Genomic DNA, 72,089 nt, shown 5'->3' with positions numbered 1-72,089 from the left:
TGATGTGCACCCTGGGAGGCAGCCGGTGATGGCTCAAGTATTTGTGTTCCTGCCACCCGCACGGGAGACTGGGAATGAGCTTTGGGCTCCTGGCTCAGCCCTGACTTTTACAGGATTTAGGCAGCGAGCCAAGAGACGGAAGATTTCTCTCTCTCTCTGACCTCTGGTCATGATGCTGACCTCTGGTGAACTCCTTTGTCGTGGGTCACCCCATCAGAACAACAAGAGAGTTAATGGGACAGGAGAGGGCTGACCCACTTTTACCAGGAACCCGTTCGTACGGTAACTAGTGCATACTTAGGGGAACAGCACTAATTCAGGGATCTGCGTTTTAAGTGTCTCAGTGGTCAGCTCTGCTGGATTCGGGATTCTGTTTCTGGTGCGTGAATTTTGGGGTCCCATTCAAGCCACAGCGCTTCCCTTGCAGGATCTGCTCCCAGCCGGTGGGTGGGCGGGCGTGGGAAGGCGGTGCGGCCTGCAGGACTGCAGCTTCAGGGTGTGTTCTGGGAGACCTCCTCCTCCTCAGGGAGTCAGCCCCATCTTCTCCTTCCCTGTCTCCTCCACTGAGCAGTGTCCAGCCCGCCTGTGAGCTCCTAATCCCCCTGCAGTTGGTTCAGGCATCCGGGCGTGACGGGGTGCGTAGGAGGCTGACACAGGTGGCTGCGCATCCGGGCTGTGGACGCAGATTTCATTGTGCACCCCCTCTCAGCCCCTCCCCAGTCCAGCTCCAGGGGCAGCGGCCGGTGGAGGCCACTCTTCTCCTTCCTCCGGTCCTTCTTGAATAAGATGCGGTTGGCAGCTGACAGATGGAACTGGGAGAAACACAGAGAAGAGGAGGGCGGCTCCTGACTTCACAGCCCGACACAAGCCTCCCGTTTCATTTGGGGCGGCACTCGCGGGCTCTGCAGAAGCAAGCGCATGGTGTGCTGGGGCTCCGCGAACAGGCACAGGCAGCTGCCGATGACATCAAACACACCCACAGCCCCGTGCAGGAGGTGGACGCGGGCGTGTCGCTGGCACGTGCGCTTCCCTCCGGGGAAAGGAGCCAATGCCTTTTCCAGGAACAATCGGAGGTGATCTGGATCAAAGCCTGGTGGTTCTGTCTGCTTCTTCCCAGAATAAGACAAGCAAGCGTGCAGGCTTGTCCTCGATGCCTCTGAACGAATGCCCCGTGTGTTCCCTATGTCGTCTCATCTCATTAGCCCAGGAAACCTGCAGGAGGCTCCTACAGGAAGACGCTGAGGCCCCAGGGGGCTGAGTGATTTTGCTGGCAGAAGTGACAAGAGCTGTAGCTTAGATTCAAACTCGGGTGTATCTGGACTCAAATCTCGGCTTGCCTGCCTGTTTCCAGGTGGGCATCCTCTTAGGGGGCGCATTGCGTACTTCGGGATTGATGGAGGAGCCAGGGCTAAGAATGTTTCATTGTGCAATCTTCTCAGCAAAACAAGAGCAAGACATCAACAACCATCGAGGGAGCGACCTTTGAAACACGACAGGTGTCCCAGGCACACCCTGCCAGCAGCAAAGCCGGGTCAGTGGTCAGTGAGTAGTGGGGGTGGGGCTCAGGTGGGAGGGCCCCTCTGGGCAGGGTGACGTCATGGCTGGTGGCAAGCAGGTCAAGTTCAGGAGATTGCTGTCTGTCTGGGGAACTGGAGCAGCCACATTGGGCTCATGCATGAGACTGGTGAGCAGGGACAGGGTGCGCTCGCTACGAAGGTGGCAGTGAAGGGGAGCCAAGCCAGAGCTCTCCCTCCCGGTAGGCAGACACCCAACGACTGACTCTGGGGCTCTGTGGTGGGGCTGCCTATGGAATGAGGCAGAAGCTGACCTCTTAGGAGAGGCCCTGGGGTCAAGTTCAACCAAGGGTGAAATTTTAGGCTGGTAGTGTACAAGTAGGGACACTGAGCTCTCTATGAGAGGACGTCTCTTCTTCCGGGGGGTGGGGGGGGAGGTAGGCGGAGCCTCTCTGATTGGTTCATCAGCCCTAGCTGTTAAGGGGCCAGGTATGACGTCAGCCAGCACATAGCGTGTGCTGCTTCTCTTCTCCTAGTTGAGAGTTTGAATTCTCCCCTGTCTCCCGCAGAGCAGGGAGCAGCTGACTTCCTTATAGAAGACGGGCGTTGCGTGGACTTGGGAGCCATCAGTGCTTCCTGGAACACGCACCCCTGAGAACAAGGGAGAAGGAAGGAGTGAGGAGGAGCGGCTGCCCTGCCCTCCCCGGGGCCTGCAGAGCACTGCTCAGCCCTCCCTGCTCCCAGGAAGAAAGGCGCTTCCTGCCTCTGCACACAAGGCTCCGAATTTCCCCAGCACATTGCAGAAGGGCCCAGTGTGTTCCCCGGCAGAAACGCACAAGAACTAGGATGGGGTGAGGTCAAGTGAGAAGGGGAGAGGCGAAGATGCAGAACCAAGACAGTGGCCGACCCTGCTGCAGCTGAGCGCCTGCTGCAAGCCCACGTGGAGCTGGCCCAACACTGAGGCCTCCTGGGAGGAGTCCACACAGAAGCCGTTTCCGAAACAAGCCAGATGGTCTCTGTGTCCTCTGCGGATAATTCTTCCATACCCAGTGTGCCCAGAGCCCTGCCACAGTGAGAAAGGGGATTGATGTAGGGGAGCCGAGGTCTGGAGGAAGGTCTCCAAGGAAGAAGCAGTGTTTCTGGCTTTTCTATGTAGAAAGAAAGAAGGAGAAATATTGCTGGATTTCCTGTGTAGAAAGGTTTTGTGCCCTGCTCTCTCTCCCATCTACTCTAGCATCTTCCTTTCTTTGACCATCCTTCTCCTTCCTCTCTGTCTTTCTCAGTCACTTCCACCCCCATGTACAAGAATGCTCAACTCCAGCCCACATTCAAGACCAGACACTACAACAACCTCTGTATCTGATTCAACTCCCTTCCTTTGAGGCTTCTCTTCTGTGCTTCATTCAGAAGCACTGATCAATTGTCTTGTAAGAACGTCACGTTCATTTGCTATTGAATATGTTGGATTCTGCTCATATGTCCTTATGACCTTGACTACACCAGTGCTATGGATACAGTTTGCTAAGGATCTCAGGGGACCTCCCTAGCTGTCACCTCCTAAGGACTCACCACTTCTCATCCTCCTGAACCTAGATGTTGTTACGATCGCTTTCTGCTCCAAACCCCTTTTCTCCTTCTAGTCTACTTCTCTGTCCATTCCTTGGGTTCCTGATGGTCTTCAAGGTCCCTTCCTCTTTCCTCTTGTGGTATCACTATATGAATTTTGCTTGAGTAATTTCCTAAAACCTTATGGCTTCACCCACCATCTACCTACACATTGCTGACCCAAATTCTCTTCCCCGTGAGCTCCATGTGGAACTTTACAGCGATGTGTGGCTTCAAGAGAACCAGACTGATGATCTTGCTGAACCAGGATTAGAGACAGCCAATGTCAGAGTTTCAGAAGACAGATTAATATGGGAATTAAGTGAGTTGTTATGAATGTAGGACAAATAATAGCCTTTTGGTCCAGTTTGGAAAGGAAATGGAATTAAATTAGAAATTCATGAACATATAGTCTTGTTTTTCAGCTTCCTAGCCTGTTGTGGGAGCTTAATAAATGTCAACATCTATTGTCAAATGTCAAAACCTTTTGTTGATGACATAGTTGAACACATGTCTTTTATTACCTCCTACTAGATATGTAGATGAGAGGACATACCTCATTGCTCAAAGATTTTAAAAAAGTTGATGAGAAAATATTTATTGAATTACAAGGAGAAGAGTGGGCAAGATAATTAATTAACAGAAAGGAACTGAGAGCTTGCCACTTAACAGCTGCTCATCTGTTTTTTTTATTCTTGAAAACTACTCATACTACAGTAGCTGAGTTCCCACCCCTCCCCCCTTTTTTATTGACAGATAGAGTTAGACAGTGAGAGAGAGAGAGACAGAGAGAAAGGCCTTCCTTCCGTTGGCTCACTCCCCAAATGGCCACTACTGCCAGAGCTACACCAATCTGAAGCCAGGAGCCAGGAGCTTCCTCCTGGTCTCCCATGCAGGTGCAGGGCCCAAGCATTTGGGCCATCCTTCACTGCCTTCCCGGGCCACAGCAGAGAGCTGGACTGGAAGAGGAGCAGCTGAGATTAGAACCCGGTGCCCATATGGGATGCCGGCGCCGCAGGCAGAAGATTAGCCAAGTGAGTCATGGCGCTGGTCCCGAGTTCACCTTTTGCCCACCCTGACATGCACCAATAATTTTTAATTCAAATGAAAACACTATTAAGATGAGTGATTTTTGTCTGGTTAAACATAGAAGTTAGTTTAAAATCATTTTAATAAAGAATATTAATTTATCTCCAACAAGGTCAAGAAAATACCCTTTAGCTTAAAAACTCAATTGATGAGATCTAAAGATTCCATGGAGAATGACAGCAGTGGAATGAGGCTAAAAAGGCAAAATCATTGTTGAAATACACCCAGGTTTTTCATGTATTTTTAAAAAATTAATCATGGTTTTATATATATATATAAAACAAATAATAATATATATATATAATAATCATGGTTATATATATATAACAAAAATTTTACTATACTAGTGGTATATAATATTAGCCATTTTCAAGTATTCAGATGGTTGACTCATTTTACTATGCTTGTCCATTTTCTGTTACTATAACAAAAAGCATGAGGCAGAGCACTTTATAAAGAAAAGGGACTTATTTAGCTTTCAGCTCTCTAGATTCAAGCTCAGCTCTGATGAACATCTCAAGGCAGATTGCATCATACTGGTGGGGCACGTGCAAGAGAGAGAGATCATATGGTCAGACAGGAAGCCAGGGAAGCTGAGGAGTGGCCAGGCTTATTGTCTCTATTTTTAAAAAAGATGTATTTATTTCTTCAAAAGGCAGAGTTACAGAGAGGGAGAGGAAAAGGCAGAGAGAAAGATCTTCCATCTGCTGGTTTATCCCCCAAATGGCCACAACAGCTGGAGCTGATCTGAAGCCAGAAGCCAGGAGCTTTTTCCTGGTCTCCCACGTGGGTACAGGACCCCAAGGACTTGAGCTGTCTTCTGCTGCTTTCTCAGGTGCATTAGCAAGGAGCCGGATTGGAAGTGGAGCAGCCGGGATTTGAACCATTGTGTGTATGGGATGCTGGCATCACAGGCAGTGGTTTACCTATCGAGCCACAATGCCAGCCCCAGACTTGTTATTTTATGACAACTCTCTCATGAGGCCTGACTCAGGGATCCTATGATAACTACTTTAACCCTTTATAGGGCACACACCCAGCGACATAAGGACTTCCTATATCTTAAGGTTCCCCACCACCTAGCAACATAGAGGCAAACCTTCTGGCATCTGCATCTTGGGGAGACAAACTACTTCCAAAACACAGCAACACTTTCAAGTGAGTTTCATGCTTTTCTGTGCCCGTTCAATCAACTCCTCCTCTACCCCAGGTCTTAGTGATCAAAATTATTCTTTCTGTCTGTATGAATGTAGTGGAATCATATAGGACTTGCTTTTAAATTGTTAAAGCTTAGTTATTTGATAGGAAGAGAGGCAGAGAGAGAGAAAGAGAAAAATGCATATATAGAGAGAGTTCCTACCTACCAATTCACCCCTCAAACCCCACAATGGCTGGGACTGGGAAGAGTCAAAGACAGGAGCTGAGAACTCAATTACTTGAGCCATCAACTGTCTGCTGGGGTTTGCATGAGCAGGAAGCTGGAGTTAGGAGTCGGAGCCGGAACTTAAATCCACACACTCCAATGGGGGGACATGGGCACCTTTCGAAAATATATTTATTTGAAAAGCAGAGCAACAGAGAGGGAAAGGGAAAGGGAGAGGGAGAGGGAGAGGGAGAGGGAGAGAGAGAGAGTGAAAGAGAGAGAGACAGAGAAATCTTCAATCCACTGGTTCCAGGCTGAAACCAGGGGCCAAGAACTCCATGCTCGTACATGGGTGGAAGGGGCCCAAGTACTTTGGCTGTCTCTGCCTCTGCTGTCTCCCCAGGTGCATTACCAGGGAGCTGGATCAGAAATGTAGCAGCTGGGACTCAAACTGTCACTGCAACAAGCCAGCATCACAGGCAGTAGCTTGGTCCCCTGCAGCAGCATCCTGGTCCTTATACACACATCTTAGCTGCTGGGCCAAATGCCCACTGCAGTACTTGTCTTTGTGCACCTCGTTTATTTCACTTAGCATAATGTTTTCAAGGTTCATCCATGTTGCAGCCTGTGTCAGAATTTTCTCACTTTTGGGGACTGAATAATATTCTATCATATTTATATAGCATGCACCCAGGTTTTTAAAGGATTACCTTCAAGTTGGAAATTGGCTTGAGACCTTTTTGTGTGGTCCAGGTGCTAATGCCATTGTGAAAAGGAGTTTTACAGGAGAGAGAGAGACACGCAGGTTTGAAAGCAGATTCCCGTGGGGTGAGCATCACGGTGCAGTAAGTTAAGCTGCAGCTTGGAACCCCCACATCCCATATTCGATTGCAGATTTGAGTCCTGGCACCTGCACTTCCAACCCAGCTTCCTGCTGGTGCATCCTGGGAGGCAGCAGAGGGTGGCCCAGTAATTGAATTCCTGATGCCCATGTAGGAAACCTGGATGGAGTTCCAGGTTTTTGGTTTTAGCCTGGCTCAGTCCTGGATGTTGCAGACTTTTGGGAACTAGACCAGCAGTTAGAGGATCTCTCTCTCTCTCTCTCTCTCTCCCTCTCTCTCACTCTCTGTCTCTCTCTCATAGGCAAAACTAAATAGCCATTTTAAGATAGATTCTACCCCAAATCCATGCCTCTCTGTATGGCTTTTGTGCTCACTGAGTTTATCTTTCATTCTCCCTGGGGCTCAGTAGAGCCTTCTGGAAATTAGAGCAGGTGTTAACTATGTGGAGGGGAACAAAGGAAGATGTTGGTAGAGACTGCGCTCTTGGAAGGGAAGTAGGCCCCAGAGCACGTCCAAGAGGTGTCAGTGGGAAACAAATCCAAGGACTCCAGCAGGAAGGTGGAAAAAGTGAAGTCAGCACAGGAAGTCACTCGGTGCCAGCAGGGTGATCCTGTGAGTTTGGGCTGCCATCTTCCTTGCACGTCGGCAGTGTTGGGGGGCCTGTGCTGGGACTTCCTGCTGATGGGAAGGGGAGACTCAAAGCACACTTTACCTCGGGAGCACTTCCCCTCGGGAGATCAGATCGCAGCATTGATATATTGCAGTTTGGAAAAGAATGCATTGTGTCCCAATTTCTGTTTCATGTGCCTCTTTGTTCTTACCATGCTACTTTTCTACAAAGGAACATTTCTAGGAGCATGGGACACAGCAGGAAGCTTCGCAATTGGAGCGATGGAGATTGTGTAAGCCTATTTGTAAGCCACTACTCTGCCTAAAAGTTGAATTTATTTTGGAAGAGTCTGTACTGCTGTTTTCCTGCCCCTGCTATAATCTCTCTCTCTCTCTCTCTCTCTCTCTCACACACACACACACAGGAGGAAAATGCCTCTCGACTCTTTTGCCCTTGTCCATTGACAGCGTGGCCCCTGCCCGCTGGCTCTCTGGCAGCCTTTCAGGCTGGCCCCGTGCAGCCCCTGTGGGTAGCTGCATTACCATTCCTCACCCGAGCCTCAAAGAGAGGCTGGTAACAAAGCGCAGGCAGCCCTCGAGCCGCGGAAGCCGACTCTCGGGTAGGCAGAGCTGTGAGGGCTGCAGCAGGAATAGAAATGGCTATTTCTTTCTTCTAAAGAAGGATTTGAAAGGTTATCAAGTTATTCCCTTTCAAACAGGGAGCAGAAATACCAGAGACTACAGTTGTTGAAGGAAAGTTGACCGAAAGTTTACAGCGGTCAAGAGGTTTGAGTGGAAAGCTATTCTCAGCCTACTGAAAGGGCACAACCTGAACTTGGCCAGGAAAACGAGGTTCTCGCTTCAACTTCCAACCCCTCCAAGGTCTAGTGAACTCGAACAAATCATTTACCTACTCTGGGTTCAGAGGAAAGAAGCTGCACTTGATTCCAGAGAACCCTGGGTTTATGGAGGCGCTGGCATCGTTAGCGGTGTAACCTTGGGCGCGGTGTTCAGCCACCTCTCTCCCAGCCTCTTTATCTCAGGACAGACCTCATAAAACCCGTCCGCCCAGACAGGCCTTTGCGAGGAATGCTCTTAGCGCATTCAAGGGAGGTGGCTCTCACTCCCAGGCACCACCGATGGCGCTAACAATGGTAATTAAATTAGGGTTCCCTCTTTCCCACCACGTGCACTTCTTGCATGGCGCCGTGGCCACATCAGAAGGAAGGCGCAGAACATCACCCAAGCCCACCTTACAGGGCTCTGCGCTTTCGTTTATCTCACTCTTTCATCCATGTGCAGGCTTTGCCATTTTGTAACCGAACAAAATCCCATCTGTTCTGGCTTCCCTGAGTGTTTATTGACGTGACACACATTCTATTTTCTTGTACTGTATGTCCTTCCCCGGCATTTCAAGATAGAAGAGCCGTTACATCTAATGAGCGTCCTTTCCGGCTCGGGTGCCACTTAGGCTGTTCAAGGGTGTGCTTGAATGGTAACCTTGCAGTGCCTTATAATGGCATGCTACCCTTAAAAATGAGATGTCAGCTTCCCCAGGTAAGGAATAGGCACCGAGTTCCAACCTGCGAGCCGCCACTCGTCCTTTGGGGCACCTCACTTCAGTTGATGATGTTATAAAACACTGTGCGACGGAAAGGCAGGGTAAATGCTGCTTGTGGAACTTGGCCATGTCGTCGGGATCTATGCTATGAATGAGACAAATACCTCACTGGGTGATGCATTCTCAGGGCATTTAAGCACTGCTCTAGGGTACTGTATCGCATCACCAGGAAACACAATGCTTGCAATCCTATTTGTTAAAAGGCTTCAATATCACCTAAGTGAATTAAGATTGCCAGCAAAAGCATTTTAGGAATTGATGCATTAAAAATAATCATCTCCTAGGTACTTATAAAATTCACTCGATGCGTCCTGCTCTCTTATCGGCTAGAGAGGCAGTCCCTCCAGCCTTCCTCCTTACCTTCCCTCGGTCTCCACCAAAGGTCTTGTTGCTCTGTGAACACCCCAGATTCTGTGCCTATTCTCGAAGGATCCCAGTTCTGAAGTCTCCTTTCTAAACTCCTGCCAGATTCTCTCAATCTGGGATCTTGTCGCCCCATCCCCAAAGATCCTACATTCCTTGTAACTCTATAATGGCTCTGCCCACCCCGCACTGTACTTGGTTGTCTGCATAGCCTTCTCTTCTCTTGGGGTATGAGCTCAGGAGTAGGGTGGGAGCACATTTGATTCATCTCTTCTTATTGAGGCCTACCTAAGAGTGTCCAGGAGATCTCTTATCCAAGAGGAACGTTGGTGGAGAATGAATGAAAGCATGGGGAAGTGCTGAACGATGTGAAAGTTGTGTGGCACAGGTGGAGCCAGTGTGTGGCTCTGCTAAAAGATATTTAGAGCTAGAAAGGATTTTAGGTGCTCATTGTTGGATCGTTCCCTGTTGTGGGAGAGTAGAATGAGGCCTTGCAAGGGGAGGTTGCCTGCCCAAGAGCACACGGAGCAGCGTGCCATCTTGCCTGCAGGATGGGGTAGCTCTCTGCCTGTAGTGCGACCTCCAAAGCTTTGTCCTGAGGGAGGTGAAAGATATGAAACACAAGCTACTGAATGACAGACATCCCAAGAAGTCCGGAGGAAAGCAGACTAGAGGTTGCCTTGCTTTATGTATCCAAGTCTCTCCGTAGCCTTGCCAGATTCAGTCTTAAGAACATACGTGCTGCCAAGGAGGGTGTCGTCGTGGGCCCCGTGGAACACTGCTCTGACCCTGCAGTATCTCTCCACCCTTGTCTCCCTTCTTCAGGGTCAGCAGCCCCATTGTCCACTCAGGGCCATGCAAGTCAGGGGACCCGAAGGAATAATCCGCAGTGACTCAAGTCACGGACGGAGGGCCCACGCCTCCTGCTGAGAGCCGGAGCAGGCGTCCAGCTTTACGTGTGGGTCTCAGGTCTGCTCCATGACATAGTCTTCTCGCGGAGCTCCCTCACTTCGGAAAATATCCGTGTAGGGTTGCCAGATTTAGTACATAACGTTGTAAGATGTAAAGTTGTGTTGCATGCCGTGATTAACCCTCTCAGGGCTCAGATCCTTGGAATGACAACAGGTTTGTGCTCACTAAACATGTCTACTGAGGTCTCTTGAAGGGCTACTTGTTCCCTAAAGACTGTAGTTTTTTTTCTCATAGAATCTTCCTTTTTATTCAGCCTCCAGTAGAGCTGGCCTTACTAAAAGATTTGCTTCTACCTGGAAATAGGGCTGTGAGAAACTTTACGTTACGTGCAAGCATCGTTAGGACATCTAGGATGGTCATTAGGCTTGCAGAGTGTGAGTAGTCCATCACTTATTCACTGCTTATGTAGAAAATTAACTGTACTTGTTTCATTGCCTGCAAATTTACTACGTACTTCATGGGGTTCTTGTGAGAATTAAAGCGAGGTAAGATTTAGAGTGCTGAACACAGTGGTGAGACAGCATCATTGTCCTCTGAATGGTAACTCGTCCCATCCCTTGGGGCAGTGACCCTGGTGCACCGTTCCAGCATCCTCCAGGTTGCTCTGGCTTTGTAGACCTCTGTGGGTCTTTGTTTGGGCAATGGTAATAATGTTAGGAGGAAGGATGAACAGACTTAGAGCCAGGAGGCCTGGATTTCTGCCCAGCCTCCCACTGCTTACGAGATAATGAAGATTGGGGAAACAAATTAAATCCTGGAAACAGAGCCTCTGAAATGAAGTGAGTGATTATGATGATGATGACGGCAACAAACACTTGTACAGTTTGCACCGGTTCACACGCTTCTTGGGGGAGATTTATACTTGATAACGAGACATGAAGCTGTTGACTTCATTCAGTCAGCAAGCCTTTCTGGAACACCAGCCTTGTGCAGAATCCCTTGCAGGGCACACAGTGTGCAGATGTAAATGAGACCTGGTACTTGACCTTAAGGAATATCACTCTAGTAGGCAGATGGCTGACAAACTCACATGGAAAAACCATGCACTAGGAGCTAACCAGATGTGATACATGGAGACATGGGGCACAGATGAAAATCAAGTAAATGGGACTTGGTGGAGAGAGTTCAGGCAGAGGGTTCAGTGGGGCTGGCCCCCTACATGTGAGCAAAATATTGTGGGAGGAAGCCAAGCAAATGAGAAATGAAAAGAACAAAACATAAAAGAAACACAAAACAAAACAACAAAAATTAAAAAAGAAAGAAGCTCTATTCAAGGTTTTACCAGGCCCTTCAGAGTCTTTCATTTTACTCCTCAATCTGATCAGGCTTAGCAATCTTTTGTTAAGTCAACTCTAACTGTTCTGCATCAGGACTTGTGACCCAAGTAGTTTTTAAATCATTGGGCCACTATAGCAGATCAAATACAAAAATGGGTGGATTTTAATGACTTCTTCATAAAGTTTTCAGAAGAATTTGTGAAATATAATACATTTTGAAAACCTATTTTCATACAACTCAGAGTTAAAAAGTAAGTCTTTAATAATTCAATATATTTTGACTCCATACCAATAGCTAATCAATGCAGAATGGAGAAGTGTTAATATAAAGCACACTGATCAGACTTAAAATACAGGGAATATCCAATGGCATTAAAACATTGATGAAAGAAATCATCAAGGACACAAATAAAAAAAGAAAGATAGGCTTTGCTCTGGGATTGGAAGAATTAATATTATTGAAATGTCTATACTTCCAAAAATAAAAACCAACAGAAGGTACATTTGTGTAGATCTATATATCCCTTGTCTGTAGTTAGTAGGGAATGTGTTAACTCAGATGTCTTAGCAACATTCCATCCAAGAATCTTATAGTTGGAAGAAGCTGTCTTACCATGAAACCTTTTCTGGATGAGAAAAATGGGGCAATTTTTTAAAAAAACACATTTATTATATTTATTTCACAGCCAGAGTTATAGAGAGAAAGGGAGAGACAGAGAGATCTTCCATGTGCTGGTTCACTCCCCAAATGGCTGCAATGGCCAGTGCTGTTTTAGGCCAGAGCCAGGTGCCAAAAGCTTCTTCCCAGTCCCCCACGTGTGTGCAGGGGCCCAAGGATTTGGGCCATTTTTCCACTGCTTTCCCAGATGCATTAGCAGGGAGCTGGATCAGAAGTGGAGCACTCAGGACTTGAACTGGCACCCAAAAGGGGTGGCAGCTTTACCCTTGGGCCACAACACCAATCTTTGGGCAATTTAAGGGCCCATGTTCAGGGAAATAAGGGCCCATGACAAGAGCAGCTCTCAACCAGCACATTTAAAGAATTAGGTAATTGTCTTTCTTTAAGAATATCTCTTTCCCCTTAATATGCTTTCTAGAATATTTTAGATATTCTTGAATTTTTCATCAATGGCAAACTACTCTGAAGCTTAGTAGCTTATGGAAACTATATATATATATATATATATATATATATATATATATATATTTTTTTTTTTTGACAGGCAGAGTGGATAGTGAGAGAGAGACAGAGAGAAAGGTCTTCCTTTTGCCGTTGGTTCACCCTCCAATGGCCGCCGCGGTAGGCGCGCTGTGGCCGGCGCACCGCGCTGATCCGATGGCAGGAGCCAGGTGCTTCTCCTGGTCTCCCATGGGGTGCAGGGCCCAAGCACTTGGGCCATCCTCCACTGCACTCCCTGGCCACAGCAGAGAGCTGGCCTGGAAGAGGGGCAACCGGGACAGGATCGGTGCCCCGACCGGGACTAGAACCCGGTGTGCCGGCGCCGCAAGGCGGAGGATTAGCCTAGTGAGCCGCGGCGCCGGCCGAAACAATATTTTACTGGTCTTATAATTCTGTGAATTGATTGAGTGGTTCTTTTAGTCTGAAGCAACTCAGAAGTTCTTTCCCGAGCCACCTATGCGTCCGTTGTTAGCTGGTTTCCTGGCTGGTATCTGGGAGACAGGATGGTCTCATTCAAATGTCCTGTAATTGACAAGATGTCGTTGATGATGCTTTAGTTTCTTTTTAAAAATTTTCTGTTTATTGATTGATTTTTATTTGCTTGAAAGGCAGTGTGAGAGTGAGAATGATAGACCTTCCATCCATTGATTCACTCCCCACATGTCTGCAACAGCCAAGACTGGGTGAGGTCAAAACCAGGAGCCCAGACCCCCATACAAATCTCCCACATGGGTGGTAGGGACCCAAGCACTTACACCACTATCTTCTGCCTTCCAGGGTGCATTAACAGCAAGCTGGATATTGATGGGCGTAGTCAGGATTCAAGTTGACACTCTGATATGTGTTGAGGCTGTTTCAAACAGTGGCTTAGCCACTGTACTGCAACACCCACCCCAATGTCTTGGTTTTCTTCAACATTATTTACCATCCTCCAACAAGCTAGCCAGGGCATATTTGCATGGTAGCCCCTATGGAGATGAGCAGATTTGGGCAATATTTTAATATTGGAGTGTCTATTAGATCTTCAAATAGAGACATAGAATATGTAGTCAGATATAGGAATCCAGAGTTCATGAGGAAGGTATAGATTAGACTAAAGACACGTGCAGTCATCACTTGGTATTCACAAGTTCTGTATCTGTACATCCAATCAAACCCAGGTGGATGTTTGGGATACCAAGGACTGGTTATTTTGGGGGTTATCTATGAACAGACAAGACTGGATGAACTGAGCATGGGACCGTGAGTAGAAATAAGGGGTATCATAATTGAATCCTGTGGGCTCACCACTTAGATGCTGGGGAGGTGTTGAGGAAAAAAAAATCTAATGAGAGTGAAAATGAGAAACCAATGATCTAGAAGAAACGCCAAGAAAGAGTGATCTCCCAGAAATCCAGTGAGGTGGAAAAGAGTGTTGAAACAAAGCAGGGAGTACCCAGCTGTGTCAAATACCACCAGCAGATCAAGTATGAGAACTGGAGGAATGACCATGGCACTCAGCACCACAAAGTCACTGGTGACCTTGACAAGAAGCACTTTTGATGGCAAATAGGGATAGAGGCCTTCTCAGAGTGTGAGAGGTCTCAAAATCCATGAAAAATGCATGTTATTAAAAAAAAAAACTGCATGACTCTCCATTTTTTTTTGACAAAGTGAACTTATATTTTAGTTTACATTCTTTCCATGAACTTCTTGAATTTTGGGGAGAATAGAAGGAAAGGAGCAGGAAAAACCAGAGAAAGCTTTCGCACAACATTTTACTTTGAAAATGTTCAAATATGCAGAAAAGTTGAAAGTAGATAGCCACGGGGCTGGCGCCGTGGCACAATAGGTTAATCCTCTGCCTGCGGCGCCGGCATCCCATATGGGTGCCAGTTCTTGTCCCAGCTAATCCTCTTCCTATCCAGCTCACTGCTACAGCCTGGGAAGGTAGTAGAAGATGGCCCAATTGGGCCTCTGCACCCGTGTGGGAGCAGCTCCTGGAAGAAGCTCCTGGATCCTGGCTTCGGATCGGCGCAGCTCTGGCTGTTGCAGCCAACTGGGGAGTGAACCAGCGGAAGGAAGACTTTTCTCTCTGTCTCTCCTTCTCACTGTCTGTAAACTCTACCTCTCAAATAAATAAAATCTTTAAAAAATAAAAAATAAAATAGATAGCCATATATACTCACTATTTAAACTCTTTAATATTTTAATGTTTACTTACTCACATGCCTATCTGCCTATCATATCCTATATTCGTGCAGCAACCCATGGTATATTTTAGCAGGATAGAAAAATGGGAATACTTGAGGGAGATAAGGGATAAACACACACACACACACACACTCTCCCTCTCTTTCACTCATTCTTTCTTCCCCTGTGATTGTAAATTTGGCAGCATACTTGTATGTTGATGGGAATGACCAAATAGCAAAGGCATGATTGATGGTACCATAGGAGTTAATATTTGGAATGATGTCTTTGGTGCAGTAAAGAAATTGACCTTGAGTAGATTGATCTGCAACAGTGAGAGAGGGAACAGAACATACAGGCAGTCAGATGCAAGAGAGTGACCTTTACAAGACCTTTGACACTGAGAAGGAGACTGGACCGAACAGTTTAAGACCCAGCATCTGTATCTACCTTGACCTTACCTTCTATTTCTAGCCCTCCCATGGATGCTCTTACATGAAACTTTGGGAGAGTCACATAACCAACTTCTCAGGTCTTCTGGTACCTCAGCTACAAAATAAGCATAATTATGAAGACCCGCTTCATCCGTCCTCCTAAAAACCCCTTAACGTTTAGCTCTGGCCATGGCTTGGGAGTGTTCTCCAAACGTGCGTGCTGGAATCTTAACTCCTCAGTGCAGTGGTGGGAAAGGTGGTGCACAGGAGGAGGAGTAACACCGCTCTCGCAGGAGGGATCCCAGGTTGCAGAGGCTCGACCTCCTTTTCCTCTTGCACACAAGCCTGCTCACCTTCCTGCCTTCTGCCATGGTGTGATGTAGCATGAAATCCTCACCAGATGCAGCTGCCCCCGGTGAGCTTTTTCCTTTATAAATGATCCAGTATCGGATATCTTGTTATAGTAACAGAAACGACTTATGACAGCTTTTGGACAAATATTATACTGAAGGGTGAGAAGCTCAGAGGGGGGTCCCAGAAGACTCGGGTCTATTTCCACTGTGGGCTAGTCCGCTCTCCACCTACTCAGGGAGAGTGGTACTGAACAACAGCTGGCTTTCACTTCCCTCTGTTTTCCCTTGTCTTGGTGACAAAGTGTAAGGTCTGCATTTCTTTGTTGATGTGTTTGCTTCGCTTTATTCTAGGAAATGCGGAATCTCTCTAACCAAGTACCTTTGTTCTTTGTGCAGGCTTATACCTCCTTCCACTGCCTGGAGTTATTTATGTCTGTGCAGAAGATTGGTGGGGGACCTGTCACAAGTAGCCACACACAGCAAAGAATTTCACTGCAAAAATGCACTAGATATATTTAGCGCCGCTTAATTAGAATTAACTCTCTTGGGTTCATATCTCTTCCTGTAAGATGAGACTTTAAAGGAAGACCCAAAGGCTCTGTGTTGGCTTTTTGTGTGCTGGAGAAGCCCTTAGGCTTGACACCAGGGTGATTCGGATTGAAACCTGGACTCTCTCTTTGGGCAAGATAGGGCACCACTAAGTCCCAGTCCGCACTTCTGCAGTCTCAATGCAACGATGTTTTTCTTTCACAGCTGCTGGCATGGTTGAGAAACATCATGCATGGGAAAAACCTGAGCACAGTATCTGGAAACTGATAAGATCAACAGGATATTAGCATAATGGATTAGTGAGCATTGGCAACAATGAAAATGATTAAACAACCAGAAATGAGCGTGAGTTCTGGTTATATACCAGACTTGGTTTTCTGTGGTCTTCATGGATGAAAGACAAAGAAGTTGGAAAGATACTGCTCTCTTCTCTGCAACTTAGTTCTTCTCAATAATTAATACAGGTAATTAACACCCAATCAAACTTAGGTCTCCAATGTCTGATTCAATAAAACCTACATTTTATTCTAGTTCACTTTAAAATAACTGAATGATTACCTAGTAGCATTATCTGATAAATTATAAGATATACAATTGCTTTTTAATCTCAGATAAACAAAGCTTAATTTTGTTGTAAGTATGTCCCATGAGATATTCGGGACATATTTATACAAAAACAAACAAACAAACAAACAAACAAAAAAAAACAAAAAAACCTGTAGTGAGTTTTTGGCGCAGTGGTTAAGAATTCTTCTGGGGGTGTGGCGCTGTAGCCTACTAGGTTAAACCACCACTTGCAGCAACAGCACCCCATGTAGCCACCAGTTTGAGTCCTGGCTGCTCCACTTCTGCTCCAGCTCTCTGCTATGGCCTGGGAAAGCAGTGGAAGATGGCCCAGGTGCTTGGGCCCCTGCACCCATGTGTGAGACCTGGAAGAAGCTCCTGGCTCCTGGCTTTGGATCAGCCCAACTCTGGCCATTGCAGCCATTTGGGGAGTGAACTAGCAGATGGAAGATCTCTCTCTCTCTCTGTCTGTCTCTCCTTCTCTCTGTCTGTAACCCTGACTTTCAAACAAATAATCTTAAGAAAAAAGCCTTCTGGGATGCCTACATCCCAAAGTGGAATGATTGAGTTTGAATCCTGGTCTGATTCTGACTGTAGCTTCCTGCTCAGATGTAACCTTGGAAACAACAGGTGTTGGTTCAAGTAGCTGGGTCTCTGCCACTCATGGGGAAGTCTCAGACTGAATTTCAGGCTTCTGGCTTTAGCCTGGCCAAGCCCCAGCTCTGTTGGGCATTTGAGGAGTGATCCAGCAGATGGGAGATCTGTGTGTGTGTGCGTGAGTGTGTGTGTGTGTATGCACGTGCACGAATTTCAGGCAATAACAATCTTTAAAAATCTTTTATAGGAAATTCAAATATAACTTGGAGTCCTTGTTTCTATTTGCTATATCTAGCAGCTGTAGACCCCAGCAAAGTGATAGCTCATGTGAGTGTGTGCGTGTTTGTGGTCTGGAGGCAGCACAATCTTGATCGTCTTGTTTGAGATGAGTGGTAATGACAGACGGTCACCATGACCTCGTGAGGGGTGGGATTTCTCAAGCTCTGATCTCTAATTCAGGGTTAGACATGTTCTACCCATCCATTCTCCTGCTTGTATATCATCTCCTTCATAGTTCTTAGCCCTCAGCTAAGTGACACATATTCAGGATTATTATTTTTTCCCATTAGATGGCCAAAAAGTGTATCTACTTCACTCCTAACAAACTTTGCTGTCTAGTAGGTGGTCTGGAATGTGGAAGGAGGTAAATGAAATGTGATCTCCATCTATAAAGCCTGTCGCTGTAGCTTGTGTCACCATCATATTGTCCTCAGGCATTCATCACTCAACAACATTTCTTTGACCACCTACTTTGGGCCAGACCCTCTGCCAGTTAAGGAAAGAGACAGAAATGAATGAAACAGATATAATTCCTGATCATGAAATGGGAGACACAGCAACCAAGAATGTAAGGGCTAAGGATGAACATAGGGGTGTTTGGGTTCTTTGCTTTCTACTTCACTTTGCATATCTATGAATGAAATGACTATAGCTACCTCAGGGTTATATTAAAGGGAAAATTTCTATCACCATCTATGTCTATGCCTACCTCTGTATTCTATCACATATTTGCTGGGGTCTACAGCTGCAAAAACAAGGACTCCAAGTTACATTTGAATTTCTGATAAAAGATTAAAAAATTGTTATTGTTGGCTGGCACTGTGGCTCACTTGGCTAATCCTCTGCCTGCGGCGCCAGCACCCCAGGTTCTAGTCCTGGTTGGGGCTCCGGGTACTAGTCCCGGTTGCTCCTCTTCCAGTCCAGCTCTCTGCTGTGGCCCGGGAGGGCAGCGGAGGATGGCCCAAGTGCATGGGTCCTTGCACCCGCATGGGAGACCAGGAGGAAGCACCTGGCTCCTGGCTTCAGATGGGTGCAGCGCCAACCGTAGCAGCCATTTGGGGAGTGAACCAATGGAAGGAAGACTTTTCCCTCTGTTTCTCTCTCACTGTCTATAACTCTACCTGTCAAATAAAAATTTAAAAAATTGTCATTGTCTGAAATACATGCGTGTGTATGCACACACACACACACTCACACACACACACAGATCTCCCATCTGCTGGATCACTCCTCCAAATGCCCAACAGAGCTGGGACTTGGCCAGGCTGAAGCCAGAAGTCTGAAATTCAGTCTGAGTCTTCCCCACTAGTGGCAGATACAGATACATCTACGTCTATGCCATCTTCAGTGTGTGTGTGTGTGTGTGTGTGTGTGTGTGTGTGAAAGCAACTAGTATGCATTAAATTTAGTAAATTAATATTAGTTCCTTTTCTTTCCTGGTAGAACAACATGGCTGTTTAGACTTCGTTTTTACTTCTATTTTCTTCTACTTCCTATTTTGGGGGGAGGAATTAATGCCTTGATTAGAAGGGTAGTGAAGGTCAGAAATAGAGCATATAAAATTTATTTATTTGGAATAAATTTTGTAGAATAAACATCGTTGACAATTGAGTGACTTGATCGCAGACTCGGGCAAATATTTCAACTTCTTTCAGAGGGCTGCTGAAATAGGGTGCCAATTATCTGACAAAAAATCTCTCTGCCATTCTCTTGTGGTCCCCAGAGTTTCAGGTAGCTTTGCGGGTAGGAGGTGATGAAATCTTGCAGATGACTGTTGTCTTTCGTGGGACACTTGATGTGTGAGTCTGAAGTCAATTAAAACTCTGAAACTGAAGGTCAAGATGCAGGGAATTTGTACCAATATGAGACTCCCTGCTCCTGGGAAGGGTGATTTTGTCACTCTGAAGGATGGCTAGGGAGTTAATAATAACATCTTCTAACACAATGCTTTTGTTAGTTGGAGCTCATTGCATTTTTAAGGAGTTCAAAGTCATTTACTAGCTATATGCCTTCAATATGAGACCAGGTATTAAATACAAATCTAGAGCAACATAATGGTTTGCTTGAGAGTATAAATCTCCCAAGGTCATGGAATAGCAAAAGTGAAGGCATGCTGGTGCCTTCCTTGGTGCATAGGCATTGGATGTCTTTGGAAAGTACTGGTTCAACTGCCAACTGTGGACATACTCAAGTTGCAAGGGGAGTATTTTTTTTTTTTTTTTTTGACAGGCAGAGTGGACAGTGAGAGAGAGAGAGAGACAGAGAGAAAGGTCTTCCTTTTGCCGTTGGTTCACCCTCTAATGGCCGCCGCGGTAGCGCGCTGCGGCCGGCGCACCGCGCTGTTCCGATGGCAGGAGCCAGGTGCTTCTCCTGGTCTCCCATGGGGTGCAGGGCCCAAGGGCTTGGGCCATCCTCCACTGCACTCCCTGGCCACAGCAGAGAGCTGGCCTGGAAGAGGGGCAACCGGGACAGGATCGGTGCCTCGACCGGGACTAGAACCCGGTGTGCCAGCGCCGCAGGCGGAAGATTAGCCTGTTGAGCCGCGGCGCCGGCCGAGTATTTTTTTTTTTAATTTTGTTAGGGCATGTTCAAGTCTATGGCTCAACCATCAACCATCTTGGATTCTTATAAGGTGTCACATTCTCTTTACAAATGAATGAGAAGGCACAGTTGTAGATTTGCCACTTAGTTGTTTCTGAGGCTTAAGTACATGTGAACACTGACACCTTGACTCCAAAGACTTGACTGGGGAGGAGTTCTCGGAAGATAATGACATACAAACACAGTCAGAAATACACCCATATCTCTAGTTTCTATCTGAGGACTTAAAATCATAAATTTTCTGGGCGCTCCACAAACTTCTTCAGTGAGAACTAGATTTATAAATTTAGGTAGCTTTGTTTCAGATCTACGCAACCCAGGTAAAAGCTCAGTTTAGTGTTACTTTTCCATTTAATGAGAATGCCCTTTAGATCTCAGTTTGGTATCTCTTGGTTTTAAAATAACTACATATCCCAGATGTTAAAAGCTGGGTTGTTGAAACAAGAAACTCCAGCACATGAGTTGGATTGTAGAATGGATCACCCAGTAGCAATTCACATACATAATAAAAGTCAATAGCTAGGATTTAAGAATACAATAACTTCTTAGTTAGCAAGATATTCTTAGATGTCAAGTAGAATATATAAATAAATAATTAAACCAACACAAACAGAAGACGCCATATGATGGAATTTTAGATCAGTAAAGTAAATTCTCAGTGTTTCTGGGGTGGGGGCAAGGAGAAGGGTGATCTCATTACTGATAAAGGGTGTGAATCAGGTTCACAGCAGATTCTGAGGCAGCAAAAATGGAGACAGAAGATAATGAAAATATTTTCAAATGTCAGGGAAACAATTAACTTTGAATCCAGATTTCTATATCCAATAAAGTGTAATTCAAATTTGTGGGTAAAATCAACAGATTTTCTGATATGCAAAGAACTGAAAAATTTGCCTGGTACAGATCCTTTTGAAAAGAATTATGAACAAGGAGAAAAATAAACCCGTGGGGAAGAAGTCGGATGAAAGAAACAACGATGAGCAAATAAACCAGAAATAAACCTTATTCATAATTTTAAATAAGTGTTGATTTTTAAAAATTAATTTTCTAACTAAAATATCTTGGCTGATTCCAATATGCAGTGTGCTGGGACTGAGGAAAGCAGGCAGATGGGATGTAAATCAGGCTGAGTCTTGTCTTGTTAGGTGGAGAATATAGATTTGATGATCTCGAAAACCGACCAGAATTACCCATGCTTATTATGCATGTTTATCAGAATCACAGGGTGACAATTAGAAAACTAGATCTAGAGCACAAGTCCCCGAACCACCGAAGAGTCAGGTCCAGGGAATCAGTGCAAAGGGATTTTAACAAATAGAAATCAAGGAAGGAGCAAAGATAATCAAATGATCAGAAAGAGAGACCAATAGAGAATGTTGACACCAACAACTGTAAGTGTACCAGTATCCACAAAACAGTGAATGAGCTAATTTCTCCTGCTTCTCAGATTGAGGGCTGAGAAAATCCTGCATCTGCTGCAGAAACGCTAAACCAGAGAAAGAAGGTGGGTGATGAGGGAGGTGAATGTTGTCACAGTTTGGGGAACAGAGAGCATTTGGAGACAGGACAGCGAGTAGGAATAGGAGGATAATCGGGAGATCCCCAGGGAATATATGAAACTTGGAATTTCTCCCAAAGGGAAATGAGCAGTAATGTAATGACTTTAGTGACTTCCTGAGATTAATATTGGAGAAAGTTTACTATGGCCATTGGGAATGTTTGGGACAGCCAAGTCGAGCCTGTGGTGGGAAATGACTTAGGAAAGCCAACTCAAAGAACCTGTGTGTGAATTGATAAGAAGATGGACTGTACCCCATGCAACTGGGGGTAGAGTAAAAATGGTAGTGATGGCTGGTGCCGGGGCTCACTAGGCTAATCCTCTGCCTACGGCGCCGGTACCCTGGGTTCTAGTCCCGGTTGGGGTGCCGGATTCAGTCCCGGTTGCTCCTCTTCCAGTCCAGCTCTCTGCTGTGGCCTGGGAGGGCAGTGGAGGATGGCCCAAGTGCTTTGGCCCTGCACCCGCATGGGAGACCAGGAGGAAGCGCCTACCTAGCTCCTGGCTTTGGATTGGTGCAGCGCCAGCCATAGCAGCCATTAAGGGAGTGAACCAATGGAAGGAAGACCTTTCTCTCTGTCACTGTCCACTCTGCCTGTCAACAACAAACAAACAAAAAAGCACAAAAAATGGCAGTGATATAAAAAAGAACCAGAAAGCCTTGGGGGTGAGGTTGGGGAGAACTGCAAGCAGGTGCACAGGTCTCAGAAGTAAATGATTGGATGGTATCTTTCACCAGTATGGAAAACACAGGAGGAGGAAGCAGTGGGAGGAGAGAGATGATGGGCTTGGGTCTTGGTGCATTGGGGTGTTCAGAGATAACTGGATTTCAGGACGTAGATTTGGGTGGGATAGGCAAATCTTGCAGCCACCATCATACTGGGGTCATCATGTGGCTCCAGGAGCCATCATGAATTCCTAACCAGACCCTGCCCTACAGCATTGGGTTTGCCCACAAAGGGTGATTTTCTTTAGATCCATCATGTGAGAAGTTAGTCACAAGCTCTGACCCTTTCTTAAGCGTCTCATGCTCTACTGATTGAGCTAGCCGGGCAGAGAGATTCTGGTTCTTTCTTTTTACATTCAGGAGTGCAAACAGACTAATGAAAATAATCACATCTCCCTAAATCCAATTAGGAGCTTTGAAAGCTTGGCTAAGCAAAGATAAGTGTCTTCCCTGATCGCTCCCTCTGAATTCTTGTGCCTGTGTGTTCATGGGAATAGTGTAGGTGAGAGAGGTACCAGGACTTTTCCTGATGTCTTCTGGCATTAAATGATGCACTGAAATGTTTATAAAAATTAAGAATTCTCTCATTGCTCTCTGAAGTAAACCCTTGGGGAGGTGGCTGCTATGGTTTCCTCACTGTCAGCCAACTAGCTGAAAGTGATGAAGTCACAACTAAGAGATGAAAAATTACAAGCGTTTTCTGACCTCTCTTCAGCAAAGTAAACCATCTCCCCCTCCCCACCCGCTCTACAAGCAGTGGAAGCTGAGGTGCGTCCTAGTAGGACTGGCTTGGAAACTCCCAAGACCTTTGACTGGGACAGATAGCAATTCCCCAGGAGCTGAGGAGTTTTTCATTCACATCTATTAACCATTGAATAATTTCCTAGATACCATCTCTTCCTTGGGCCCAGGAGAACTAGAAACACTTATACTGTTTCACTGGGTTCCAAATCTTGTTACTTCTCAGATCAAACTGTGTCCCCAAACCTGTCAGAGTCATTTGGAAGGAGCCCTGTGGCTCTGCTTTCAGTCTCTGAGATTCGCTGTGCTTTTCTGAAACTAAGCTTCTCACTGGAAGGGGCTGGCTGAGGACGTGAATGTTGAACCAGGAGGTGTTTTCTGGGAGTAGAATGGCATCAGGTCTTTCTTCCTTTAGGAAGATGACTCCACTCTCCTCTGGGCGACACGGCACTGTGAAAATACTTCCATAATTGTTCTGGGACTTACACAGTACCTATCTGTACGAATGTAGAGAAGCTGTATCCCAGATTTCTAGTTAAGTCCAGAAGACTTTCCCGGAAGTCTAGTTCAGATTTCTACTTAAGATTTTAAATTAAGTATGTAGTAGCATCACAGTAGGTTTTCTTTGTGGCACAGAGGAAAGCAGGGACTATAGAATGGTTGGAAAATTATTTAATTATATTTTTAAGTTATTAAGCTGATGACTCCTTTACATGAAGTTTATGCTACAAATGAAGATATGATCTTGGCACAACTCAGAACCTGGACTCTGCTGGGTGGAACTAAAGAATCTATTGGAATAGCTGGTTCATGAGTATTGATGAAAGAGTGGGTTGTGGCTTCCTGGTCAGGCTGAAAGGCCTGTGAGAGCATTTCAGGCATGGAAGGACAAGACTCTGTGACAAAAAAAAATCCTACACGGAGGATCTCTGTGAGACCTCAGAGGAAAGAAAGGGTCATCAAAGAAGGAGACACTCTTCTCTGAATGGAGAAGAGAACACCCCCTTTGCTTATGGCCGTGTTCAAATACCAACGGAGTCTATGGTCACAAAAGTCGTCCATAGCCTTGGCAGCTCATGACAAGAGCCTCGATGATCACTGACATCATAAAAAGGAGTGTTAATTGTTAAATGAACAACAGTAGTCACTGTGCACTTGCTCCCCACATAGGACCTCTGTCCCTATTGAACTGCAATGTGAGACTTGACCACAAATTCTCTCCCCAAACTACTCTATATGTTGTGTGTGGGCGTGGGGGCAAATTGTGGAAGTCTGCGATTAGCATAGAGTTGGTCCTCTGTAAATAAAGTCATACTAAAAATGATCCATAATGAAGAAGGAGATGGGAGAGGGAATGGGAGGTGGAATGGGAGTGGGGGGTGGGGTATGGGGGAAAGAACCACTATATTCCTAAAGTTGTATCTATGTAAAAATGCATTCATTAAATAAAAATTAAAAATGAAAAAAAAAACCTATATGTCTTTAGAAGAGGAAGAAAATAAATCTTGATATTTCAAAAAAAAAAAAAAAAAGGAAAAAGAGTGCCAATGGTAATAACCATGGTGGGAGAAGGAGAAAGGGAAGAAGACCTGATAGAAGCAGGAGAGGCCCTGATTCTGTCTCCCCAGTGGGCCTCAGCGTCTGCTGGACCAAGGGGCTGGCTCTTCCTGAGAACCTCTGTGTGAGGTTACACCGCTGATGTTGGATCCTTTCTTGGTTCACATGAGGAGGATATGATAGGTGCCCCGAAATGTGTGGAGAACTCAGGGATACTCATCTTTGTGGATGGCCACCCTTATCTTCCACTGCAGCAAGAGGGGTGACCTGCTCTGGGAAGACAGCTTCGGACCTGGAGAGGGGCTGAGAAACAGGAAGATGAAAGCTAATAAATACTGCGCTTGTATTTCTGCTGGTCACTACTCTAAACACTTCATATGCACAGGACAGGACGAATATTGGCTCTACAAGGCATCCCTGTAATGGAATGACTCATTTTATTGTGAGAATAAGGCCAGCACACATTGCATGAGAGAGGACGCTGCATTGCAGTGATTCTACAGTGGGTAGGGGCTTTGGCGGTGGTAAGGAAACGTCTAGTGTGGGTGGACTAAAAGTGATCTTTAATCAGGAAGGCGAAGCCCTGTATCCCAACTTGACCTGCTATTGCTGTTTGACCTTGAATGAGTAAGCATCGTTGCTGAATTTCTCTTGGCTCATTTTTACAATGGAGACTGTAATGGTGACATTATAGGACTAGGGAGGATTCTATGGGATGATGTAGATAAAATGTAGACAGTTTTTGCCTCCCGCCTTTAAACTCAGCCCTCCTAGAAACAATCACCTTGGTTGATTGGGCATAAAAACAGGAGCACAGTGCAAACCTCGGTGAAGCCAAGGGAACTCTTTATAGGGACTTGTGATTGACACCCTCGGTTCCTCCCAGGATTATCTGGCAAGGATGCTGGGACGCGCACATTGTTAAGTTGGTGTGCAATCAACAGAAATCCTTTTTAAAGGTTACTGTGGACTTATTATCCACCTGTCCAGGATGGCATGACCTGGCACACCCGGGTTCTATTTGAGTTGGAAAATAAAATATAGGGAAGCGCGTTAAACACTTTCCTGTTAAACACACGAGCCTGTTCACCCAGGAGCAGGAGTGGGTTGCACCCTGAGAATAGGCCCCAGGAAAAAGGAGGGGCTATCTGCTGGCCTTCCCTGGGTCAGAGCCCAGTCCCGCTGAGAACTTCACTGCCACTGGGAGAAGCAATTTGTCAACTTTATACCTTTCTGCTTTATGGTCTGGTGGCTTAATAGGATTCGACCTCCCCTGGATTCCATCTCAGTTGGGTCAGACGCTGTACTTCAAATTAAAACTTGGGCTCTGAGACAGGTGATGAGGAGCTGGTGAGGTCTGTGCACAAACAATCAGAGCAGGCTATAGCTTCAGATGCCTTTCCAAGCTGACACTATCAATTCCTGCGTTCACGCCAATACCCAGCCTGAGCCCCAAACTTCTTATGATGTTGTGATCATCGCCTTCTCCCAACACTGCCATGGACCTTGGAGTACAGTAAGTGTATACATCCATCTGTCCGATGAGAAGACACCTCGACTCTCATACAGCAATGGAGTGAAATTAGAAATGGGAGGGGACAATGTCGCTGCAAATGGTTCCTAAAATGACACTCGGCTGATAGGTGCTTAGCACCACTGTGCAGCCGACCCAACAAGGAGGAGAGGATTTCAGGCTTGCTGCTGAGAAACCGGCAGTCCTGATGAGAGAGATTCAAAGGGATACCTGACTCTAATGTACGGCAGAAAGTGGTCAGACCAAGGAGGAAGGCTGTGACAGAACCAGGGCGGGGCAAGGAAAGCTTTATGGGATTGGAAGACAGGTGGGAATCCTGGCAGGCTGTCCAGGGGCAGCATTTGAATCAAGCTTTGGAGAAAAGGGTTTTGGCAAGCAGGCATTGGACTGGGGCAAGGTCAGTCTAAGCAGAGGGACTGGCACGGGCAGAGGTGCAGATATTTGACATCATGTCTGGTGTAGGGAACAGACTGGCCCACTGTTTCAGTCTGGGGCATGTCTGGTCTGGGAGTCTTGTATGAAGGCTTCCTGGGAGGTTACCATGGGTCACTATTTTAAACAATCAACACACACACACACACACACACACGAGTCCTTCCATAGTTTAATGGAAGAAAGAACTAACAGATATATTTGGGACAGGTATTTGGTGCAGGGGTTAAGTTGCCACGTGGAACACCAGCATCCCATGTCCAGGGTGCCTGGTTCTGAGTCCTGGTGACACTGTTTCCAATTCAGCTTTGTGCTAACATGCATCCTGGGAGGCAGCCAGGAAAGTTCAAGGAATTCAGTGGCTGCCGCCCACGTGGGATACTGGGTTTGAGTGCCAGGCTCCTGACTTTGACCTGACACAACCCTGGCTGTTGTGCACCTTTGGGGAATGAACCAGGTGGAAGATTTCTCTCCATCTCTCTGGCTCCTCCTGTCTCTGTCTCTCAAATAAAATGAAAATAAATACATAATTTTATTTTTTTTTTGAGGATACCCAGGGCTTTATTTTGTAATGCAGAGGCTACACCATACATAAGTTTTTTAAAATGTTTATTTGCCACACAAAGTTGTTGAAATCTATTCATAAACTTCTTGAAGATCCCTCATACTAGCAGAGTTTAGCAGTTTCTGCACCAAAATAAAAAAATGTCATTGGATTATGTTTCCATGACCAGTTACAACTACTTGAAACTCCATCCTTTTATTTTAAATACATAATAGAGCGCCCTTCTGATCCCTATCATGGGCATTTGTGCGCCATCATCCTCCCTTTCCTGCTCGTGTCATGTGACAATGTTCTTTGGCTTTTCTGTAAATGATGACGTCACTGAGACCCCACCCCAGAGGGATCAACCCGGATCACCTGTAAAGATGGGGTGCAGGTGCCTGGGATGGACCCGGAGGCCCACCGTCTGCCCTTTGAGTCTGGAGAAGCTTTTGAGGGCTGGCCTTGGAAGAGCAGAGCGTCTTTATTGTCTGTCTTTAAGGGTGGCCACAAGCCAGAGTTCCACTTCAGGAAGGTTTTGATCTCATCCAAGAACTAGATGGGGTGCTCGATTCTGTCCTGGTTGCTCCTCTTCCAGTCCAGCTCTCTGCTGTGGCCCAGGAAGGCAGTGGAGGATGGCCCAGGTCCTTGGGCCCTGCACTCGCATGGGAGAACGGGAGGAAGCACCTGGCTCCTGGCTTCGTTCGGATCGGCGCAGCGCACCGATCGGCGCACTTAGGGGTGAACCAACGGAAAAAGGAAGACCTTTCTCTGTCTCTCTCTCACTGTCTAACTTTGCCTGTCAAAGAAAAAAGAAAAAATGGGTTAGGTCAACTTTGGGAACCACCTACTATCGAAATAAATGGAAAGATTTTGTTATGTTGGTGTGTTGTAGCATTGCCTGCATTAAAAAAACAAAAACCAAAAACTTTGTGAGCAGCCAGAAGGTCATGTGCAGGTGCTGGTTGAATGAACGATGGGATTTGGTCGCATCTGCACTGCAGTGCATCATGAATCTACTTAAGTGAATGAGAAAGACCAACAAGCATCAATCTGAAAAGATGTCCACAAAAGAACAGCTTAAGAAATAAAAAGAACTTGCAGAACAAGATATGTAGCCTAATACTCTATTTTGTGCACAAAAAAGGGAAGAAGGGAAAGGATAAGGAAGACTGTATGGATGTCTGAGTGTCTGTCTATAAGCATAGCTAGAGGTGCCAGTGCTGTGACTTGGTGGGCTAAGCCTCTGCCAGCACACTGGCAGCCAATAGGGGCACCAGTTCGTGTCCCAGCTGCTCCTCTTCTGATACAGCTCTCTGTTTATGGCCTGGGAAAGCAGTGGAAGATGGCCCAAGTGCTTGGGCCCCTTTACCTGTATGCATAGGAGACCCAGAAGAAACTCCTGGTTCCAGGCTTTGGTTCTGCCCAGCCCTAGCCATTGTAGCCATTAGGGGAGTGAACCAGCAGGTAGAAGTCCTTTCTCTCTGTCTCTCCCTCTCTCTTTCTGTAACTCTACCTCTCAAATAAGTAAAACAAAATATTTTTAAAAGCATAGCTAAAGAGAGAAATCGAATGAAAACAATGTTGTATATTTATTATCTTAGCGGATTCATTTGAAGGAAAAAGTTATTTTATTCTATATATTGTTGTTTAATTTCATAAAGTATCAGATTTCTTTTGTATTTAGAAACTCAATAAACTAAGCAGTGTCTATGGATAAAATTAAAGAAGAAAATTATAAAAAGTTAAATTCTGAAGTACGTTGAATATCAGGATATAGAGTTGATGTTTCATATTCACATTAGAATTTTCCAATGCATTTTCCATGGGACTGTTGCTAACATAGTTTTGGTAAGAGAATTTTTGGAATGCTGACTAGGGTAGTACACCATGGAGCTTTAAAATACACATTACTTACCCAAGTCTTCTCAAAGGCACTGAGAAGTTCTGGAGCAAGAACAAAGGAACTCACGTGCATTGACCTAGCTTCTCAGATTTTTCTTACAGAGAACCCCACTTTGCATTGCCCTTAGCTGTGTAACACTAAGTAAAATGGGAACACTTCTGGATAAAATCTTTGCTTTGATGGCCATGGGATGCTTCTGCTGTAGGCAGGAAGGTAGCTGGCCAGGAGGGGCGCAGGTTGCCAGCACTTCCCTGCGGCCCCGTCTGCTACAGGCCCACTGGCACTGCCTTCTGCCCTACCTTCTATGTATCCCCCAGACCACCCCCCGTTGCCATGCAACAGAAAACCACAGCTCCCACAGCTTCGCCTTAGAACCAGCTGGCTAAAGATACCCAATGAAGCTGCCAGCTGTGCCCCATAGGGACCTGTAGCTCATGTTAAAGTCATTGTAATAAAATAACCATGGCCGACACTCCGGCTCCCATCACTTACCTGATGCCGTGATACTTCTGAGATTTCCTAGGCCGTTGCCGTGGCTGAACAGGCTAATGCTCCGCCTTGCGGTGCCGGCACACCAGGTTCTAGTCCCGGTCAGGGCGCCGGATTCTATCCCGGTTGCCCCTCTTCCAGGCCAGCTCTCTGCTATGGCCCGGGAAGGCAGTGGAGGATGGCCCAGGTCCTTGGGCCCTGCACCCGCATGGGACACCAGGAGAAGCACCTGGCTCCTGGCTTCGGATCAGCGTGATGTGCCGGCCGCGGCGGCCATTGGAGGGTGAACCAATGGCAAAAAGGAAGAACTTTCTCTCTGTCTGTCTCTCTCTCTCTCTTTCACTGCCCACTCTGCCTGTCAAAAAAAAAAAAAAAAAGAGATTTCCTAAAAGGGACCAGGAAATAGGTGGTACCTCCGCCCCTAAAAAACACTATCTTTGAATATTCAGTTAAGCCCCGCCCAGATACCAACCCAGTCACATAAATGGTAGACCCTGGACACCGTCTACTGCAGCTCTTTCTTGAGTTTGGCCGCACTGCTTCCTGAGTGTGCATTTACACTCTGCATGTAAGGAAGTCTTGTTTTTCTGCTGACCTCTACCTACATCCTGCCATGGAATTCGCTTTTGCATCAAAGATAAGAAACCTGCACCTAGTGGCCCCACAAAACTTCTAGAGTTTGTGGTAGTGGAGGAATAAAGCTGGAGCTGACCTTGCTGGACATACGTAGCAAGTGCTAGATGCCTGAGACAAGAGGGGCCGGGGCTAAGGGGGCTGGCTAGGAGGGTATTCTAGCAGTTCAAAGGGTTGGTGACAGTGATCTGAGAGAGGACAGAGCTGTGGTGCTAGAGAGTAGGGATGGTCAAAATGCTGCAAGGATGGTGGCACCAGATCAGGGAGCCTTGAAGGAAAAGAGAGAGAAGCTGCGGGTTCGGTCATTGGATGCGAGGTGGTGTTTTAGATGGGGAACACTAGGGGGAGAGCAGGCTTGGGGCGGTGTAGGAGGGGGATCATGGGCTGATTCTGAGGAGCTGGAGGCAATATCTGTAAGCGGCTGGATTTGCAAAGCTGTAATTCACAGCCCTCCTGGGGCCACAGGAAAACAGCCCTCATTGGGAGGAAGGATGTTGGCTTTATTGGACTCAGTTTGGATCTGATCCTCCTCCTGAGGCTGTAATATGACAAAGGATTGGAGCCTCCCCTGCAAGAGACAGGCGCCCCATGGAAGGCTCTTGTCCCTCGGAGAGAAAATTGCACCTCCATAAACAAGCCTTTGACAGAGCACAAGGAGGGAATTCTCGCTTTTTTCTGAAATTTCAATTTTTCTGTCTTGACTTCTGAGAGGTGAAACCTTGGGGTGTGGGCTCCTGGGTGGCAGGATCGCAAAGCCGCTCGCCTCAGGGTGGGAAGCCCAGTGTTCTCTAAGTCAGGAGGTCATCTACACAACTATTACATGGTCTTCTGAGTTTATGTGCCTTTTGCTCTCCCTAGATGCAATTGGCCCATTTCATTGTGCCAGAAAGAATTGAGAGGAGAGTTCTCTGTTTACTTTTGGGCCAATGAGTTTGCAGGAGTAACAGCACCGGCTGTGGCCAGGGCGGAGTTAGCAGTGCAGGTTGGGAGGAGCCTTTTCTAGGAGAGTGGGCTTCAGGTTTCGTCCCATGAGGCCCTGTAACTCCTTCCTACCGGACAGTCTTCATCCTTTCACACTTGGAGGTTGTAGATAAGATCCTGGGAAGGACACTGAATTTCCACAGGAAGGCAAGGTGGTATGAGATGGAATGGTTCCGTTTCTCCAGTCATTAAATACTTTTTTAAGATTTATTTTATTTATTGAAAAGGCAGAGTTGGGGGGAGAGAGAGAGAGAGAGAGAGAGAGAGAGAGATCTTCCACCTGCTGATTCACTCCCCAAATGGCCACAACAGCTGGGATTGGGCCAGGCTGAAGCCAGGAGCCAGGAGCTTCTCCCAGGTCTCCCATGTGGGTGTAGGAGCCCAAGGACTTGGGCCATATTGTATGGCTTCCCCAGGTGCAATAGCAGGGAGCTGCATCAGAAGTGGACTCAAACAGTTGTGTGTGTGTATGTGCGTGCGCGTGTGCTCGCGAATTGTTGAAATCTTAGTATAGAGTTGGTTTTCTGTGCATAAAGTTAATTGAAAATGAATCTTAATGGAGAATGGGACTGGGAATGGGAGAGGGAGGAGGGGTGGGAGTGTGGGTGGGAGGACGGGTATTGTGGGAAGAATCACTATATTCTTAAAGTTGTACTTACGAAATTTGTATCGCTTAAATAAAAGGATTCTTTGGGGGAAAAAAAGTGGAGTAGCTAGGACTCAAATTGGCGCCCATATGGGATTCTGGCACTGGAAGTGGCAGCTTGACCTGCTACACCACAGTCTCGGCCCCCTAATTTTTTAATAGATTTATTTTATTTATTTGAGAGGCAAGGTTACAGAGAGAAAAGAAGAGACAGATCTTTCATCTGTCTGTTCACTCCCCAAGTGCTTTTTAATGGCCAAGGCTGGACCAGGTGGAAGCCAGGAGCCTAGAACTCTATCCAGGTCTTCCAAAAGGATGGCAGGGGCCCAAGCACTTGGGCCCTCTTCTGCTGCCTTCCCAGGCACCTTAGCATGGAGCTAGGTTGGAAATGGAGCAGTTGGGACTTGAACCGACTCCCATGTGGGATTGCTGGCATTGCAAGTGGAGGTTTAACCCACTGAGCCACAACACCATCCCGAATACCTTTAGGTCATAACTGACTAGCAATTCTGGATGAAGAGGAAAGACCCTAGGGGTTTCTAGCATCCTGCTCATGGTAACCACCGGTTTGCCCGTCTCTTGCCTCCATGAGATGCATCTGAATGGTGGATTGATGAGGTTTCCATTTGCACCTGCTGTATAACTGTTTTGTGGCAGGAAGAAAGGTCATGGTCTCACCATTAACACTGAGAGAACCAAATCTTCACAACCAAGGTGGGCTTCACACACCCTCAATCACTGCCTAAAGATACAGATGCAGCCGCAGAATGGCAGGAAACCCCAGCAAGCAACATGGAGCTATAGTCTTTCGGGAAGTAGCTTTGTTACAAACAAGATCAATGAGATTGATCTGAAGATGGGCTATCAGGTTGCCAGTGGGCCTTTCCTAGGAGCAGACAAATCCGGCTGAGCCTTGGAGGCTTTCTGATAACTCTGTATCCAAATCCAGTTAGGATCTTCCTGGAGATTTTTGTTCCCTCCCGCATGAAAAATGCACTTTGGAGTGTACAGTTCATTTGAAGCCAATGGCCAGAAGTAACCCTGAAAGCATTTCCTCTTTCTCGATTTCAGTGAAGAAATGATGTCTGGTTGTGGTCTAAGATCACACAGGTTGCTTGTGCAAGCCAGATACCCTGGTTTCCCAGTGAATGTTACTCATTGGTGACACCTGTCCTCTCCCATTGAGTATAGACAGTGATTGAATGTTTACCAAGTGCTGCGCACCATCCTACATCCTGGAGAAACCAGGATAGGAATTAAGTGTTCTTTGTTAGAGGCACAGAGAATGCGCTGCAGGAGCCAGGTTTTAACCTAGCCTTACGTGCTTGGATGGGCCATGCTGTGGAGAAATCCCATAAAGAAAGGGGTTTCATTTCTTTGGTCCACGCTGTATGCCTAAAAATTGACAGTGCCTGGTACATAGTAGGTGATGCATAAATATTGTTGAATGAATGATGTTGACGGGTCTGTGCAATATGCCATACTTTCATCACATTTGAAATGGATTCATTCTGCCAACAAAGTCACAGGGATTCAAGGATGAGAGGGGTTGTTGTGAGATGAATTTTGGAGAGTGAGACGTTCGTAAGGACACAGAGGGGGGAAGTAGATTCTAGGTAAAGGAAACAGCACCACAAGGGCATGGAGGCTTGAATGCAACACCCCTCTCCTGGGAGGGGGCTTCTTCTGCCCTCTGTAGGGTCAGGGCCACCCCTGTGTATACTGGACAGCGGAGGAAGAGACCAGAGTGGCAGGAGAAGACTGTGAAGAGTCTTCCAGCCTCCCAAACAATACTCCTTTTCGCAAGGAGAGAGCCAGGAGACTTCTTGCTATAGTTAACTACTTTTGACCTATAGAAAATGGAAAAAAAAAAAACCAACAAAACAAAAAGCAGATTCCTTTCTGGTGGCTGTGATGTTTACTTTGTTGAGACAGCAAATGTTCCAGATGAGATTGTCAAGCGGGCGAAGGCTAAAATGTCTCAATGCGCCCATAGCAGATGTAGTCTGCTCTGGTGCCTCTGGTCCAATCTGGTTCCCTTGGAACCCAAACTGTCCCTACGTTCTTGTCTGCAGGAGGCTCCACAGCCCCACTCCCATTAAATGCCAGATTTCAAGGCGGGGCTGGGGGAGAGGTGTGAGATGTGGATACCCATGATCTTTGCAGTGTGTGCGGGAGAAGAGAGTGTTGCAGAAGGAAAAGAGAGACAGATATTCTTAAAACGTTAAGTAGCTCTGTTCAGCATAGGCTTCTGGGTGGTGGGAGGCATCACGACTGGTGTTAGACAGGCTTGGACAATCCAGATTTTGTCCCTTCATATCCAGATAGTAGGGATGTTACTTCAGTGCTCTCTCTCTCTCTCTCTCTTTTTACAGGCAGAATAGACAGTGAGAGAGAGAGAGACAGAGAGAAAGGTCTTCCTTTGCCGTTGGTTCACCCTCCAATGGCCGCTGCAGCCGGCGCAGCACGCTGATCCGAAGGCAGGAGCCAGGTGCTTTTCCTGGTCTCCCATGCAGGTGCAGGGCCCAAGCACTTGGGCCATCCTCCACTGCACTCTTGGGCCACAGCAGAGAGCTGGACTTGAAGAGGAGCAACCGGGACAGAATCTGGCACCCCGACTGGGACTAGAACCTGGGGTGCTGGTGCCACAGGCGGAGGATTAGCCTATTGAGCCATGGCACTGGCCCTACTTCAGTTCTCTTAACCTCAGTTTCTTTATCTGAAAAATGTAGACAATAGAACTATCATTTACACACTGTGAAAATGGATTGGGATACTTGCAAAAATGCTGGTTAGTCGAACTTGCCTCCTTCCCTCCACATTGAGACTTGATTTTGATGGGGATTTGGGGAGGCAGAGTTGGTGCCTATGCTTCTTGAAGGAGTTAGTCTCCAAGGTGGAATGGAATTGGCTCTAGCATGAGGGAATGCAACAGCCAACGAATTAGGAAAGTCTAGATCCAGGGCAGTGTCTACTCAGGGAAGCAAGCACCCAACTTTCTCTTGGCACAGAGGAATGCCAGAGGTATGGTCAGATAACCCAGGGCCTAGGAAGGTGCTAAGCATTTTGATATTTGGGAGCTGTAAAAATGGTAGAAAGCTATTTCAGTGTAAGATGTTTTGAAAAACAGGTTGAAGAAGAGAGAAGGACTCGGTTGCAAAGCATCAGAGGTATTAGGGGATTTTGGAGACCCTAGGGCCCTACAACAAGGGATATGAACTATATTGTCAGAAAGCTCTCAGCCGAGAAGGAAAAAAAAAAATAAAAAAGCGGGAGGGAGACTCTCTCCACTCCTTCCTTTTTTCCTCCACCAACCTGAAGCCTTACCAAAAGTCTGGTGCCCAAGGGGCCAAGTTCCCATGAGAAGACCCTTGTGAGATCTTCAGCATTGGTCCTCACTGGATGAATAGGGTAGGCTGTGGGGAAGAGTATGGAGAGATGCTGTGGAAAGAGAAAGAGTGTGGAAAGATCTGTCAAGCCCAATGCGCACCTTTATGCACGCCCACTTTCCTGGGCTGGGCCACCTGCATCTCAGCATCGGCGTGCTGGGGGTGGCCAGCCTGCCCTTCTCCGTGCTGCCTGCAGGGAGTTCCTCTTGTGCCCCATCCTGAGAGGTTGGCCTATGTTGTCGACCACATCTTGCTTTCCAGAAGGCTGGGCCTGATTCCCAGTGGAAAACCAGTGCTGACATTTAATTTAAAAGCCAAGATGCTATTTGGTAAAAGTTTGTGAGTTGCATCTCGGCTCTCTTTGCAGATAGAACCTCCTTCGAAGAGGAAATAGCTCTGTGAGTCTGAAATACCGCTCTGATGGGTTTCTTAATCGTGGGGACAGCATCCTTCCTCGATAAGCAATGCTGGGATGGAGTTACCAAAGGTCCTGTTACAGGTGGGGAGACAAGAATCCCACTGGGTAACAGATTCATCTATTCAACAAGTGTTTATCACATGCATGCAATGTGGATGTGGAGAGTTCAACGATGAGTAAGACTTATGATGACGGAGATCACCACAATATAATTGTGCCACATCTCTCATCAGTTTCCCTTTGCCTCAAATAGCCTCCTTCACAAGGTTGGTAAGGTCTTGCATGATCTGCCCACTGCTGTGGTCCTTTAGGTGTGCCCTTTATTTTTCTTGCTTACTTGATTCCCTTAAAGATTCAAACACTACACACTCTTTCTGACTTCAGATCCTTCTCATGAGAGCCTCTTTGTTACATTCCCCTCCTTTGCACTCCTCCTAACTGGCTGATTCTTATCTTTCAAGTCCTAATAAAATCATTATCTCCTGGGGTGGGTGCTATGTTGTGCTAGGTTAAGCCTCTGTCCGCAGCACTGGCATCCCATATGGGCGTAAGCTGGTGTCCTGGCTGTTTCTCTTCCGATCGAGCTCTCTGCTTGTGGCCTGGGAAAGCAGTAAAAGGTGGCCCAAGTGCTTGAGCCCCTGCACCCATGTGGGAGACCAGGAGGAAGCTTCTGGCTCCTGGCTTCGGATCGGTGCAGCTCTGGCTGTTGTGGTCATCTGGGGAGTGAACCAGCGGAAGGAAAACCTTCCTCTCTGTCTCTCCCTCTCCCTGTCTGTAACTCTACTTCTCAAATAATACATAGATAAAATCCTTAAAAAAATCTTTATCTCTTTCAAGGGCCTTCCAGGACAATCCTAGACATTACCCATATCACCATCATCCTTTTTTTTTTTTTTTTTTGAAGCACCTGGATTGCCCTTGCTGTAGCACAGTCCACAACTGAAGTCACTTATTATTTATTTATTTACTTGCCCTAACCTTCCTCATACTCTGGATTGTGAGCTCTATCATGGCAGGCACCATATCTGTTTTGATTGATTGATATGTGGACCCCATATCCGACATATGCTGAGTGTGGACAGGATTTCTGAAATGAATGAATGAATTCACATAAGACAGGTATGAATGGAGGCGGACGACCCCTATCCCCTATGGTTCTCAGGCACCTAACATCGGAGACCTAGGAGACAGCATATTTTAACACCATTACAGGGCTCAGAGAACTTTGGTTTATTATTTTGGGATTATTTTCAACATCAGAGAAGGTTGCCTACAGCAATCTGAGCTTGGTTTGGAGGATAAGGAGTTTTTCAAGCAAGACAGGGCATTTCATAGAGAGGGAGTGAGTAATTAGCATGCCGTATTAGATAAACAACATACCCTTATTTTTCTTAACATAAGCAGGCATCATGCAATACTTGAGATCGATTATATTAACCTATATGTCTTATTTGTCTGGAATTTATGCTAACTGTGCATCTGTATTTATCTTGGCAATTCTACATCTGGGAGGAGTTCAAAAGTTTCATGAGGAAATGAAATTAAAAGACAAGTTCATTGTGGTGCAATTTTAAAAAAAATCCTGCATAGGTTTTTTTTTTTCATAATTTGCATTTAACATAAACTGAGTTAAGATCCCTTAAATACTCAGGTGTAGCTCCAGACTTAAACAGCTTACGTGGACTTAGGAAATGAAGAGGGGTGCATGGAACTTGGGTTGCCTTGGGGAACACAAGCTGTTAGGAGCAGACTTGCGGGACGGCCAAAGTGTTTGGCTTTCACGCAGTGAGCCATGGTGTAGAGCAGCAGAGTCATCAGACCACATCTTTCCAAACCTCTGAGCACAAACCGCACCACCTTTCGTCACAGAGAAGTCTTTCCATTCAGATGGGGACTCCACAGCAGGAATGGAGTGTGCCTTGATCTTGGTCTACGGTAATATCGGTGGCAATGGCTCTGGGTTCTAATTCTGTGTGATCTGGGTGAGTTGCATCCCCTCACTGAGTGTTGGCCATCCCACCTCCAAAACCACAGGGTTGACCAGGAAGCTTTACAATCTCAGGCTAAACAACACTGGAGTCTTCTGAGATCCTAGCGGCCGTTCTCACGGCAGTATCCAGGGAGCAGGGGAGCGGTAGACATCAGTGCCCAGCTCCAGTGACTTCGCCTGTGTGGTGCCTCTCCTTCTTCCTTAGAGACGGGTGATTCTTGCACTAGAGAGTTGTTGACAGATCATTTTTAGGAAAAGGAGACTGAGAGAAGTAAGGCACGGCATAAGAAAATAGGTTAGGAAAGGAGATTCTTAAGTTGGGGGCTCATTTTGGTGATCTTGTAGGGAACCCTGGAGTATAAAAGATATCACAGGGGCTGGCGCTGTGCGTAGTGGGTAAAACTGCCGCCTGCAGTGCCGGCATCCCACTTGGGTGCCAGTTCGAGTCCCGGCTGCTCCACTTCTGATCCAGCTCCCTGCTATGACCTGGGAAAGCAGGAGAAAATGGCCCAAGTGCTTGGGCCCCTGCACCCATGTGGGAGACCCAGAAGAAACTCCTGGCTCCTGGCTTCAGATTGCCATAGCTCTGGCCATTGTGGTCAGTTGGGGAGTGAACGAATCAGATGGAAGACCTCTTTCTCTCTCTCTTTCTGCCTCTCCTTCTCTGTGTAACTCTGACTTTCAAATAAATAAATAAATCTTTTAAAAAAGATATCCCAGAATGTCTCGCCATGAAGCAAGGGGCCTGACCTTACATTGGCTGGGTTCAGCCCTTTTTGGCATCACAGCTGGGGAGAACCCTCCCAGGCACTCTGGTCGTGCGGCTCCCATCAGTCAAAGGCAATTCTACAGAGAAGGCTGTATCCAGGAGCTGTTGGGAGCCAGTATTCACAGCAGCTCAGGGAGGCGTGCACACACCTGGGAAAGAGATCAGAACAGTCTAGAAAATGCATGAAAAAGAGCTAGCTAGTTCTGAGAGCACTGCCAAGAAGACATGCCATTGGAAGTGTGAGTACATTAGAGCCATGTAGATAGGTACCAAGGCTAACCTATTGCTTAGAATAGAAGGTAACCATTCTGTCTGGGCCTTAGTTTCTTCACCTGTGAAATGGGAAAATGGACTACATTTCCTCTAAACAGCCTACCTTTGCTATAACACCTACAGTCTCTGGACTCCAATAGCTCCCTAGGATGTATTTGCCCAAGTGAACACTCTTTGGTTTTTAGTGGCTGCTGATTTTAAGACATATCCCGCCAGTGGACTCTCATGTGCAAGTGGGAATGATCGCACCCATCCTCCTCGCGGTCAGGAAGGTGAATGGGAGAGTGCGTGGAAAGGTCCGAACATCCTCCTCTTCCTCTCCCCGAGATCGGACACGCACACCGTAGCAAGAAGTGCGGAGTGTGTTGTTTCTGATGGGGCACAAAGGCATGTCTCCATAATAAACGAATCAGAGAGACTGAAATTGGGCCGGGTATTTTGGAACGGGTTTCAAAGTTGTTTCAAGGGGTTATGAAACCTACTGCAAGGGCAGTCACCATTTTTCTAACTTTTGTGATTTCAGTGCTTCTTTAGACAGTGTCATGAGAGCCTTAAGGGAGTGGGGGCAGACCTGGGTGGAACTTGTTCTCACCATATTGCCTTAGGAAAACCACACACAGATGGGCTTGTGCTGATTTGAGGAAACAGAAGGAAAATAATTCATGGTTTCAAAACTTGACATTTTTTAGCTTCCCACCAGATATGTCATGTGTACTATATTTGCTGCACTTCTTGGCCTGACTTTCCAAGCTCAAGATTCAGGAATTATACTTGACATTTCCTCCCAACATGGGTGAGAGAAGCAGACAAAGAAGGAAGGCACTGTGGGATAGAGAGAGTGTGGGCTTTGGGAACATCCCGATCAAGATCCAAGTGCTGGTCCCAGTGTTGAGTCATCACAAGTGCTTTCTCGGGTCTCCACGTTCTGAGCTTGGCTCCCTTTATCTGGGAAATGAGAGTGCTTCCTAGTTCCTAGGGATGATGCAAGGATGGATGGGGAGTGGGTCATTACAGTATTCACATCCTACACATGCAGTGCGCCCATCACATGGCACACGTGGTAGACATGGCACACGTGGTAGATCACCTGTAGCTCTTTGGGTGGTTATTATCATCTGAGAAAACTGCTCAGAGTGTTAGATCAAGACCTGCTAGAGGAGGAATGCCCACCAGTATCTCCCTCTGAAGGTGGGACACTCACCATGCTCCTATGCTACCTCCTTCTCCTCTTCACTCCTCTCTCCATCATGCTTTGTGGGGCAGGTGTGCAGCTTGGCCTCAGTATCTCATGAACTGGCCTCCTATGGAGAGGAGTGCATGAGATAGAGGCGTTCTCTAGATAATGGTCACCTGGAAAGTGGATCTGACCTCTTCTCACTCTGCCAGACCAGTGTTCCCATCGGAGATGAGGAAGAGGAGCCAGACATTGCAGGCTCCTGTCTGTGAGAGGCGTACCTGGAAAGGAGGATGTGTGCTAGAACTGGGGGAACCCAAGGGGAGGTGTTCATATTTGGACCTTCCGCACCTTAGGCCACACTGTGAGTCCTGCGGGAGCCCTCACTGAGGCTGGCAGGGTGGAGGAAGGAAGGAAACTTAGTTTGCACAAGGGCCTGGGGAGCCCAGCCAATGGTTCAACTGAGTGCCAGGTTGGGGTTCCAGATAATGTATAGGTGAAACCATCAGGATATAAACCCACTGTCCATGGGAGACATTGGTTCCATCAGGCCAGCATCCACACACAAGGCAAGCTCAGCATCAGGGCATGTGGAACAGTGTCAGCACGGCCTGGGCACACATCGATGTGATTATACTATCTTGGTTCTTCCTCTCTCTGAACCTGGACCAGCTGAGGATCCGGGGTGCTGGGGAGCAGTGTACACCAACTCTTTATTTTCCTGGGGAGAGGTGAGGTCGGCAGGGACAGTGCGGTCAGAGTTCTTCTCTGGTTCCAGTGGAGCTGGGTGGTTGACAGAGTGGGATCCCCTCAGTAGTGGTAAGAGGAGGAGGAGTTGGGGTCCAGGGGATCCCTCCAGGTACACAAACTCTGGCCTTGAAGGAATAACTCCATAAGTGATTTATGGAAGATGCGGTATGTGTGCTACACAGTCCACTTTCTCAGATATTCAATATTTCCCTCTGGACAACTCTGGGTGACTTGGATGTAGCTGTGACTCTGAGCTTTGTCCAGGCTCCTCTCCCTTTCTAAGGTGTCAGGTTGGAACTTCCCCCCATTTCCTCGGGAACCCTAGCACCTCTGCCGCAGTGGGCCCAGTGACAGGACTGGTTCCCTGTCTCACCTTTCTAAGACTCCTTGTGGAGAAGATGAGCGTGCACCCTGCACCCTTCTTCCCCACAGCACCCTTCTGTCCTGTTGCCATGCAGGTGGGGAGAACCCTATGCCCAGGCGCTCTGCAGGACGCAGATCCCCACCTCCTCCCATCTTCCCAGGCCACACTGCCTGTGTGTGTCCCCTGGGATGGTGCCTGTGACCCAAAACTGTCAGCTCGCTCTTTCACGCTCACTTAGAGAGCATTACAGGCATATTGTGCAAAGAGCTTCCATTTACGGAAAGCATCAGCGTGCAGCCTTGGGTTTGTGAAGGCCGAGTGGCCCCCCGCCTCTTCCTGAGCCTGAGAGGAGGGCTGCAGAGCCGAGAGTGCGCACACTCGCTGCTGGAGCTCCCTGGGGGCCTCCTCTCTCCTGTTCTGGCCTCCTTCTGGTCATCGTGTCCTGTGACCAGCAGGCCCCAGGGCAGCCCGGTCTGCCCGTGTCTCTGTGTCTTGCCCCATATGCCACCCCCCAACACTTCCACCAAGCATTCCTTTTGATCCATTCAGTTATTTTAAAATTGGAAGAAAAATGTTCTACCCTGGTGATCTTCTCCCCTGGAAACCACACCTGTAGCCCCCCTATTCCCACCTGTCTGGTTGTCTGTGGAGCCCGCATGGTCCCCAGGACCATGCAAACAGGACTGTCTGCTTAGGGTGTGTGCACAGCAGGTGGGAGAGTTCATTCTACTAGAGTGCTACCTGAATACGAGGAGGGGCCCTGCATTCCACTTGTGGGTCTTTGCCTTCCACCCGAATCAACTCTTCATTGCATTTTAGGGCTGAGCAGATGGCCAGTGGAGGGCTTGGCCACGATCCGTTGGGCCATCCCAGGCTGGTAGGCTTGGTGTCCCATGCAGGGGTGTGGTGTGTGTTTTGTCTCTTTTTTTTCCAGGAGGAGGTCAGTGATGTTCAACCCCATTACTACAGTGCTCAAGGCTTAGCAGAGTGAGTGCTCAGAGCCAAGGGAGGGGAGGAAAAAGGAGAGCAAGGAAAGCCGCAGGGCTGTAGCCACCCCTGGGGACTGGAGTTCACGGCTGGTTGAAAGCAATGAGGCAATGTGACTGGTAGCCCAAAGAGCCTCCTTTAAACAAATGGGTAGATTGGCACTGCCGGCGTGAGTCACTGTGCACCTGTGCACGTGTTGGGGCTTTTGCTGCCCTCACAGCATTGACATCAAACCCTTGTCTTCCCAGCATGCAGCCGACAGAGGCGAGGTCCCCGGGGGTGGACTTATCCCGGGGCAGTGTGCTGAGGGCACCGGGCGTGTGTCACGACCCTCGGCCCTGTGGCTGGGGCTTGTGTGTGCAGAGCCGAGCGGCTGCTGGGCCCTGGGGTGATTCAGACCTGGGGATTGATGATGGGTTTTGTCATGTTTCTGAATAATTGAAGAGCAGCTTCCATTTGTGGGGACGCAGTCTGAAGCGATCACAGTGTAGTAGTGGTCAAATAGGCTGCAAGTGTGTGATTAAAAGCAGAGGAGCAAAACCTGCAGCTGGAAGGTACAGTTTACTACTATAAACAACTGTGTGCCATACGTGGTGGCTACATCCTAAGAGACACCTGTCAGTGCAGGCCCGCTGCCTCCTAGGGCTGTTTGCACACACACACAGGGCCTCGTGTCTGCAGCCAGGTCGGCCGGGAACGATCCCACGTGCAGGGTGAGTGGACAAGGGCTTGATGTGCTCCTGGGGGTCATTGTTCCCAGTCCATGGGTCCTTCAGGCCAGCGACCACTGAATGGGTGCCCTCATGGGCACACAAGTCCTCTCTATCTCTCTCCCCTCAGCTCTTTGGTGTTTTTGTTTATTTTCCAAACGGAACGATTGTGCCCATTAGAGAGCTGTGATCGCGGTCGCAGTCGATGACGTCTGTGCTGTTTGGGTTTATGTGAGGAAGCACAGCTTGTCCTGGGATATGCAGCTTGTCCTCTCCTTTAACAGGTGGGGGTTGCCTCTGTGTGACCCTCTGCTCTTCTTACTTTGTAGCTCGGTCAATAGCAATAGGTAGGACATCTAGGCAGGAGCCAGAAGTCACTCAGGGCTCAGCAGTGGTGTCCACTCAGAGTGAAAAGCCACTAAATAGTGTCCATCAAGCTGTCCTTAGAAGACAATTACAGGGGCCGACGCTGTGGTGTAGTGGGTAAAACCGCCGCCCGCAGCGCCGGCATCCCATATGGGCGCCACTTTAAGTCTCGGCTGCTCCACTTCCGATCCAGCTCTCTGCTGTGGCCTGGGAAAGCAGGAGAAGATGGCCCAAGTCCTTGGGCCCCTGCATCCACATGGGAGACCCGGAAGAAGCTCCAGGCTCCTGGCTTCAGATGGGCACAGCTCTGGCTGCTGTGGCCAACTGGGGAGTGAACCGATGGATGGAAGACTTCTCTCTCTCTCTCTCTCTCTCTCTGCCTCTCCTTCTCTGTGTAACTCTGACTTTCAAATAAATAAATAAATATTTTTATTTTTTTTAAAAGATGATTACAGGTGAGACAAAGGAACAAAAGTGGCCAACACTCAGTGGAAGGAGTAGTCTCTCATGCCATGAGGTACAGAGCCAATCATCAACCATCATTTAAATCAAATTTACATGCACAATCATCGTAACAAGCATGTCATCTACTGGGTATATCTGACTATTCCAAAAGAATGTTCTTTGAAGTTGTGAGATATGTGCACCTTGGAATACTACACAACAGCAAAAAAAAAAAAAATGAAATTGGGTCATTTGCAAAAAAATGGATGCAACTAGAAAACACCATACTTAGTGTGAAATAAGCCAGTCCCCAAAGGACAAATAGTGTATGTTCTTCTTGATCTGTGATAATAGAGCACCTAAAAGGTAATGTATAGTAGTGGAAGTAGCACTTCGAGATGCAATGACTTTGGATATCCCTGTCTCCACTGCTGAGGAACAGTTTTCTTTTTCCATACATTTTGTGGCACTCTTTACTTAGTATAGAGTTAATCATATGTGTATAATCGTATGTGTTAATCATATGTGAAAATAGATCTTCGTAAGAAATAAGAATGGGAATAGGAGAGGGAGGAGGAAGGGAAGTAGGAGTGTGGGTGGGAGGGCAGGTACGATGGAAAGAATCCCTATATTCCTAAAGTTGTATTTATAAAACGCATGAAGTTTATATTCCTTAAACAAAAGATTTCTGGGGAAAAAGTTCATGGAATTAAAAAAGCTCAATAGAACTAAAAAAACAAGTTTATTTTGGTGCAAAACTAAAAAAAAAAAAACCTTCTTTGGTCTTAGCTGCTGAGATAGATGTATGTAGAGATAGATAGATGATAGTTGGATAAATAGGTGATAGTATATTTATAGATGATCGGTAGATGACAGACAGCAGGTAGATAGGTAGAGAGAGCTGGAATGAATTGGTGCTTTAGCGAATTCTGATTTTTCTTCTGAAAGAAATGCTCATGTTTTTGAAGAACTTAGGGAGAGCTTGTGTTGAGAGTTGCTAGTAGGGTCGAAGGGTTTCTAGTAGAATTTCAGCTTGGAGGATTCTTTGAAGCAGCTGGAAGTCTCCGAATGTAGTTGTGCGTGCATGTGTGTGTGTGTATGTGTGTGTGTGTGTTTACTCTAAAATAAAGAAACTGATCCCGATTCACGTGCAAAGACTATCCCAAGCTTCAACAGCCTAGGACCTCCTCCCGACAGGGATTTAACTAGGAAGCTCCCAAAGCCTGGACCTGTGTCATGATGTGGCTAATGGAGTAGCATTATATATTTTAATCACGGCAAGAAAGCAACTTTTTGATCAAATGGGTGAGTGCAAACATGTGGCGACTTCCTGCATGGATGCGAATGAAAAGCGATTGTACTGGAGTTGTTCTTTTTCTCCTCTGGAATGACTTCCTTTGTGTGGCCTTAGGAAGCTTTCAGGAAATGACTCTTTCAGGCACCAGAATAAACCTGCATTCCATAATTTAAAGTAACTTTGTTTTTCAAATTAATTAATTGAATGATTCTTGATGGTTGACAGTGAGATGTAACATGGGAACAGCACGAGGACATTTCCCCCTTTTATTCTAAAAAAAAAGGAATCTTGTTTACTCCATTTCATATTCAGGCCACCATCACTCCAGAATGAAGGGTGAGTGGAGAGAGGGTTGAAGTGTCAAATGTTTTCCCAGGGCATAAAATAATCCAGTCCAGTGTCACATTTGCGTGTGCATGTGTACCACCTAAGCATCTATTAACATTGCCTGACGTGATTCTGGATGGAAACTGAGGTGTTGAATTTCTTTCTTTTTTTTTTTTTTTTTTTTTGACAGGCAGAGTGGACAGTGAGAGAGAGAGACAGAGAGAAAGGTCTTCCTTTTGCCGTTGGTTCACCCTCCAATGGCCGCCGCGGTAGCGCGCTGCGACCGGCGCACCACGCTGTTCCGATGGCAGGAGCCAGGTGCTTCTCCTGGTCTCCCATGGGGTGCAGGGCCCAAGCACTTGGGCCATCCTCCACTGCACTCCCTAGCCACAGCAGAGAGCTGGCCTGGAAGAGGGGCAACCGGGACAGGATCGGTGCCCGGACCGGGACTAGAACCCGGCGTGCCAGCGCCGCAAGGCGGAGGGTTAGCCTAGTGAGCCGCGGCGCCGGCCAGAGGTGTTGAATTTCTAACAATCTCCCAGGGAAAAACTCTGGATGGTGCTGGTCTACGAACCCCGCTTTAAGGTTCTCTCTCTCCTTCTCTCTCTCCCTCCTTATCTCTATCTATTTCTCCATCTCTGTCTCTATGCATGTCTTTATTTATACATGTGTAGCAACATCAATACTCATGTATCTATAACAATAACTATACCTGTATGAAGAGAAAGAGAGTATGAGAAAAGATAAGAAAAAGAAGGGAAGGAAGCAAGGAAAGAAGAAGTTACGGGGGGGAGAGAGAGAGAGAGAGAGCGAGAGAGAGAGAGAGAGCACGCACTTCTGTTGGGCTGAGGGGCCTGGGGGCTGTGCTGCATCAGGGCCTGGACCCTCTGCCCTGTGTTTCAGCGGAGGTGGGAAGGGCAGATACTTGGGGCGTTAGTTAAGATGCTACTTGGGCGCATGCGTCATGTACAGGACTGCTTGATTTGAGTCCTGGCTTCTCTGCTTCAAATCCAGCTTCCTGCTACTGTGCGCTCTGGGAGGCAGCCAATGCTGACACAGATCCTTGGGTCCCTGTCACTCATGTGGGAGACCCAGACTGAGCTGTGGGCTCTGGCTTTGGAATGACACAGTCAAACCAGTGACAGCAAAATCTCTCTCTCTCTCTCTCTCTCTCTCTCTTTCTCTCTGCTTTCCAGTAAAATGAAAATAATACCAAGGTGGGAATTCTCAGGGTGACTAGAACCTCCCAGCAGATCATGTCTGGCACTCAGTGGCTGTTGGATGCACCAGGAATCCACAGGCATGTCCCCGAAACACACACAGCCCCAGGAATTAGACCCACAAACAAATGTTCAGAAGCTGATGTCATGGATTCCAGGTACAGGTGTTTCAGAATCATCAGCTTGGTGGAGGTTCTTTGGCCAGTGCCTGGGTGACAAGCTGGTGTCATTGTCACTAAGCTGCCCGAGGAGCACTGGCCTGTACAAGTGAGGTCGACGTGGTTAGCCTAAGGGTGGAGATGGAGCTCGGGCAGGCATGAGGGGAGCACTACACATTCATAGATCCTCATAGAATTGGACTGAGGTCACCCTGAATCCTATCCATTGGGCTCACTGGCCAGGGTTCCCACCACAATCTCAGCTTTATGGCTGCCTTACTGTTCTTCAGGCTACTGAAAGAGCACTCCAGGGGCCGGCGCTGTGGTGTAGCGTGTAGAGCCACCACCTGCAGTGCCAGCATCCCATGTGAGCTCTGATTCACGTCCTGGCTGCTCCACTTCATGTCCAGCTCTCTGCTGTGGCCTGGGAAAGCAGTAGAAGATGGCCCAAGTCCTTGGGTTCCTGTACCCATGTGGGAGACCCTGAGGAAGCTCCTGGTTCCTGGCTTCAGATTGGTGCAGCTCTGACCATTGCGGCCATCTAGCGAAAGAACCAGTGGATGGAGGACCTCTCTCTCTCTCTGCCTCTCTGTAACTTTGCCTTTCAGATAAATAAATGAATCTTAAAACAAATAGAAAGAGCACCCTAACTACACCTTTGTTCCTTATTCACTTATGAACTGCTGCTGACCAAAGATGGCCTTTTTGGGAGCCCAGAAAGCTTAAAAAAATCAGGAAGAGGAGCTGTGGAATACGCCTTGACATTACAAATGCAGTAAGTGAACAGAGGACATCCAAGTCAGGAAGAGGGGCTTCCCCGACGCAAGACTGTGGGACTCTGAGACGCTGGAGGATCCCACATCAATCTCAGGACCCCGGATAAGAGCTCCAGGGAGCTAACCACCCCCTGCCAGTAAGAGGATGTCGTCCGTAGTCCTGTGGCTATGGAAGTTTGGATGATTAAACCTAGCCAGTGAGCCTGATAGGACACAATGGCAGCTGCTGTTTACCTAGAGCTAAGTTAGGGGGGAAGTGTGTGTGGGCTGGGAAACGTGGATGTGACATTTAACTTGGATCAAGGAGGGGAGAGAGGTGGAGGCTGAATATCTGGTAGTCCTGGCTGATATAGGGTAACCAGGTTGTTCAGGCTGGGGTGGTAAAGAGATGTTCTAACTCACACAATGCAGGAGGAGAGGGAACCAGGATTTTCCTAATGCCAGCAGCTAATTCCTTCACTTCTGCATGTTGGTTTATTTGTAATATGCTATTCAAAACAATCTCATAAAATAGCTGTTTAAAAATACCTCCACTTTTTATGAGGTCATGGATGCCTAGTGCTCTTAAGACTTACATACGCAACAGGAGCAGGTGTTCAACCTGATGGTTAAAACAGCCACATCGCCTATCAGAGTACCTGAGTCTGATGTCTGGCTCTGGCTCTGGCTCCTGATTCCTGCTTCTCCCTAATGCAGACCACAGAAGGAGGCAGCGATGCCTAAAAGTAATTGAGTTTCTGTCACCCCTTGCAGGATTCTGATTGATTTCCAAGGTCCCAGCTTGGGCCCAGCCCAGCCCTGGCTGTCATGGGCATCATCTGGGGAGAGAACTAGTGGATGATGGGAGCTGGGATGAACCAGTAGATTGAATCTCTCTCTCTCCCTCCCTCCCTCTCGCTCTCTAATAAATACAAAGAAGGATTTTTCAAAAAAAATCCACTTAAATATTCCAGAAAAACTAGTATGCACTGAAGCTCTCAAATATAGATATGATTGAATTCAAGACCAGCAACTTCCTACTTAGGATAGTTTAGGATATAATAATGGAATATCAAGGCTGTGGATGAATGATGAAAATTGACAAATACGAAGATTACGCCAGGGAGTTTACTCTAAATGGGCATCCACTTGGTCTCTGCGCTTCTGGGCGTGTAAGAAACACCACTGACTTGGTGGCTTAAACGAGAGTCGTGTTTTGACAGTCCTGTAGGCTGTGAAGTCCAACGCCGAGGTCTGGCAGAATCTAGTTTCTGGTAAAGCTTCTCTTCCTGGCTTGCAGATAGCTGGCTGCTCACCGTGAGCTCAGAGAGCTTCTCCCAGCTACAAAGAGAGCTTTTGTGTCTTTTCTTCTTCACACAAGGGCGCCAGCCCCATTGCATCAGGGCCCTACCCCTATGATTTCGTTTGTCCTAATTACCTTCTAAAGCCATCGCTCCAAATGTAGTCACACTGGGGTTGAGACTTCCACATGAATTTGGGGGAGCATAATTCAGTCCACAGCAGAAGTCAACGAGAGAGAAGAGTAAAACTATTTTGTGTAATTAATGAGATAAGTAAATCTGACGTGCTTGATGTTTGTCTGGTACCATCATCTTCAGACTTAGGCATCCTGCTCTAGAATAAAATATGAAGGCAAAAATTATAAGCTCCCCTTGCCTTTGCCCCGTTTGATGGTCCCACTCCTCCCTGAAGTCTTAACTGAAGAGCTGCCTCTTCCAAGAGCCTTGCTGGATTGCTCCAGTCCTTGGGACATTCCTATTTACCCCCCAAGTTCGACTCATCCCACCAGCGTTTCTCCCTTTCTCTCTGATTCTTCTGTCTTCCCTGCGGCTGTCTTCCTCCCCGTGTGGCCAGGCTTTCCTGCTGGCAGGGAAAACATCTCGTCCTTCTTATGTTTCCATTATTGGGTTCAGTGAGGATGGATGGCTCTCCCACCATTGGCATGTCCTGTTTTCTTTCCCCCTCGGAGCACTGGTGACAGCAGGCAAGTGTAACTTCATTGTGCATAGAGCGTGAACTAAGTTCCTGATGAAATTTTAATCTTCAAAAAAGAAAAAAATCCTACAAGGAAAGCTCATTGAGTAAGCAGGCCCAGAAAGGAAAGTTCGCATTCATCGAATCGTACAGCCAGTAAGCTGCGTGTCTAGGAGATGGAGAAGGAAGTCTCTGCCCCTGGGTCTCATCCCACTTCCAGTTTACTGAGCTCACCCTGAGTCGGGACACTTATATTTTCTTTGCCTCCTCCCTGGAACTCCACCTCTCTTGTCCTTTGCTGTGTTTTCCAACTCATCCATTGGGTCTTTGGCCTTTCTAAGTTCTTACCCGACCACTTGACTTGAAATGGCATTTCTTTGTAATCCTCTCTCACCACTGAGTATATTGTTTTTACATAAAACTCAACACAATCTGTAGTTGTTGTTTCGTTAATTTAGTCATTTTCTTGTTTATTAATTATCTGCACCCCCTCTGGAATTTCAGTGCCACACAGTCAGGGAGAGTGTCTCCTCTTGCAGCGCACCCTCCTCCTCTGTTGGAAAATCTCATGGTGTTCTCAAAGCCTCCCTGGGAGCGTAAGTGATGGGTGATAATGGCAAGCATACCTTCAAGAGTAGCATGTCTGAAAACGTGTTTCTTCCAGGTATCAGCCTCACCCGGGACCCCAAGCATCCCATCACTTTTGAATCAGGAACTCAGAGGAGGGGCCCCCAATCTGCCTTGTGCAGGCTCTGCAGGTATTTCTGATGCACACTCAAGCATGAGAGTCACTAGCAGGGATGTGTTAATCTTTAACATCCAGAGGAATCACCTGCGCTATCTTATTAAAATACAGGTTTGTGCTCAGCAGATCTGGGGCGGGGTGGAGATTCCGACACTCAGCTGTACAGGCTGCTGTCCACCGACTTGCCACTCAAGTGGCTTTACGATCATCTGGGGAGCTTTAAAAATTACTGATACGGTCCCACCCTCAGACATTCTGATTTAATTGGTCTGGAGGGCAGCTGTGCAGAGTTCTTTTAAAAGCTCCGCAGGCTACTGTAATGTGCAGTCAAAGCTGAGAGCTAGGTTTCCAGGTGGTCATGTTCTTAGAGTGGCCTGCCTGTGTAGCCAGCTAGATGCATTGTAGCTCATGGGCAGAAGGTGTATTCGGGCCAGGGTATGCATGGAGTTCAGACACTCTTAGCGGGCTATACAGGTGGATGTAGCTAGAGAAGACCTGAGTGTTCTCTGGGGAGCCTGAGAAGATACAAGAGAAAACATAGAAAGTGGGGGAAACTGGATTCGTCAGCCTGCTTACTGATCGGGATGTGCACACACACGCACTCAATACGAGGATTTGATGATGCTCAGTCAATACACACCCAGTGAGGGCAAAACCCGGGATGATTTCCTCCTGACGATAAAACCCCTAGAAATGAACAAATGTTCCAGGGATTACATTAGCTGGCCAGGTTAATTAAAAACGACTCCAGTAGTTAGTTTTGTGTGTTCAGTTTCTTTGCTATTAGGGCAGAGTCTTTTCACAGAAAGGACAAAAGCTCAAAAGTCAACCATCTTCTGACTTTCTCTCTCTCTCTCTCTCTATCTCTCGTGTGTTCTGCAAAGCACATTATACATTAAGATAATTCTTTAGCCTTAAAATAAATCCTCCTTTTGACCTCTCATCCCCAGATACACTGGGTTACACCTTAAGATGAGAAGTGAAAGTGGGTTTTGTCTTCCATCCTTTTTGTTCCAGTAACCCCAGTGGAGCTCTTTGAAGAGTGGTGATGTTTATTAAGATGTTTCAAGAGTGTTGCCCAAAATGAATAATGAGAAAATAAGAAAAAAAATGTGCTACCCACCAAATTAAATTTTGGAAAGAGATGAATGAAAGGAGCCCTCTTGGACGTAGCAGACAAGACACAGGAAGCGGATTGAAATCCTGAGTTAGACTCTCACTGGTGCTGCCACTTTGGGCAGAAGTTTTCTTAGCTTATGTTACACGTTTAGGTATCTCAGGCTACTGTGAGGGTCGTGAGGGTTGGGCAGGGAAGACCTGGGAGTCATTACCCAGACAAGGATAAGATTGTTGAAATGCTACCTTTGATGAATCTAGCAGGTGGCCATAAGGTTTTCAGGGGAGAACTCCTGATTATTACCCACTCCAGTCAAGGAGGCCAAGCATGTATTAAATGATCCTGTTCTTCCAGAGCATAGCTGATTGTTCCAGGTTGTGGAACACAACATACACACACACACACACACATACACACACACACATATATATACACACACATACATATCTGGTCTATCAAAGTCTCTCTTGAAAATTGAAGAAAGGTGACAGAGTGTCTGGAGTACAGTCACTTTAATGTCACTAATCAAGGGCAATGCTCTGAAACAGAATTTTCTGTGATGATGGGAAGTGATTCTTGACATTGTCACTCAATGTGACGGCTAATGCACATTTGACATGTGCCTAACGTAATTGAGGAACTGAATTTTAGATTTTACTTAATTTCAATTAACTTTCATTAAATTAAATGTTAATTCTAAATATACATAGCCAGTAACTACTGTATCAAATAGGACAACCTTATATCTAGTTGTATGGCTTCCTGGTCCAACTAAGGATGTTCCAAGAACCTCATTGGCTATGTTCATTGTAAGGTTTTGAGATTGAACTTTTGCATGAGTGGTACCAGCAACCCAGGAGCTTGTGAATATATCCCTTGATTTATTTCAGTTAGTTAAAGGAGCCTTAATTAATTGTTTATCAATTAAGTAAGAGCATAGATACTGTTCTTTTGTGTAATGATGTTTGTCCATCCTGTTAGAAGCATGCTGCCATGAAGATTTTGAGCTTCTTCCTGCCCTTGGATCCTCTACCAAAGTAAGAATTCAGGAAAGTAGAATTATTCTGTAATGTCCATCCAAAACACTAAGAAAACTTTCAAATCCTAGGGAAATTCTAAGTGAAATATGGAAGAATTAATGACAGGCAGTGACTTATTACTGCCAGAGTTACTTGAAACCCAGAGCATTAGCCCGAGGAACTGGAAAATTCAGCTCATGTTCCATATTTTCCCCTTCTGTGGATAAAATGCAAGAAGCTATATAGCCACTCTAAGTCCCAATAGCCTTGAGATTATATAAAACTTTCAAAGTAGAGAATGTTAATATGTTTCTACTTAGATTATCATAAGGTGTTGGCAGGTGATGGACCTGCCATTGCCTTATTCATTATTGCATCCTTACAAAGCCAGTGTGGAACATGCTGTTATTGAAGGAACATGCCAGCAAATCAATGTGCCTTTCTCAGATCTGGTCTAGATGATATATTGGTATGTCATCCTGAAGTTGGATCAGATTGGGGTCAAAGACTAGCGAAGTCCAGAGATTGCACAAGGGGTCATTTTATTGAAATTGTCCCAATGCAATGTTCAAGGGCACAGCCTAACTCTGGATGACTTTGGGCCTTTTTACCACTCCATGAGCTTTGGTTCCTCCAGTCATAAATGTTAAGGCTAACGGGTACTTTATGATTTAAATATTGTAGCCATTATCACATAATAGCTCATATAATATCTGCCACAAGATTGTGATGTACATATCCATGTCATCTCTGTGACCACCACCATTATATCATTGTTATTTCATTGCAGTTGGGGACACCAACACTCAGAGACCAGAGTCCAGATTCAGTTTCCATGGTTAATAAGTGGGGGAGGAAGAATTCACAACCAGGCCTTCTCACACTAAATCCAACATTTAGTAGAGAACATCTGTATCTGCCTTAACATTTTATGGAGACAGATGAAATACCATATGCTTAATGCTTTGGAGGGAAAATGTGAAGCAAATCAAGTTTGCATTTTAACAGATGAGAAGGGCAAGAGTGAACTCTATTTTGGGGTCTGGAATTTGAGGTGCGTTCTTGAGAGTTTGGTGTTTGGATGGTACACACAGCCTGGACATAGTCTATTAACCTGAGAAGGCCAAGGTCATTGGGCCGCGGAGAAGCTTGGAGAGCCAGCTTCACAGGAGAGCCAGCTCGCTGGTCCTCTCTATGTAACAGCAGCTAGTTCTCCTGGCGTGCACCATGTTCAAGTGCTCTCACTGATGCCTCAGAACAGTGTGATCAGTACTGTAATTCTTCATTTTCATCTGAAGACATTTTGACAGAGACAGGTTAAGTGAGCTGCCCGGGATCACAGCAGCAGAAGTTGGCCAAGTCAAAATTCACACGCCAGCTCTGCCTGACTACACAGCTCAAGTTTCAAGTTAGGATGTGATGGTTTCTTCATTTCCTTGTTGCTGATTATGAATCCTTAGTAACGATTCACCGTGATGAGCCATCTTCGTGGCACTGGTATTACATGGGGAGATGAAGCCAGTGTTCACACTAGGGACTTTGCAGGACTTGAAAGGGGGCAATGTGGTGGTGGCGGGGCATGGGAAATGCCAGGGTGAGGGGGCACCAAGGATTCCAGTTCCTTGTAGATATTTACTCCTGGTAATTACATCACAACATCTTAATTGTTTTAAATTGTGGGCGGACAGCTTCCATTCCAGCTTTTAAAATACTGTCTGCTCCAATGCACCTTACTCATCTGGTACTGCAGAACTAAGCGCAGCCAGACTCAGTAGAGTCTGTTGAAGGCATGAACCATTCTGACTCCTAATATCAATGGGTGGGAATACACAAGCTCTACCCTCACCCTCATGTTCTTTAGAGAAAGTCCCTGCAATGTACCGTTTATGTGCTACATGGTCGGAATACGAGAAGGTAAGCATGAGGTTACCAAGTACTACATTTCCCTATTAATGGTGATAATCACCTATTCCCGGAACACCATTGCTACCAGTATATAGCTCAGGAAAACCTCTGTATTTAAAACCACGAGAGCTCCGCTTCAGATTCTGATGTATCAGAAGCCTCATGGGTTAGTCTGGAGATTTTTAGAATATGTTAATCTAGGTAGGCATATGGGTGGAACCCATGTTGAAGATGAATTTGGGAGCCTTAAATGGTCAGAACAAGAATACAAAACTTAAAAGAAAGACTAAGAAAGGAAGGAGGAGGGAGAGTGAGAGCATGGGCGGGAGGGAGGGTAGGGTAGGAAGTATCACTATGCTCCCTAATCTGTATAAACCAAATACATGAAATTTGTTCACCTCATATAAATTAAAAAGATATTAAAAACCCAAGATTTCTACTGAGTCAAGGATTATCTTGGAAACGGGCAACCACTTACAGTGGCAGTGGGGTTTCAGAGTTTCTAGACTAATGGTGATTTTATTGTAACTCCAGTGGTAGGAATTATGGATTTTACTTTGGTCCAAATTCACACACCTTATTTTGTAATTGCTAATAAGAGGTCACTGGATTGCAGAATTGTCACAATATCAAAGGCTGAGTTCACATGCCTCTTTTATTTTTAACTCATTACTCCAGAAAGGGAGCGGTCACCACAGGTTGCAGGTGACCAGGGATACGGAGGGACTTAGAATGTTAGCAATAGTTGAAGGGCGTTGTGAATGTTACTACGAGAGCCTCTCATAGGGAAAGGAAGGATTGCTTTTTGTATTTCTGTCGGGATGGCTACTCAAAACAATAAAAGTGTTCAGTTTGATACAATAGTTAATGAGAAATGTTAAATATAGTGAGATTTTACCTAGGCTGGCAGAGTCTTGAGGATAATGGGTTATTCTCTGTCATAATATCAGCACGTGGTACTGCGTAAACAATACTGTCCAATATCAATGGCAAAGATTCTGAACTTATTAGATGAGATCTTTATAAAAATCAGAATTGTCTTAAAATTATAAGGACTTCCTGTGCAGGCACTGAGCTCTGTCACAGGTTATTTATTAACAGAGTTTAGGTAGTCATGTACTAGGTGGTTGGTCCATGTGACAGACGTCTAGAGTAGGGATTTTTTGAGATGTTGTAGTGCTTTCTATACCAGTACCTAGTGACCAAATCAAACTGTAAATCGCTAGCCACACCTCAGTCCTTGGAGCTGGTTGTGCTAATGAAGTGGTTTTGGAGTCTCAATGACAAAGACTGGGAATGAGGAAGGAAAGCCTTGGCTGGGAAGCGACGTGGTAGGGGATTCCAGGTTCCTGATCAAAAATGTAACTTTGGACCAGTTGGTTCTTATGTTGCCCAGAGACCTACTGTTTGCCTCTAGGGCATGACTGACTGCTCTGCTAAGGACTTGGTAGGTTATCGCTTGCTTAATCCGATTGAGACCATACAGAGGAACTTCTCTCTCTACCAACTGGACATATAGTTATCCTTTCCCTACCCAGGTGGGTGTTTTCTTGCATATTTCTCTCCAGCAGAAGGCTTTACCTGATCCTTGAATCAGGAGTTTGAGGTATATCTACTTACAATGCATGCATGCAGGTTGCTATCTTCCCATGTATTCATCCATCTACCTGCCCACTAATCCCTCCCTGCTCCCCCCTCACCTCCATTTCTGCAAAGTGCACTGTGGTGGACTACAGGTAATCTACCATGAAATCCTATGTGACTGTGACTATGTCAGTCATCCTCTGCAAAATTCGTTTCCTCCTAGAATTCTTTGTCTTTTTTCTCTAATGCATAAATATAAAATGTGATCCATAGGCATAATGCAGGATAAAGGAAGATATAAAATCTATTTCATAACCTGAGGGAAATTTGTATTTATATTTGAAGAGTCTTGCAAACGATAACTCAAGGCAGCAACAAAAGCCATGTGACTGGGCAGACTACGGTTCTGTTGAAAGAAAATATGTGACAGTGTTTTGCTAATAGTTAGGACAGAGAAAAATCCTGGGGAAAAGTTGACAGAAAACCTGAGTAGAAAGCTGGGTTTTTATTGACAATAGCCATTAAATGGATGGGAAGAAGCCAAGCAGAGGGGCTTACCAGAAATGATGGATAAGGCACATTATGTATAAAAAGATGGCCATTCAGAAAGATGAAGAGCAAACTAGGTGTTTTGTTCAAAGTGGGTGAGTTAAGACACCGGATTCTGATTGTACTTAAATGCCAAGCTGAGGATGTTGGGTCTTCCAACCAAGGTAATGGGAAACCTTTGAAGGGTGAGCAACACAATATCTTATAAATGCCTTTGTAAGAATAGCCTGGCAGCCTGAAGGAGCATGGGACAGAATTAGAAGGCAGGGGGATCAGACAGAAATGTCTTATTACAAGGTGGCTATTTTTCTGCTCAAAAAAAAAAAAAAAAATACAATGCCAAACAACAAAATCCAACCAAACGCAAAGCTCTTAGCTTCCAATGAACTACTTTTTATTATGACACAAAAGCCATAAAAGGAGTGATGTATATAAAAGCAGTGCAGGATGTTTTTAGTGGTTTTATGAAATAAAAACAGCAGTAGATAGTTAAAATTGGAATGCCCCACATCAGGTTATAACCATCTGAGTTTGGGAACTTGCAGCCGCAATGCAATCATATTTTTATAGCTCCGGCTTCATCTTTTCACTCAGATAACTGAACATGGGTGGGTGAGAAGGAAAAGCCCAGCAAATCAATGCCATTTAATAGCAAGGGATGAGAGTCTTTGAATTTCAATGGCCAAAGCAGTTTGATAAAAGAATCATAATTTCCCCAAATCAGAAATATGTGAGCTATGAATAAAGATAAGATTGACACTTGGGAAATCAGGTTCCCTGACAAAATAATATGGTAGGAAGCAGTCGTAGCAGGCACTTTGACATCTCTGCTTTCATTCAGCGCCCGTCACAATTCAGAGGAGGATGGCAACTTTCACAAATTCATGGATGTCGACAGTAAGGTTCAGAGTTGTTGAGACATTTGCTCATGGCCAAACAGGTAAGAATGATATTCCTGGATGTATCCTGCTATGGAATCTAAATCACATTTGTTATCCACTAACACCTATGAGATTTCATCTAAACTTAGATATTTCCTTTTTCCAGTCTATGAAGGTTCTTTTAAAAGCTGCCACTGTGGGTCTCACACTGCAATGTTTCGCTCCATTTGTTCACCTATAGCTGAGACACAGCGTGTTTTAGAAAAAAGACTCCTTCCTATTCATTGGCAAATTTATCCGGGGCCTGGAGATGGAGGCAAACACCTCTAGCGATTGCAGAGTCAGCTGAACGGTGGGTTGCTGAAGATGGATGGCTTGCTGGGTGCAGTGTGTTGTGAGAGTCACTGGGCATGTGGACACTAATGGTCATTATATCGCATGATCTGTACCCAGACACACGCGCTTTGAGTTTATTCCTCACCTCTACCTCAGCTGGAATTAGTCAAATGATATGCTAACTTGAAAACATGTATTATTTTAGAAATAAAAGAAAGATGAGATAAGATATTTGAATATATAAGACCCCTCTGCAACTAATTAATTTGCATTGCTATTCTCACAGCCCAAGACGGAATCTTAGGCCTGGAGCTGTCATGTCATTGAACACAAAAGAAGGCTCACAGGTGGAAAGCGAGGTTGGGCTAAAGCTTATGTCTACACTTGAATGACCTCATTATGTCCCCACTGTTCAAATTATTTTCTTTGTAACTATCAGGGAATTTCAAAGCGAAAAAATGGAATTAAAAGAGTTTATTTTATAATTTTTTGAAGTCAATACAAACAATATGAATTTCCCATGAATTCTTTCAAGATCCCTTCTGTAGGCTGCATGGTCAGACACAGTTTGCCTCTTCACTCCATGATCTGCTGTGGGAATGATAGCTATGCCGGCCTCCTAGGCTGCTGTGAGAATAAAACAGCACGTTGTGTACGAGCTGCTCAGCTCTGGGCTTGGTACCTACTGAAAGTCTGAATCATGAGAGCTATCATCACTAGTAACAGTAATTATACAGTATATGTTTAGAACACTTACCAGGTGATGGTAAACCTCTGGAGCTAAGTGTTACCATTGTTTCTGTCGCAAAGGCAAGGAAACTGGAGGCATCAGGATGTGATGTAGTTTATCCAAGGTTTCACAGCCATGAAGTGGGGAGCCATGAGAGCCTGTATGCTTCACTGTGATACAATGAAGTAGCTCTGGGAATGGTGGAAGACATCATGCAGACAGTGAAGGAGGGGGTGCTGAGTTCCTGTAGCGAGATGCCGAGCCCGAAGGCCCCTGGAAAGGCATGATTTGGGGTGCAGACGAGGGGAGGGGTCACGTCCTATTGAAAACCTCAGGCATGGTTTGTAAGTAACACAGAGTCTGAAATACGCCTTGATGGGGTAGATAAGCAGACAGGAGACCATTCAGGTAGAATGAGTAGAGAGGAAGCCATTGGGAATGCTCAACCTGGATGTATCTGTGGAATCTCAGCGGCCAGGAGCCCACGTGACTTCCCAGGACGACAGAGCATGATGCCGGGCATAGGCTTCAAACAGAACTGCATCACGTTTGTTTTTTACCACTCGTGAGCTGTGGCCTTGGTTTTCCATCCTAGTCCGTCTGTCAGGAATGGGGATTCCATAGTCACCCAATAACAGCGATGCCACGAGACCATGTGAGACACCAGAGACTAACCATCAACACAGTGGCTTCCCTGTAGTTGGGCTGTAGTAAAGTTTGTCTTCTAGCTCACGTCCTTCAGCTTCCATGTGGGACCCGTGAGAGTTCGGAGTGAGACAGGCTTGGTGACTGTACTTTACCACGTGAAGACAGTCTGCCTATGGCATGCCACAACAACTTTGATTTAGACATCTTGCTTTGCACACCCTTGAAATATTTATCAAGTTTCTAGAAAACACATTCTAAAGCATCTCAATAGTTTTCCTTTTCTTACATTTTTCTAAATGTCTAAAAGCTTTTTAATAGTAAAGACAACATTTACCATTTCTAAAAGGCATGTTTCCATGAGAACCGTCTTCTCTGCCCCTAGACAGACTGGGAGGTACATTTTCTCACCTGCTAATGTGGCATGAGACTCCCGAGGAGAAAGACCAGATCAAAGGCTCGATGCTCAGTTCAAGTTTTATTTAATGTAGATAAGAAAAAAAATTAAGTATGTGTAATATTTGGGGTATCCTGATACTGAAATCTTTGGGACATTATTATACTAAAATTATCTGATACATATTTGGAATACAAGTTTTCTTGAGTGTTCTGTATTTTATTTACTTTATTTGATAAGCAGACTTCTAAGACCTAGTGAGTCCAGGGGTCCAGGGCATCAGTTTTGGAAACAGATCTGGGGGTTCGAATCCTCGTTCAGTCACTGTATCGACTCGATGATCTTGTAGCTCAGCCTCTCCTGTACGTACAACAGGACAACGGCAGATAATGACATTGTTTCTTGAGTAACCGAAAGGCTAAAGTGAAATGGTATAGACCGACACAACTAGGACGCCTCCTAATAGAAGTGCTACATCTGTTAAAGTCATTTTTCATGCTATTTATTAGAATATTTTATCAATAGAGCAACTCTTTGAATCTGTACAGACCCATTATTACTATTATCTCCCAAGGCCATTCCGTGGGTAGGTGGGATGTGAGAGCTTGTAACTCGAGTGTCCAAATTTCCAGTTCAGAGATCTCTCCTACCCCATTCTATCTGGGAACCTCTCTCCCAGGGTAAGGTGGGGGATTGTTGTCTTTAGTTAACTGGAGGAAGAATTGAAGTGAAATTTATTCTCATAGTTTTCAGTGTGTCCTGTTGCCTTGGATTGCCTTAAGGTAGGGTCCCTGACAGCAAGATTCCTGGGAAAGCATTTTCTTTTTCTTCTTTTAAAAGATTTATTTATTTGAAAGAGGGGCAGGGGAGAGAAATCTTTCATTTGCTGGTTCACTCCCCCAAAGGGCTGCAACAGCCAGGACTAGTCCAGGCCAAAGTTATGGGCACAGATCGCCAACCAGGTGTCCCACGTGGGTGGCAGCAGGGGCCCAAGCACTTGAACCATCTTCTGCTGCCTTCCCAGGAACAATAGCTGGATTGGATGCCAAGCTGTTGGGACTTGAATTAGCACTCTGATGAAGGATGCTGGCATTTCAGGCAGCGACTTAGCTCACTGTGCTGCAACACCAGCCTGCATTTTCTTTTTCTTTTAGGAGTTCCTTCCCAAATATGGAAAATCAATTGTAGGGGAAAGAATGTGGGATATGGAGCGGTCATGGGGTCAGTCTCACGCAATGCATCTGCTTTATAGCAGCATTGACCACTGAACACACACTATGAAGCTGCTCTCATGCTTGGCGTTCAATATATGCACTGCAGAATGTATATGCCAAGCCCTCAAGCTATGTGTGTGCCTTGGGGGAGCCTTGGGATCTCTCCTTGAATCACACAGCTGGTAAGTGGACAAGCTGCATCCCACCACCTGCCTGATTCACACCGAAGTCCATTCTTGGCCTCTTCCCAGGGGTGCCTCTTTCAGTTCTCCTGAGCAGTGAAAAACAAAGACAGCTTCTGGTTCACGCACCAACAGCAGACCTCTGCCTGGCTCCCTCCTTGACTCTCACAACCTTGAGTGGGGAAACACAAACAGCCCTTTGTGAGATTCTGAAGGTCCTACAGGGACCATGGTCAGGCGTGCTTGCCTGGATGGACTCGGAACGCCTCACGTGCATTTCCTCAGTCACAGAAGCCATTCATCGCCGCAGGAGCCCCAGCATAGTTGGTTCCTTGTTCCGAGCCTGAGAAATCCCCTTAGGATCTTGCTCTGCTGGTGGAGGGGCCATGTCAGGTCCCAGGGTACTAGTGATTGACAGCAGCCAGATCTGAGGAACGCTTGTCTCACGAATGCCATGTGGAGGGAAAGCCAGTCATTCCAATGACTGATGTCCTCCCTGCCCAGGTAATGGCCACCTGTTAGGCTATGACCTCACCCATCCCAAGAGCAGAGGAGACCTTCATGGCGCCTCAACAACCTCAGAAAGTGCAATTTCTCCTTGAGGTTCTCATCCATCAATGGACTATACCAGCTGATGCTGTCATTGCTATTGTCAGCAACAGTTAGGAGCTACTCAGTGTACCCTGTGTTCCAGGCACTAGGAAACTGTTTTAAGATACAGAAAACACAGTCTTCTCCCTCCTCAGTCTGGCGAGAGATACAAACCCCCAGGGAATGCGAGAAGTCCTGAGACAGAACGCAGAGAGCAGGCTGCCTATGTGGGCCAGAGCTCAGGGCGGTGCCTCCAGGAGGCAACAGCTAAGTGAGTCTTGAATCAGAAGAAGCAGCTTCCCAGGTGGAGAGACTGGGGCACGTGTGTGCAGAAACAGAGCATGTGCAAAGACCTGGGGCTATAAGAGACATTTTAAGGTCTCTTCGCCCTGAAGTCCCATCTCATTGTGTATTAAGTAAAAAAACACACACACACACATACACACACAGACCTTTGTCACTTTACAGCTTCAATTCCGGGTTTGTTGAAACAATTTGTATTATTTATGTGATTTAATCTTTATGATACTTATGAAGAATTGTGTGCATTGAATCATAGTGGACTAGTTAAAATGTAATATTTTGTGTTCATTTAATGAAACTTTTATTCATTGTAATTTCACAGTTTTCTTTTCAAATACATGATCCAATCCGTCTCCTCAGCAGGCCTGAGATACTTTTGTTGGCTCTGGATGTAGACAGCGTCAACATGGTCCTGAGCACTACGCAGATAATTCTGAGAGGAATCTTCTCTGGAAGTGGACTGGCGTGGGGCTCAGTTTACCCAGATCGTAGGCAGTACTTAGAAGTGAGAAGGAGGGGCGGCTGCAGAGATGGAGGGAGGTAAGCCAGGGCACCCTGGATATCAAGCTGAGGATGTAAGTTCTAGAGAAATGGGGGCTTTTGGCAGGTGTCTTTACAAACATCATGTTCTCCCTGACCTGTGGTAACTAATGGAGCACCTAAAAGGTAATCTGTAGATGTGAACTTGGCACTTCGAGATGCGATGACTTTGAGCAGCCCTTGTCTTGAGTGCTGAGAACAGTATTTTTTTTTCATACTATTTGTTAAACTCTTTACTTAGTATAGGGCTAGCTTTATGTGTATAAAGTTAATTGAAAACAGATCTTAGTTAAAAATAAGAATGAGAATAGGAGAGGGAGGAGGAAAAAGGGTGGGAGAGCCGATAGGGTGGGAAGAATCACTGTGTTCCTAAATTTGGATTTATGAAACTCATGAAGTTTGTATACCTTAAATAAAAGGTTAAAAAAGACTCTGGAAAAAAATATTTATTTATTTATTTGAAAGAGTTACAGAAAGAGAGGGAGAGACAGAGAGAGCGAGATCTTCCATCCTCTGGTTCACTCCCCAGATGGCTGCAAGGGCCGCAGCAGGGCCAGTCCGAAGCCAGGAGCCAGAGCTTCTTCCAGATCTCCCACATGTGTGCAGAGGCCCACTGGGCCATCTTCTGCTGCTTTTCCCAAGCCATTAGCAGGGAGCTGGATAGGAAGTGGAGCAGATAGGACTCAAACCGGCATCCATGCGGGATTGATGCAGTCGCAGGCGGTGGCTTGCCCTGTTCCACTACACTGCCAGCCCCCAATTCTGGACGTGTTTAAGCAGAGCTGACGATCATGACTGGGGTACTGCTTGAGATTCTGGAGGGTGCCCTGGAGGCACAAGGTGGAGAGGAATCCCTGTTCCAGCTGAGTGAGCTGCAGGGACACTTAACCAGAACACCAAGGTGTTGATTAAAAGCAGCCGACACAAACCAGAGGGAGCCACAGAAGGCTGGGGGGAGGCGGGCGTAGTTCTCAGCTGCGCTGATAGGGGACTGCAGGTGCGGGCCCCTGACCGTGGGATGTGTGGGAACCTCCACGCCAGCCCTGCTCCTGGGACACCTCATCCATCTTAGGCTGTAACCAGAGGCTGAAGGTATCCGTTAGCACCGCGGGGCTTTTCCTCTTGCCCAGAGCACCATGTGAGAGCCAGGAATCTGACCTATGGCCTTGGCTGGTCAGAGGCCTTTCAAATTTGCTTTCAGAAATGTCAGCAGCCTTTTCTTCCATGGGAAACATCTTTCTTTCTCAGCCCCTGGCATGTGTGTGCCCCAGGAGGGAGTCAAGGGGTCACGGGTCATGCCAGAGCCCTCAATTCCTGCCGCCGGTGGGGCTGACATGCAGAGGAAGGCGATGCCGGCACTGATGGGGGCCGTGCAGATGCTCGACCAGGGCTGTGTGTGCGCAGGCAAGAGCTCCGTCATCATGCTGAATGGCAAAGACACATACCCAAGGGCCGCGTGGCTGCCAGGGAACGTGTCCTGGGCACGCACTGCACACCTACAAGCGTGCTCAACACTTCACCCGTGGCCTCGCTCGTCACCCCCGACTCTGTGAGGTGAGTTTCGATGCTCACGGAGGATAGGAAAGCGGCCCCAAGCCAAGGACTGTTCGTAAAAAGCAAAGCTGGGCTCCTTACTCAGCTGCCAAGCCTTGAGCCACCTCCCATTTCACGTGTCTGCAATTTTCATCCTTTTGCACCATCTCGGTCGATGGGTCTCTAACGGGGATGAATTTGCCCACCGCCTTGCCCGGAAGGCAGAGATGCGGCAAAATTTGAATCACTTCTGATTGTCACAGCTGAGCTTGGGCGTTGCTGCTGGCACCTGGCAGTAGAGGCGGAGACGAGACTTCTGGGCAGACCCTGGAACAAAGAATTTCGCAGTGCAAAATGTGGGTAGCCGAGGAGCCCTGATCTGGAGTGTGGGTTTAGGCAAACATCTAATCAATATTTATGCAGTTTTGGGATGAACATTTTCCTCTGCCCTGCTCTCTTCCTTTCGTCTACACTCGGTTCTTTATTCATTCCATCTTTCGTTCAAGACCTTGAAACACGGTCCTGAAGGCTTTGCTACCTTCCTCGGTATAGACAGGTGGCTTGGCTTGGCTCAGTGTGTCTTCCAGTTGGAAAGGAAGTCACATCCTAATGGTCTCACCTGGATGACAACCTGACTTGGATGGAGACAGGGTTTGTTCTAAGAACAAGCCTGTGTATTTTTGGTGCAGCTCAAACAGTTTGGAGTACCGCTGAAAAGTCTAAGGACAGCGCTGACCCCTTAGCACCATGTGTGTGAGGGGGACCCCTGAGGAAATCAGTCTAATCCCAGAGAAAACAATTAGAACCATGTGGGTTTGCATTCACCACTGTTTTCAGAAGCCCTGCCAAAACATGGGCCATGAAGACAAAGCGTCATTCATGCCCTGCCGCCCGCACTGGGGGAGAGCAGGGTCCCTGGGATGGAGAGAGGCAGGCAGTCTGCCCACTCCCACCACCACGGCTTTGTTAGTGGGGCAAACTCAATTTAGGGAATCAATGAAGGGGTCAAACTCCGCTGCTGGTCAGGGAGGAGGCCTCCCACACAGCCCTCCTGCGGTGCCTGGGGGGCCTGGCTGGGAAGGGCTCCCCAGCTCATTAGTGTACCTCTGATTGTGCAAAGGCAGAGGCCCACAAGGAATGTCTGTGACTATTTAATTAAGGTTGGGTCTCTTTTGTCTTGAAACAGACTAGAGTCTGCTGGTCCCGTGCAATACCATGGAGGAGCTTTACAAAGTTTCCTAATGAGTTGAGCTGCCCATGTTTGTGTCATGCCCTAAGAGTGAGCGAACTGTCTGTTTGCCTTGGAAGACTGACAGTGGAAGTAACAACCTACTGAACCTCGGGGACCCCAAGAGGTAATGAGGACCTTGTCAATAGCAATTGCAACCTGGGCAGAAGGGTCTCCTGGCACGGAGATGCAGAGAGAATCCAAGAATGCCATTGATAGAGCAGAGGAGGGATCTGGGATTTGAAACTTACAAGTAAACAAGTCCTATTCATAAAAGATGCCTGTGATAGAAGCTTAATGTTTACTAAATTATTCATTGGATGGACAAACAAATGAATAATTTCATTGCCCCAAGACCCAGAACATACTTAAATATTTTAGCATAAATTACCCCTACCAACACAAACATTCTCCCATGAATTTAACTCATGGGTCAAATCCTTGCTTAAAGTTGTTGTGGGATTTTATTTATTTATTTATTTGTTTATTTTGGTTTTGTTTTGTTTTAACAACAGTCTTTGAAGCCCTAGGCCCAATTACTTTCTTTCCTTTCAATGCATTCTCAACTTCAGGGAGGCTATTTGTGAAATGATGATTTTGAGATCTTAGGAAAAGTTTAAGTCAAATAAATTCTTGCTATTTTTTCCCTTAGAGAGAAGAATACTGTACAAGGGCTGGGTTGTAACCGTTGGATGGAAAGCTACATATAAGTATTTCTATTTAAATATGAAATCCCAGACAAAGGGCAGGCAAGCCCAGAGCGACATGTAAGTCCAAGGAAATTTCCTTGAGTTTTTATTTAAAACAAAGTAGCTCAGCAAGGTGTTCAGAAAGTGCAGTTTAATGACGCGCAGTTCAGGGCTTTGCACATGGGTGCCTATTCTGCCAATGACTTGCAACCTGATCTTGAGAACTCACTCTGTTTCTGAACCTATGATTGTCCTATCGACTAGAAATGGCACTTACTGCCCAATATGGTGTTCTGGGCATTTTTGAATACTGAATGAAATACTGTACATAGATGCTATTTAAAACTTTGTTTAAAACTCTCTTATCAACTATTTTGTATTCATCTTACTTTTTATTTTTTTTAAAGATTTATTTATTTATTTGGAAATCAGAGCTACAGGGAGAGGGGGAAAGAGAGAGAGATCTTTCATCCTCTGTTTCACTCCATGGATGGCCACAATAGCTGGGGCAGGGCCAGGTTGAAGCCAGGAGCCAAGAACTTCTTTTGGGTCTCTCACATGGGTAGCAGGGGCCCAAACACTTGAGCCGTCTTCCCTTGCTTTCCCCAGGCCATTAGCAGTCATCAGCAGGGAGCTGGATAGGAAGTGGAGCAGGCAGAACTTGATCTGGTGCCCATATGGGATGTCAGCATTGTAGGCAGCAGCTTTACCTGCTATACCACAATACTGGTCCTTCTTTTTAAAAAGTATCTATTTATTTTCACTTATTGAAGAGAGAGATAGAGAAAGAAATTGATTTTTATCTCCTCATTCACTTCCAAAATGCCTGCAATGTCCAGGACGGGGTCAGGCCGTCCAGGAGCCTGGAACTCAGCCTGGGTCTCCCATGCCAGTGGTAGGGACCACTGCCACCTCTCAGCATGCATGTTATCAGGGAACTAGAACTGACAGCGCAGCTGGGAGCTGAGCTCAGGCCCTCGGATTTGGGATGCAGCATCCCAGCTGCATCTGAACTGCTGTGCCAAATGCTTGCCCATATGTTTGGGAGGCAGGGAAGCAGAAAGGGAAAGGGAGGGAGGGAGAGAGAGAGAGGGAGGGAGAGAGAGGGAGAGAGAGGGAGAGGGAGGGAGAGGGAGAGAACTTCCATCCACTTGTCCCTTCCACAAATACCTGCAGGGGATACAGCACCGAGACCAGGAGCTGGAAACTCGATCTGGGGCTCCCATGTGGGTGACAGGAACTCAATTACTTGAGCTGTCACCTGCTGCCTCCAATGACCTGCATCAGCAGGAAGCTGGAGTCAGAAGAAGCTGAGAACTGAACCCTGGTATTGAACGTGAGAGGGGGTATCCTAACCAGACTTAACTGCTAAGCTAAACACCTGCCCTGTGGCCACCTTATCTCAACATCAAATCTCAAATACTAAATTTTTAATACTTCCGCAATAGCTCCTCACGATAGAAATCCTATTACTTCCATAATAGGATTGGTTGCTTTTATTTTATTTATATATAAATATATACAACTTCAAAAACATCTATAAAGTGTAAGAAAGTGCTCTGACCAAGACGAAGGGGCTGTAAGATATGATGTAGTGTTTCCTTTCTCCTTCTCTTCTTTCCTATTTTCTTTCTCTCCTTACTTTGTTTTTACTTCTTCCCTTACTCCCTACCCCACCCCCAACATTTCCATGAAAGAAATATATTACATCCCCTGACACAAAATTAATGGCTTGGATTCCTTGGTTTTAATGACTTCAGATTTCACTGGTGGTGAAAGTCAAGTCAACAGAGAATAGAAACCCAGTATCCAGCACATCCTAACAAGAATGGGTGGCTTAGGATATCAAGGGAGGCTTCTTGGAAATGTTTGGTTTGGAGTTTGAAGGGTGAGTAGGAGTTTAAAGGGGTTAAAGGAAGGCTGAGGATGAAGGCCAAGGAAACTTCATGTGATTTTATAGAACCGAAGGGAAGGCTGTGAGTACAATCCAAGAAACAAGACAAAAAAGGAAGATAAATACTTGATCAGGGAGGGCTTTCTGAGCCATGAAGTGGTTTGATTTCTTTTGAGAGTTACAAGGAACCACAGAAAAGCTTAAAATCAGGGGGCTTATGTGATCCAAATAAATCAGTCTAACATCCATTGGAAATGCAAAAATAATGGGGAGACTAGAGGCGGGAAGACCACTTTGAGGCTGTTGCAATACCCTGTGTAACAGGCAATGGACCGGATGTGGGAGATGAGGAAAAGGAAGTGGGGAATTGAGAGCAAATATGGTGGCACCTCAGACGAGACCAGAGGCACTGGAGAGTGGAGGGCTTCGTTTTCTGTTTCTACCTCAGGCTAGCCCAGGTGAATTGTTTTACCTCGTTTACTACTTTTCTCCCAGTGTAGAAAATCACACATTTGTGTAGTTCAGTTTTGGAAAGCAGTGTGTGTTTAGGTACCATATGTCTCCATCTGTTAGAGGGCATTGCAGGTAAGTGGTTGGTTAGTTTTCATAGACGGGATAATATTTATGACGACAAAGATGTGAGACACCTTCCCGTTTTTGTTTTCCATGTTAAAAACAAGAACCTCCATGGTGTTATAGACATCATAGCAGGACAGATAAGGAATGAGCTTTAATGGGTCTGAAAATTTGTAAATCTACTGCAATGAAAATTTTTGTCACTCCTCACTGGACAATCTAGATAATGTACAGAAGTAAGGGGGTTGTGACCCACAATATATGATGAAGCTCTTCCACATCCAGTTCACCAGAAACACCAACTTCAACCTGGCCTTTTCCCTTATCTTTTCCTCCCTAAGGCTCAACTGTGTGACCTCCTGTGCGGCTGTGGTGTTTCTTTATCTCCCCCAGTTCAAGCAGATACTGTTTCGGTCAGGTGGGAACAGCTGCAGACCACTGGGATGCATTTGCAGCTTGCCGTGGGTCTTGCTTTCCAGAAAATACATACATTTTTGGAACACAGTTCTTATCTATTTAAAGATAATGTCTCCCCAGCACTCTGGTCCCACTGAAGTCACTCTCACTTGACCTTAGCCAGGAGCCCAATCCCGGGGAATTTTTGTGTAGAGCTAACTCCGTATTCTAGTCCTATCTTTTAAAAGATTAATAAATAAGATTGTCGATGGAAGGAAGGGACTCACTGAGCTTGTGGAAAACCCCAAGTTGCCCTTTAGATAAATCAAGACTCTTTGCAGCATCAAATTTGAAGACCTGTATTTCTTTAGAAACATGCATTATTGACTCTTTAAACTCCCTGAGCTCTAACTCACTGTGCATTTGGGGCATGGTATTTAATGGCTAAACCTCAAATCCCTTACTTACAGAATGGCAACCATAAAGTCTGTCTCACAGAGGTACTTTCCGGTCTCTGACACAGGGCTTGGTAGGCACGTGTATCAGTCAGGATGGGTTAGTTTTGCTGCAGTAACCATCACATGCTGCTCCTTGGTCGTTTAATGGTTATGCCTTGTGCATGCTACGTGGCTGAGCATGTCTGACAGTAGCTCTCTAAAATCCTACAGGGACTAAATCCCAGCATCTTGCAACATTAACATCTCACTATAAGACTTCAAGGTGACCAAGATACTCCACAGTTGAATGTCAGTAGGTGAAGGCAGCAGGCGGCTGCGTTGTGCTTTTAAGTACAACATCCACATCCATGGTGGACAGGAGCTCTAGAAACTCTGCTGTACACAAAAATGCTTGAGTATTTTAAAAATCCTTTAGCCACTTTCCACTTTCAAAAAGGATCAATGGGCACACGAGGCAGAGAAGACTTTTAAACTCAAACATACATGTTTATGGAAATAAGATTTGGTTTGAGAATGAATATGTGTGTATGGAGGGGAGGAGTGGGCATGCACTGGGGAAGTTGGTATTGTGTGCCTGTGTACAGTGGCTGAGGATGGAGATGTAAGGCAGACATAGGAAATATGCCAACAACATAACTAACAACATTACCATTCCCAAATAACCATTAAATCACCAAGAAACATAACTAACAACAGTTATGGATTCTGAATTTTGTTAAAGGCATATAAGTTTTCTATAAATTTCGAAAGGCTAATGGAGTAAATAATTAGCCTACAATTTCAGTTAATGATGCATTTTGAATATGCATTAAAAATAAGGCCTACATGAGCTGTCCAATACCCAAAGGAAGTTATTGACTCCCAAATAGATATGAAATTCATTGAGAAAGAGGGAGAAAAATATCTAACAACTTTGTTTTTAGTGCCCTATTGGGTTATCAGCAAAATGTAAAGCAACATCTTGGTATGAGATGGAGTTAGAAGCTCCAATATGTGCTGTCTGAGGTTAAGCAAGTTGCATCACCTCTCTAAGCATTATTTTCCTCAAATGTAAAACAACAATGATACCCTATTTGGCTTCGAGATCCTGTACATCGCACATAAATCCCCTTGAATATCACTCAGGTTCCCAGCATAGGGAGTTTATTATGTCAACAATGAGTCCATTCTGTTGCTATGCACTGCTGTGGAAAAGTTCTCATGTTAGGCTGAAATTGCATCTCCATTGGTCATCAAGATGGGGGTGCTCCTGCCGTACTATAGCAACCATTCAAGAAGCAGTATATTCCCTTGATTCTGCCCATAGCCCCCTGAACTTTTCCAGCCCAAAAATACATGGCAAAATGATTTAAGAATTTTTACCTACGTATATAACAAGTGAACTGGTTACCATATGTGTTCTGAACCATTGCTAATAAACATTGTCTAAAAAAATCAGGGAAAAAATAAAGACAAAAAAAGCTGTGTGTGTTTGCATGTGTGCATATGTTTATGTGTTAAAAGTCTTTACTTCTGTGGCTGCTTATCAGGCCAAGGTTTCTATTTATACGGTAGTCCCCCTGGTCTACCACAGTCCAAAAATATTACACAGACAATTCCAGAAATAAACTATGCATCAATTTTAGCTAATATTCTCATTTTTCATTACATTATATTGCTCTGATTGTTCTATTCTTAGTTATATGGCTAATTTCTTACTGTGCCTAATTTATAAGTTAAATTTTAACCACAGGTATGTTTGTGAACTAAAACACACACACACACACACAACAATGTACTTTGAAGACCATGGTCCATGTACTAAGAGAACATTTTATTCGCCATGATGGAATAATATACAACATGGCAAAAGGAGGCTGTTTCCCCAAAGAAGTTGTGTAATTAGGAGGTTAAAATAGGCTTATCCATTGATTGATGTAAGCATCTTGGTAAGCTCATATGGCTTAAGTCAATTGGTTATTTAGTGGGCGTTCCTTCTAACGAAACAGTAAGATGTGAAGAAAGTGCTTCATCTCCAAAGGTACCTATCACTGAACGACACATATTAGCAAAACCTGCAGAATCTCAGTGGAGGGTGTGAGATTAAATGATGTGTCTAACTTCAAGGAATAACACAATATTTAATAATAGTAAGAACATGTTCTTAGTGTCAAGCAAAAAAAATAAAAGCAGGGCACAATATATGTATATGGAGGCAACATGGCTAAGATTGAAACAAACCCAGATAGATAAGAAGTAAAAACCCGGGAAGAACTGCATCTCCAGGTCACCCCGGGGCCATCGTTCGCCCTCCCTGAGTAACCCCTGAATCTGTGAGCTTGGCTGTGCCTCCTCACACTCGCTCACCTGGATGAAGGCGTTTCCCAACCACTGCCCCCAGGAAGCATTCTCCACGTTGCAGTCAGAGATCTGTTTCTTTTAAATACAAATGTGTTTGTGGTATTCTCTCTACTTCAGCCCCTACAGTGGCTTTCCATCTCTTCAGGAACACGTTCTAAAACCTTCAGTGTGTCTTAAGAGGTTGTATGTGATTCGGCCACAGTGAACCTTTCCTGCCCCATCATTTCTTGCCCGATATATCCCAGCCACCGTCGGTCCACATCCGGTCTTGGATTCTGTCCAGATGTCTTTGCTAATGGACACCGAGCCCCTTAATCTTCAGAACGTTCTGTCTGTGAGCTTTGGGTAATAGGCTATGCAGATTTTTAACCTTTCCTCTCATTTTATGTGTTTCTTCCTGTTTTATTTTCTTAAATATTCTTCGTGGAGTAAGAACCTCTGCTAAGTAAAATATAATTAATACTACAATAATCAATGCCTTTTAGGTGATATTTTCTTTTCCTCACTAGATCAGGAGGATTTACAACAGGAAATTTGTTTTAGGGGTAGGATAATCAGAGTGGGAATTCATGGAGAACACCCATCACTGTGCACAAAGAATAAAAGGGACTGAGCATATGTGTGACCCATTTATAATTATTTTATAATTATCAAATAAGTTGAGAAAACATTACCATAAACCTGACAGGACTCAGAATCAATCTTCATGAAAGAGAATTAAACAGTTGCTGTGACAGGGGTGAAGGAAGGGTGCTTTCTTCTTTTGCATGGCTCCTCCTGCCCTCACCCTGCCACTCTCCAAGGCTTGTGTCATAGCTCCCTGCTTCCCACCCCAGGTGCTGGCAACTAGAATCCCTGGGAGTGAATTCCCACAGCTCCCAGTGCAGGACCAAAATCCTGGCTCTCGCAGCTCTGCAGCTGCCAGCAGAAATTTTAATCCATAAAGAAAAGTTTTTTTTTTCCCTCATAATTCATTCGAGAAAGTGATTCTCAGATCCTCTTTTTTCCATGTCATTTAAGTCCATTCATAATTATTCGAGAGTGCTAGAAATGGCCGGACGCTCACACAGCTGTCCCTCCACTGGGTTGTTGCATCTAATCTCTCCTCCCTTCTCCCCTTTG

The sequence above is a fragment of the Lepus europaeus genome, chromosome 19 (assembly GCF_033115175.1).
Source record: "Lepus europaeus isolate LE1 chromosome 19, mLepTim1.pri, whole genome shotgun sequence".
NCBI lineage: Eukaryota > Metazoa > Chordata > Mammalia > Lagomorpha > Leporidae > Lepus > Lepus europaeus.
Note: the sequence above shows the minus strand (reverse complement) of the source record.